Source organism: Platalea leucorodia (assembly GCF_965183815.1).
Source record: "Platalea leucorodia genome assembly, chromosome: Z".
NCBI classification, from domain to species: domain Eukaryota; kingdom Metazoa; phylum Chordata; class Aves; order Pelecaniformes; family Threskiornithidae; genus Platalea; species Platalea leucorodia.
In genome coordinates, this window is record NC_138858.1 from 49,689,746 (window position 1) to 49,761,834 (window position 72,089).

Here is a 72,089-nt window from a genome sequence, read left to right on the forward strand (position 1 = left end):
ATCATTTACATAAACATGATATTTCCTGGAACTTATTACCATACGCAAATGTCCGATCCGCATGCGCAGTCGTCTCCCGTGGTGGTCTTCAGGTGGTCTTTGGGGGTCTTCAGATGAAGGCTCGTAGTCTTCTTCACTGTGTTTGCTGACTGACCTTTGCTTCTGCACAAACTCAGTCCTAGGATCACATAAACAGTGTCCTTCAAGGCTGTCGTCATTCTGTTGTGACTTCCTATCTTCCATGCATTTGTTCTCCCAAGGCCCAGTTGTCTGAGATGGGATTATCCCGGCGCCCCCTTATCTTACAACCATTCTAACTACGCCGCAATCACAAAGGCCTTTCTTTTGTTTAGTTAAGTGACTAAGATATTTAAAATGTCCTCCTTGCCCCTAGGCTTTAATTCTTTCAGGAGGCATTTTGATGCAGTGGCTTCGTCTATCTTGGCTTTGACCCCTTCATATTTTTTCTATAAAATCTCACTCCATTTTGGGAGGAGTCCAGGTTGGTGGGTATGTGGGAGGTGTGTTTAAGGCTTACCTGGAAGCGTCAAAGGATGGCTCCTTGGGGGTTTGGTTCTTCATTGGAGTTGAACAGGAGATAGACAAAGAGCTGCTCAGAGCAGTTCTGCTCCTCTGATGCACTTGGTGCCTGGGGAATTTTGAGTCAAATAGATAAATGTGCCTAGCTTTGGGGAACAGTAGAGGCTAGGTTTTCAGGATCAAAATTTCAGCCCTCGGGACATATATTCCTCCCCGTCTGCATTAGGGTAACAACATGGGAAAAGCAAACGCCCTGCAGCTGGTTTTACATGCAGATCTGATTCCTTTCATGATGTCAGGGCCACCAATAGGATGAAAGAGGTCCGTGGTTGTACAGAGCTAGCTCAGATCTAGAAGCAGTGTGGCTATGTTCACACAGTCCTCTCTGCAGAGCCTGTTGACTTGGGCACCGAGTCTCCTAAGCACAGCTTCTTTGCATCTGGACCTGTGCTGGCAAGCTTGCACAGCTACGCATGCACAGCCTGTGTTTATCAGCGTGGTAATGGAGGAGATCTCTGCACCACTTTCATTGTGCAGAGCAGGCACAGTCAAAGACTTGTGTCAGATTTAGTTATTGGCTTGAATTTCCAAAGGTATTTAGGTGCCTCACGACCACTGAAAACAACATGTTCAATTATGTATGTATTACTCTAATAAGTCCTAGTTTTGCTGTACAGTCACTGAGACAAAAAGCCTGCAGAAGGCATAGCTGACCAGGAAATTAGTGCATGCAGTAATTCTAGGAAAACTGTAGTATTTGTCAGAAAAGCAAACGAAACAGAATGAATGAAACAAACTAAAGGACCAGTCCCATCTTTCTTGAACTGCCTTCAAAAATTCTTCATGAGTGCTGAGGTAGCTACTCCTGGGTGAGAGCGCTACCATCTTGTATCCCCCAAAGGCCCAGAAATAGGAAAATTTGTCTTATAAGAAATAACAGATTTTTCTCCCTGGACCATTTACTAGTACAGAATACGTACATTAGAGGAAAATAGTATCAGAATATAAAGACAACATATTGCCATTAATTCTTATTAAAAAGTATGGTCACACTCCCTTTCAGTGCACTTGACCAAATGGCAAATGAGATAGCTTGCTACTGTAAAATACATGACAGATTACTCATTGCAAGGAGTTTGTGGTGTACGTTTACAAATAATTGATTTATTAGGTCAATTTCACGAGAAGCAAATTTTTGATGAAGTATCTATTCTCTATTCTACTGACGATATTAAGGTCAAGGGAAAGAACGTACCATACCCTTTCTTTGAACAATACATCACAATTTAAAGCTAAATACGTTTCTGTGGAACTTACTAGGAAAGTAGGTGCAAGAGTCTGCAGAATACAAATGAAATTTCAATAATGACAAAACTCCCCTCTTAACATTCCTGTTGGGAGAGTACACGGGAAATAACTTGTTCTTCTGAAATGGGCCTTCAACTTTCAGGCCACAGATGTCATAAGCATGCTGTGTCACCCCATACATAATAGCATCTTACAACGGCATCATGCCCTGTAGCGTGAAGGACACTGCTCTTTCCCCTCCGATGGAAGCATCCAGCCAGAAGTTTTAGGTTATGATCAACAAATAATTGATTCAGACATTTTCACAGGAAAAACTGCTGCTTTAAACAGATTCAAGAACGCAAAATGAGGGACTGGCCTTGGCAAGCTGCTTGAACAAAGAAAGATGGTTTTCATTCCTCTGCAACGTTTTGTTATTTATTTATTCTGCCTTTGCTACTATTTCACCTCTTTCCGCACAGATACTGTAAATGTAAATTGGCTATTTGCCATTGGAAATCTGTGAAAATGTTGTTTATGGTTCCAGAATTTTTCTTCTATTTTCTTCATTTTTGTACATAATTTTCTGAGTTCCTTTTTGTTCTTTGAACATATATGGATACATTTTGTGTGCATGAAAAGAACCATTGTTTAGGTTAAAAAGGAAAGGTGCCGATCCGTAACATTTGTCCATAATTTTCTAGCAGTGCTCCTCAGTCTTGCACAGCTGTACATCTAAGAGACAAAGACTGTGGTGACTTGATGGGCGAATCTTGAAGACCTTACCCTTCAGGAGAAACTTGCTGAGGCAGAAATGCAGTAATATTCTGTTAGTAGCCTAAATCCCTGCCATCGATCTAAGGCTGGACCCAGCACTGGCACGCAGAGTGGTGCTGCCCACTGAACTGTCTTGCCAGGCTCTTGTCCCCTCAGTGCCAGCCCAGCACAGTGAATGGTAAGACCATAGCTGATTTAGGTTATATGCGGCAGAAAACAAAGCACTGAAAATAAATGCCCACTGGCCTCATGCAATGAAATACTCCGGTTCTGCACGCAGGGCATATTCAGCACGCTCAGAGGGTCTCTTTAGCCATCTTTCCGTGCTGGTCTGCGTAGGCTGAAAGGCTGCTCCAGCTGGTCGCTGTAGCGTGTGTGTGTGCTGGGCAGGGTGGGGGGTCCCCCACTGTTTCCTCTCACCCCGCCTTGGAGGAAGATCCCTTTCCCTGCTCTTCACTGTCTCCTCTGCGCATTCTCTCTGCTTCGCTCAGGCTACTGGTAAAAATGTTTGCAAGTGTTTTCTTTAACTCCGCTTTCTTTCTATTCTTCCTCAACCTCTGCTGGTCTGAGCTCTGGAGGGCAATGTTTAGCCCAAGTAAATCTAGACTTCCCCACTGCATTTTGAGACACAGAAGAAATTGTGTGGACACTGGTGTCAGTCATTAGACAAGCTGGGACTGCTCTATTGCTCCACGCATGATGGTATGCACGTGTGGAGAAACAGGACAGCTTCCTCTGCTTCCTTGTGGTTTCCACCATCACTTTTACTCCAAAGAGACATGGATTCACCGGAAATCAGCAAAGCTGCTTCCTGAGGCCTTGAATTTGTAGCTGACATCCATGACAGAAAAAGGATTAAGTGCCTTCAGAAGGAGTGACTCACTGGCAATGTTTAAGGACTTTGTGTTTAGCATCTCGTATCACCCTCCCGAGTCATTCATGTGGCAGTGGCCTACAGCAGCTGAACAGGAGCTTCTGCAGAGGGAAGGGCACGTGTCTCAGAGGTGGTCGGAGCAGGGATGACACAGACCAAACCAGCATTTTTGGGGGCCTGAAGGGAGGAGCTAGGGCTGGGGTGGAGACAGATGGGACTGAAGAAGGGGGCAGCTCATAAAAGAGCACAGAGAGAAGCCCCTTCCCAGTCCCTTCACATCCCACTGATCTTTTCCAGTTCCTTACTCTATTTGAAACTCCTCACTTCTCAAAGCCCCCAAACCTGCACTGACTACTAGGTCCCCATCTTCAGTCCTTAAAGCATTACTGACTCCTTCCACCCACTGGTCTCCAAAACCCCTTGAAACATATTTCCTCCCTTCCAGAACCAGCAGCTCTGCTACTCCAATGAAAACAGATTTTGCCACCGTAAAGAAAATCTACTTTGCCCTCAGCCTTCAGGTAGAAAATTTGATATTGCCTACCCTACTGGGAGGTTTGGGCAGTTCTTGGTGGAGGTTTCTAGCATGCATGCTAGCAATCTCATTCTGTACTCACAGTCCCTGGAACATTTTTGTGCTTCCAGTTTTGTGATCCAGACATGCAACATAGTTAGGGTCCCACAGTAGTTTTCGGTCCTCCACCAGCTTGTTTTACTCATGTCCCTGACACTAAACCAATGATTATACCGTCTCAGTAGATGCAGGATCAGTCCTGGTAATTCTCACCTTAAATACAACAAACTAGACACCCTTATTCCTTTGTTCTGAAATTTTGATGCTGCTTCACTGTCTTCTGCTTGATGCTGATACAATGGTATTTTTGTCATACTACTGTCAGAGCTGAGACACGGGAGTTAAGCCATGCCACAGCTGAATGAAGTTTAATTAAACTTGGAATAAGTAACACTGAAAGATAAAATTCTTTCATGTTTCAGTTGTAGTGAGAAGGCCTTTTATGCCAACCAACACCCGATCTCAAACTTCAAAGGAATATTTGGAACAATTCCTGCACCCTAAGAATGGAGAACACACTCAGCTGTCTTTTATTCCCATGTTTCTTCCCTCTCCCACCACCAATGCTTGTCATTCAACTTGAATGCATTTTGGTTTTGAATTTGATCCTAGCCCCGATTGTAAAAGCAAGTCTTCTGCTAGGCAAATTATTTAATTGATCATATTACTTTCAGTCAATATAGGACAACTATTACTTTCCTCATATTCACTTAGTGTCTTTAATAACACATTAGTAGCATGACAATGATATTAATTACCAATCTGCTATCTAAATTTTATGATTCAAAGGCAAGTGCCATGGACATCAGGGTTGAAATGAAGCAGCTACTTTTTCACCCACTGGTTTTTACATTATTGAAAGGACTGGTGTCAGGGTTTGTTTTGAAAAGCAAAGTGAGAGGCTAGATAGGAAAAGCTTGCTCATCTCTATCCCTTTGCCTCCCTGGTCAGGCTTGAAAAAATATGTGCAGAATTGTATACGTTTAATAACTCCCTCTGCAGGGACTGCTCATGGGCTCAATGGTATGGCTTTATCAAATGGGATTTACAGATCTGATTCCTTACAGATTCAGGATCCCCATCACGTTTGCAGTAGATGAATTTGTAGCAGATCTTCCTCCAAGAGCATGGAGAACAGTGGGGTTTGAGAAAGGAATCAGAGGGCGAAATTAAGGAGATTGTTGTCTCATGCTAATGACTCAAGATACTTCCTATTCACGTGGCTGGAAAGACAGCATTTCCCGGGCTAAATGACTTTTAAACAGGAAGATACTCCAAATTATCATCTACTTATTTCTAGCCTTGCCTGCTGTGGAATGTGATGAGGATAAGAAATAAAGTTATAGTTTGACTTCGTTAGCCTCCAGTTCAGCTGTGGATTAGTCTTCATGAATATTTTATTGGCTTGTAAATCTGAGTGCTGTGCACTACTCCTTATACTACGTATATAGAGTGTGGTACTGTGCTTCTTAATATCTCCTCACGATCCCAGTACTGATAGATGCTATAAACCACCATTGGGAAGACTTCAGTACAAAGGACATCTCTGTTTCAGACACATTCAGTCTTTAGTCAATAAACTTTCCTGGCTTTAGCTTAAAAAATGTCTCTAGTAGTATAATTTTGGCACCACTGCTTTTAAGAAAAAAAGATCCTTCTGCTTCTTGCATGACACAACTTGTCTCTAGAGAAACATTGCTCCAGAAGGAAAATCATTTTCAACAGATAAGTGCTCCCAAAAGTACTTATTAGCTACCAACTCAGATAAACCTACATGTAAAGGACACAGAATCCCACTTCCCACCCTGCCCCTCTTGTTTGTTTATGGGTTCCCAGGCATATTAATTATACTTCATTTGGCTTTGCCCCAGAGACTCCTGAACAACAGGGGCAGAGGCTGCTCAGTTCAATCACTGCGGCTTATATTTTGTTCCCCTGAGAGCATCTATAATTATTGTGATGCTTATTCTCAAGCAAACATGTCAACTTCTCCATCTCACAGTCATTTATGAGTGGCACAGCCTCATATGTACCACTGATGGAGATACTGTTTGTTGGCTTTATGTACATAAACTCTCGTAGTTGTGAGAAGTTAGATGTAGATGTGGGACTTGAGTGATTAAATATAAGGAGACACTGGTAAGGTGGTGAGCTGCTAAATGTGACCTAGTTTAGCTTCTTTTATCTGTTTTCAAAGCCGAATCCCTGTGGAGTGGTTTTTGTGAATGCTGTAGTGACGGGAGCTGGAGAAATTGCTGAGGGTTGCCTGAGAAGAGCAGTTTGGAATGATTTTTGAGATTTTTACGTTAGCTTTTGTTCTAGTTTTCAATAAAACAGTTCAGACACATGCTTTTTTTTTTCCTGTTTCCCCATGGAAATTACATCCTGGAGTCGGAAGAGCATTTCATTGATCATCAATATTGATATGAGCTTGCAAAACCTTTGTGTTAACAAAATGGCCTGTCTTCAAGGAAAATATGTTTGAATAAAATACATACGAATAACCGAGAAATGGAGAAAAAAGGGAAAAAGTAGGTTTTCCAAGGAGATTTTAGGAAGCCAGTTTAGAGAAATCTGTCAAATTCTCTAACATGGATGACTTTTAAGAGCTCTGAGAAAGCTTCTGTTTAGTACTGCTTTCTGTAAAGCGCTTACCAATTCAGCAGCTATTTTTTAGGCCAAGGGTTCAAAAACTCTCCCTAAAATTATATCCTACGTATTGTTGTGTGGCAGATGCCTAACACGGTTTGTAAATGGTACCTGTATGCACAATGCTGACAGGAATACCTACCTTTGTGTGATGTGTGCCTGGAAAGCCAAATGTTCTAATATTCCTATGTTCGTATTTACAAATGTGGTGGGCTTTTTAACTCTTGAGGAAAATTTGAAAATTTGCCCTTAAGGACTTGTCATACTATATTCCAAAACAGATCTGAAAATTGAACTGGAAAAAGCCTTAGCCCAGCTCTTCAGCAAAAGCTACGAGGACTGTCTTGTATGAATGGCCCAAGACTTGATGGCCTTGTGAGGCTAAGAGGGCAAATCCAAAAATATAGGCAGCATCATCCTCTACAGGTGGGTAGAGGTAAGGTAGAAGGGAAGGCAGCTTGGAGAAATAATGTTGCTAATCAGTGCTTCTCAAACCTTTTTGAAAATACATTTTGGTTTATGTGGTCAAATCTGAGCTGGCTATGGCTCAGTTTCTTCATGGCAAGAGGACTGGGTATAATTACTGACTGGAAGTATAAATGCTTACCTTTCAGCCCTGCCAGCACGCAAAGGCTGTTAGCAATTCCCTGCCTCTTGTAAACACTTACAGCCCATAATTATACCCATTTCTCACCCTTCTACCTTTGAGGGATGAACTTGCTGCCAGCACCTGATTCTTGCATTGCTTTTGCAACCTGAGCTTTTTGTGACAGCCTGGAGTGTGTGAGCTGTAAAAAACACACTATGGAGATAGGATTAGTGTGGGATGCCACCTTTTGGGGCTATAACATGAGTTAATTTGTCCTGTGTTAGCCAGCTGACAGCTCCACTGGCTCAGTGACATCCCAGGGATGAAGGACATGCCACATGGCTCTCCTTCCAAAAAATGTCCAACATTTTGGCTGTGTCCTGATTGTGAATTTTCAGAATCCCGTCCTCGTGTTTTGGACAATGTTAAATATGTGGCAAAGGAGCAGGTAACTTGTTTTCCCAGTTTTTTTTTCTCTCTTGAGTGCAGGGGTGCTTACAGAGCATGGCCTCTTGGAGAAAGAAGCAGGTCTGGTAAAATGGCTTTCCTGGTAACATAAAAGCAGTACAGCAAGAGTGAGCCACACAGTGGTGAAGAGCGTAGGCGTGCAGAGCTTCCTGTAATCACTGTCCCCTGTCCTCCTGAGACCCTGTCCCAAGCCCTGCTGCTGAGGCACCCTCCTGCCTTGCTCCATGACCAGCAGGCACGACCACCTTTCCCTCTGATGGAAAACTGCTCTCCTGGCTTCGCTGCCTGGCTTCTCTGCTCCCTGGGAAGAGGAAAGGCTCTGAAGCCTCCCACGCTGTTGCAGAGACATTGTTAATGCTGTTCAGAGAGGCGACATGGGGATGAGGGTGGGAGAGGGCAGAGGCGTTGTGCCATTGAAACCGGGATGGCTGCAATGGGCAAGACATGCACATGCTCTGTGGTGTCATAGACCAGTGGTCAGAAGCTGTTATTCAATGGCATTGCCACTGACACACTACAACTGCCATTGGTTGATGGACTGTACATTTTCTTTTCGATTTCTTAGATATTAATTCCTTGCTATGTGTATTATTTTCTTAGGTTTCTGCTCTGTTCATACAAATGATTCCTCACATATGAATGCCACACAACACAGTAAAGGGTGTGGAGTGGTTATGTGTATCGTGCTCTGATAGCTCAGTAACCCAACACAGTCCATGGGTTGGATCCATCCATCCAGCACCCTCCTGTTCCCCAGTAGAAACAGAATAGCTATGCAGGGTGACTACTGCCCAAACCAGCAAATCCTTCTTCTCATGACCCACGAGGAAATCCTAAAGGGATGCAGTACACAGCTGGTGTGTCTGTGCCACCCTACCATCAAACAGCGCACCAGCACTGCTTCTGTCGAAAACCATCTCTGTGAACACTTTAGACAGAAGAACGATGTTTGCCACTATGTAAATAGGGAGAGAGAAAACCTCTGGATCAGATAGTGCCCAGCCCTGTTGGAGCTGCTGGATTGTTCCAGAAACCAGTGGGTCTGATGGTTCATAACATAGTCCCCATTTCAAGTGTATTCCCTCTGATGCATTTGCAGAGAATAATGCAGAGAACTCCCTTCAACTTCCATTTCACTAATGTGCAAAGCCAATCTTTTCTAGGGTCAGGTGATAACAGAGACTTCTAATTTCCCTCATTATCCCATTTCGCTCCCTCTGAGCACGAGTGACTCAGATATGCATTGTGGCCCAGATAAGGAATTGTAAACTAGCATGACCTTCCCTATTTCTGGTGGAAATGCTACATTTAGCGCATCCTGGTATCACCTTCAGTTTGTCTGTGACTGTGTTATACCTGTGACTCACAGAAATCCTCTCCTAACTTGGAAGTTATCAAATGTGATGCCCACCTACAAGAAGGGCCAGAAGGAGGATCCAGGGAACTACAGGCCTGTCAGCCTGACCTCGGTGCCAGGAAAGGTCATGGAACAGATCATCTTGAGTGCCATCATGTGGCAGTTACGGGACAACCAGGGGATCAGGCCCAGTCAGCATGGGGCTATGACAGGCAAGGTCCTGCTTGGCTAAGCTGGTCTCCTTTTATGACAAGGTGACCTGCTTAGTGGATGAGGGCAAGGCTGTGGCTGTTGTCTACCTGGACTTCAGTAAAGCCTTTGACACCATTTCCCACAGCATTCTCCTGGAGAAACGGGCTGCTCATGGCTTGGACAGGCATACTCTTCACTGGGTAAAAAACTGGCTGGATGGCCAGGCCCAAAGAGTGGTGGTGAATGGACTTAAATCCAGTTGGCGGCCAGTCACAAGTGGTGTTCCCCAGGGCTCAGTACTGGGGCCAGTTCTGTTTAATACCTTAATCAATGATTTGGATGAAGGGATCGAGTGCACCCTCGGTAAGTTTGCAGACGACACCAAGTTGGGTGGAAGTGTCGATCTGATGGAGGGTAGGAAGGCCCTGCAGAGGGACCTGGACAGGCTGCATAGATGGGCTGAGGCCGGTTGTTTGAGGTCCAAGGCCAAGTGCTGGGTCCTGCCCTTGGGTCACAACAACCCCATGCAACGCTACAGGCTTGGGGAAGAGTGGCTGGAGAGCTGCCCGGTGGAAGAGGACCTGGGGGTGCTGGTCAACAGACAGCTGAATATAAGCCAGCAGTGTGATCAGGTGGCCAAGAAGGCCAATAGCATCCTGGCTTCTATCAAAAACAGCATGGCCAGCAGAACTAGGGAAGTGATCGTCCCCCTGTACTCGGCACTGGTGAGGCTGCACCTCGAATACTGTGTTCAGTTTTGGGCTCCTCACTACATGAAGGACATTGCGGTGCTGGAGTGTGTCCAAAGAAGGGCAATGTAGCTGGTGAAGGGTCTAGAGCACAAATCTTGTGAGGAGTGGCTGAGGGAACTGGGGTTGTTTAGCCTGGAGAAAAGGAGGCTGAGGAGAGACCTTATCACTCTTTACAACTACCTGAAAGAAGGTTGTAGAAAGGTGGGTGTTTGTCTCTTCTCTCTAGTATCAAGCAATAGGATGAGACGAAATGGCCTCAAGTTGCAGCAGGGGAGGTTTAGACTGGGTATTAGGAAAAATTTCTTCATTGAAAGGGTAGTCAGGCACTGGACCAGGCTGCCCAGGGAAGTGGTTGAGTCTCCATCTCTGGAGATATTTAAAAGATGTGTAGATGTGGTGCTTAGGGACATGGTTTAGTGGTGGACTTGGCAGTGCTAGGTTAATGGTTGGACTCGATGATCTTAAGGGTCTTTTCTAAACTAAATGATTCTGTGATTCCCATGGGCTAAGATGTACCCACGTTCTTCTCTTTCTGAATCACTTCAAACAAAAGGTGTTTACCTTGCAGCAGAATGGTGTCATCAATCCCCTGTGCATGACTTCCCATTTTCCGCCATTCAATTTCATCCCGCTTTTATAATTTTTGCTTCTCAGAGTTCTTTCTGTATGACATTCCAGTTGTCACCTGCCTTAGCAATGCCTTCCAGCTCTGTCATCATCACAGCATACCTCGTTGCATCAATTTATGTTGTCATCAGGTTTCCTCCACACAGTCCTAATTTTTGTAAATGATCATTATTGAAAGTTTCAAACAAGAGTGATGCCAAGATCCTTAAGGAATTTCAGCATTGTCATTCTGCTTCAAATCTTCCCCATTGCCACGTCTTCTAAAAGGAGCTGCTTTTGCAACTTTATAGTAACTTGTTAATTTTCATCATCTCCAGCTTCAATGCTTTCTTGCATAGCTCTATCCTGAGTGCTGCTGGTGTCTAGAATAGATTTCGCAACATATTTTTTGATTAGAAAATCCAATCAATTATCAAAATACCTGTCAGATCTGTCATAATTTGTCATTGGTAAACATTTATCACTTGTACAAAGCTGTTCTGTAGAGGAATGGTACCTTACCTGGGAGATCTGGCTAAGTCACATCAAAAGTGCAAATAAACATGACTTTTCTTCTGCTTCTTCCATACTGCTGTATTACAGGCACACACAATATGACTTGGCAGAAATAAAACGTGGATCTAGAAAATCCTCTCAGAACAGAATAAAGGGGTTTTCATTAACACAGCAGAAAATTTCCATGAATATTTGATCACATAAAAACAGACTTGGTTTGGCTGTGTTTGCCTTCCTTTTCTGTAATACCATTGCAAATATTCTAACAAACAAGCTTGCTGGCAGCAGTGCTAAGGGGAAGAATGCTTCTAAACAGATTTGATAATACTCACATGTAACACATTTTGGATGTGTAAACATGTATTCTTGCCATGAGTCTGAATCCAGTCTTATTTTAGCAACGTGCCTGTGTGCAACATCTGAAATTGTCTCTTTGGAGTTGTGCTCACTGGGATATGAAAACAATATCATAGCTTTTGTCCACTGAAGATTACAACTTTTCTTATTAAGTATATAGATTATGCAACAGGGAAGCCACTGTGTATGTAGCAAGTACTGCTTGCCAAGAATTATTTATGTAGAGTCAGGGCTCTGCTTCAGGAGAGTTCTGGAAAAAGAATTAATATAAAAAAACCAGAAACTGGGTAACTACAGCCTTGGGGAAAAAATATGCTAATTATAATAAATTATTCTGTCCACTGTAATTCTAAGTTAGGATTGATATGTTCAGTAGAGGAAAATTGTCTTCGGAAGAGAGTTCAGAATCTATCTATTTCTGCACAAGCCAACATTCTTTCTCTCTTTGTGACAAAATATTAGTCCAGAATACGCAAAGGAAATAAGTCCTTTGTTTCAATTTGTGTTGCTTGGTTTCTCAGAAGATATCTCTGATAAAGTCCTTCATGGGCATACCACAGCATAGTCGGCAACTATCAACTCTGCTATCAGAATGTTTTTGGTACAAGTACTGATATTCTCCAGAAGTATTTTTTAGCAGCTTGAACTACGGAGCCCACAGCATATCATCAGAAATGAAGTGTTTTGGGCTAGCAGTCAGAATAGAAATGTTGGAATGCTGTTTTGTGTAAATGAAACATGGTTCATCTTTTCTGTGGGTGCCAGTTCCATTTCTTCAGATTAAGAAGAAACCTAGTATAGATACTTACACAGATTTTATTAAGACAACTGCATCAGTTCTATGCTTACGTTTAAACTACAGTGACTGTTTCCTGGTGTATCAAATTACTGATAACTACATTTATACTAGTAGATTCTGCAAGCTGTTTGCTAAAAAGGAAAACAAAAATGCCTCTTCAAAAGATCTGAAATAGCTCAGTAAGTTTTTGCTAAATAAAAACAGATACAGGACTTGCAATTATTCTGTCATCGTTTTGAAGATTTTTGTCCCCGCTTGGTGGGGCATGTAAAGGGCTGGGGGGAGGGAACATGTCTCCATAAAGAAGAATTAGGCTGGATTCCCTCTTCTGATGGTTTGCTGTTTTGCGTCTTCAGATGAATGGATTGATATTTTTGTCAGTGTTAGTGTAACCTGGTTCAGCAATAAAGCACAATATACCTTTATGCCAGCTTTTCACTCTCTTATACGGTAAATGAATGCCTGAGACGTAGTCTAAGCCCAATGTTGGCCACCATTTGAATTCTAGTCAGTATTCCAGTGACAGAGTCACGGAGAGATGCCCAGCGCACACCCACATGCTCTTGCTCACGTGCTGGGAAGTATTTCTGCATCCGTTTCTGGGTGGTTTCTTGCCTTCCACATCCTGATGCCCCACTGGAAGACGCAGGAGTCTGCGCTGGCTGGAGGGGCACTCTACCCCTCTGCACAGGGAACAGAATGGGGCAGTTTTGTGGTCACAGCGCGCACACCCGAGTGCGTGCTGGTAACTCTGTGTTACTGTGAAGTGTACACAACCACAGAAACGCAGAGGTTACAAGCAGATAAACTCTTTAAGGTTAAATGGTGGTATGTTTTAGCAATACTTCAAAAAGCAGAAAGTAGTTATAAAATTAAGGTAACAGAAAACCAGAGAAACTGAAAGCAAGTGTGTACCATCCTAACTCCACTTTGGAAATGCTGTCATCGCACATTGCTTAACAAAATATTCACTTAAACTTGTGCTTCCAGTATTTCTCCACAATCTCAGATGACTGGAGGAAGTACGTGTCATCTTGTTGTTGTTTTGTTCCAAAGCGCGTCACACACATGGTGTTCCGCACGCTTCCAACTTTGCCATGGGGCTGCTAGGTGTGTTAGGGCACCCAGGGTCCCTGGAGCAGCCGCAGCACCAGGATCCCCATGAACAGCACGGGCACCTCTGAAGCGTGGGAATCCCTTCCCCAGCTTCCAATGCCTCCAGCTCCAATGCCGGGAAATGTGTCCTGGCAATTTTTTCAATATTGAAACATTCCCTTTGTGAGGCCTCTTTTGGGGATGGGTTTGTTTAAAGCTAACCTGTGCTCACCATCAAATCTATCTCCCTGATGCCTCAGGGACTAAATTCTGTCTTCATGCCAGTTTGCTTTCTGCAGTGCCTTTCTTTGGTGGCAGAGGCTCTCCCTGCTCCCCAGGGCACCAAGGCTTGCTGTGCTTGGCAGAGGCAGGTCTTCCACACCTCTGCTGCGCCCCGCTGACAATTTTCTCTCCCCCCTCCCGGTTCTCTGGGTGCCGCTCTCCCCGCCGTCGGCCGGCTTGCTTTTGCAGTTCAGCTACTTGGGGATTTCCCTCCAGGGCTGCTTTCTCCTCCTGGCTGCCAGCCAGCTCTTCTCCTGACTCAGCCTCGTGATGCTGCATTTCTTTCTGAACTTCTCGAGGAAAACCAACCGGCCTGCGCCGGCCGTCGCCCCGCGCAGCTTCCTCTTGTCGCCCTCGCAGCCCCGCTCCTCCCTCCTGCCCTCCTCGCCTCCCCGAACCCCATCCCGAATTCGCCGAAGGCCGGTGGCGGGGGGCCGCCTGCCCCCGGCCCGGGACGCGCCCTTCGGAGAAGCCAGGCCGCCTCTGCGTAGAAAGCCCGGCCCCCGCCGCCGCCTCCCGCCTCCCGCCCCGCGGGCTCTCCTTCCAGGAAAGCCAGCCCGGGAAGCCCCGCGGCGCTCCCGGGGCAGGAGCCTTCCCGCCACCCGCCCGCCGCCGCCGCGCTGCCCCGGGCCGCCCCCGCCGCCGCCCCTCGCCCCAGCGCCGCGGGGAGCCGGCGGCTGCCCCGGCCGGCGGGGTGCGGGCCGGGGGGCATCCCGCGGCCCGGGGCGCTTCTGGGGGAGGGGGAGGGCAGTCCCGCCGGGGAGGCGCCTCTCTCGCCCGCCCCCAGAGAGGGAGGCCCTTACATCGCCAGGGTGTTGGAGCGCCTTCGAGCTCGGGTATTTAGTTTTCATTCTTCGCTTGAACTCAGTTTGGAAACGTTTTCTGTTATCGCAGGGTGATTATCTTAACAATTTTGGTTACAATGTTCCGTTCTGCTCCATTTTTCCTGCCCTTGAATGACAGTCCTAAGCAAAATGGACTTCCTGTGTGCTGCTATTAGTGACTGCACGTTCTTTCCTATTATTTACACCACTTTTTTACACCGCTGCAACACCCTTCATTTTGATGAGTTGTTGCTGTTTTAAACCAATTTAAGATAAAGTAGGCTGCTTTTTCTTCCCCCACCAAATCTCCAGATAATTACCGGTACCAGTACAATATCCCCTTGTACTGATGTAACTTATTGGTATAATAATTGATTTTAAAAAACATTTTAAATGACAGCATAGGTCTGTTCATCCAGATGGCCTGCAAAGATAAATTACTGTGTTCTTGCACATCTATTAAAAATGTACTGTTCAGTCAAACTAAAGGCAGTTGGGAATAAGCCGTGTATTAAATCTAGGCTCTTTTTATTACCCTGATACCCAGTCTGCCTCAGCCATCCACCTCCCGCTTTCCTGAGACCACAGTTTTCCCTGGGAGCTGACAATGATGGCACATCAGACCGCTCCTGAAACTTGGCGCTATTTAAGGAACTGGTTGTTCCATAACAACATAACGCCATAGATGTATATGAATTATCAAAGCTAATTTCCTGGGTTTGTATTTTCTGTCCCCATCCTTTGTTTCTTGTGTCTTGTTGTGCATACCTGGCTTACAGACTTTGCAGGGAAGAAGTATGTCATTGTAATTATAGGTAATGAATATTACACGTGTTCGCCACTTCTCTAATTTGTGTCAAGATTCAAGTATTCTTCATCTGTATATTTTAGGTTTATATGCACATTTCAGGAGGATAGTTTCTTAAGGTGGTTTATAATTTATTCACTAGATTTATTTTTAGTTCGTTGTACTGAAGTGATTTAGGGTTTGCCCTTGAAAGCATATCTTGCCAATGCTAGCTGCATTACATAGACTCATTCCATGCAGAGATGAACTGAGCTGGTAGTGTCCATATGATAATCATGTGCTGCTACATAGAGTTAAATAGTGCCTCAGTCAGTATCTAAAGAAACATTAATTCAAGCATTGGAATTGAAAGCCAGTTGGCATAGCAAACTTGACCCAGGGTTGTACCAGGTTAGGTAACGTTTGTCCTACACAACAAAGCAAAATAATACACATCCTGGAACATGCTTGCACAAAACAATATAGAAGAGAGAGAAGCACGTCAGCCGAGCCTGGAGTTGTTCTGCATGCATGTGAACATGTAGCCTTGGTGCAAACTTCACTGCAAAGAACTCAGCTCACAGTTCTTTTTTCCCAGTGACAGTCAGAGGCCACCATAGCAAAAAAGACATCTGTATCATGCCCAGTCAAATAAATGTCTTTTAAAAATCTTAGCTCCTACCAGCTCCAGCATATGAGGGAGGGAGAAGTCTTCCTTGGTTTGTGCACTTCACAATGCATAGCATTTGAAATAATTCAGTAAAAAAGAGAGAAATAAAGAATATGCTGTTTTAAAAAGAACTTGAGGAGATAGCTATACTGTTGGGTAAACATACAGAAATTTAAGGAAATGGATTTTTAATTTCCTGAATGCATCAAATACCACTGACTTCAGCTAACAGCTACATTAAAAGCCAATTTCATACACTAAGCAAGGCAGCTGTATAAATTTAAGGGTTATATATTCAGTTTAGAACAAATAATGCCTTTACTCATTTTTCAGACTAATTTGTGCACAGGGATAGGAGTTTCTCTATTCCTCTGTTCTCTATTTGCTGCCTGTATATATGGGACAATTGCATGTAGAAGGCATGCTCATACATAATTTGTAGAGAGGACCAAAACAACCACATACAACATTTTAGTCCCTGTCATGTGTTTTATAGATATTTTATTTCCAAATGCAATAATTCAGGTTTTGTCTACACTGATCATTCTCCTGTATACTTTGTACTTAGTAGCTTTTATAATTTATCATCCTGTAAGGCCCTAGTGGTTTTTATTCATTTGAATAGATACAGATCTCTTTAAAATAGACTATTCTGTTGAAGGAGACTAAAGAAAAGCAACAAATGATCCCCTTTTATGTAATAATAAGTGAAAACTCTGGAAGCTACCATTTTTGCTGAATATTCTTGGTTGCAATGGAAAGGTCAGAGCACTGACTGTGTCATAGCGGAGACTGGCTGAAAGCAGCAAGGTTGCTGGATGCACGAGAGTGAGGGGTAGAAACCAGACAGATGGCAAAAGCAGCAGCTGATGGTGAGTGTGAGCAGAGAGATGTGCCAGCTCCTGTTGTCTTTGAGCTGCTCAGGTGGAAATAGCTAGCTATTTGTTTCTACACTCAGGTGGAAATAGCTAGCTATTTGTTTCTACACTCTAAATTCTTAAAGGATGACACTGAATCATTACATGGTTTGTGTATGCTCTTTTCTGTGGCAAATCACTGCCACCTGATTGGTCACTCAGGCCAACATATACGCAGTGAAATTCAGAATAAGTGATGGTTCAAATAACTCTTTATACCATTTGAAGATCTTCTGCACATGTAATAGATAGATACATATAAAAAGTCCCTGAGTGCTGAAGCCAGGGTTCTGCAGAATGACAGCCTTCTCTTCTGGCTTTTGTTTGAGATAATGAGTGCCATTACAATCCAGTATTCATCTGCATAGGAGGCTGTCCACGCTCCTTTCATGAAACTTTGTTGCCCGTGGCTTTGACAAGCCTTGGACTGAAATTTTAGGGTCTGCACAATTCCTGATTGAAAGGAGTGACTTTTCCAAAGCAGATGCATTGCTGAGTTTGGCTTCCTTTTAGGATAATTTCCAACTGAAAATGTTATTGCTGTTCCCAAGAATAAGATGTGGGAGGTATATTTTTTCCATAGAAATTAGAATCAAAATCTTACCAGTGTAGACAAGACCATGCTTTGGAGGAGAGATTTGTTATGTGAAAGCAAGGTCCCCTTAGTGTCAGGGATGCATCTCATGAGGTCTTCTCTAATTTTTTCACAAGCTTAGCCACATGCTGAAGATTAGTTTGGCTGATGAATTTTTGAAAGAATTGCACTGGCCAGGCTCTGTCCTGAAGCTTCAAGGTGTGATTCTTTATTATGGGTGGAAGGCATGGCCGGAGCAGGGAGCGCTTGTCTCTGCATGCTCTAAATGCTCCCTCTGCTGGTGCTGCCTTTGAAGAAGAGGAGGAAATTTCCTGATGGGGTAGGTGGGGTCTGAGTCCTGAGAAAGGAGGAAGGCAGGAGACAACAGAAGTGGGAGTGGCTTGTGGAATAGGTTGCTCATAACAGAAGGGAAGCAGGAGTCAGTGGAGGATGAGCTGAGGTTTGGCATGTAGCTACACAACAGCAGGTGCACACTCCCCATCTGCGGCCTGAAACTCAAGAGATGAGTCTTGATAAGACAGCCAGAAAATTTCCCATTAATCATATTTTGCCTGAGGATCCGGTTTTGGACAGCGATGTATCGGAAGATTATCAATTTTCACTGGAAAATTCTTGATGTTATTAAAAACAACCATCTGAAAAATGAAAGGTTATTCCAGCGAAGTCTGGAGAAGTTCAGTTAGGAAACGTCATACAGTGATAGACTTTGTAACTGTGTAACCTCTGTAATGCAGCTTTTTGAAATGTAAAACATACTTAAACAGCCTCAAAAACACTTTCAGAGACCGCTATGTAGGGTTCATCACTTGAATGTTTGAAGGTAAGGAAATATCAGTGTATTGGGTATTCTTACCTAACTTTATTTTAACCTTTTGGGGTTTTTTTCTCTGTTAATTTCCCTGGGGAAAAAAGAAGAATTTGCTTAAGTGATTGACTGTGTCATACCTCAAATGCGCAGGGCCTTGAATGTGCGTGTGCACCTAATCTTAACAATAACATTTCATAACTCTGGGGTACTCTACATTTTACTGAACGTCACACAAAACCACTGTTTCCTAAGATGTTTTAAGAGAATATGTTTTTTCCCTTTTTCTCTTCAACAGTAAACCCTGCAGCTGCACATGAAAGGCTGGGCCCCAAGGCTGAGCTGCAGCTGGGGCTTCCAACTGGTCCAGCTTTCCCTATTGCTGCCCCAATGTCTTGGTGCTCTGGCACCCTGCCAATGGTGTCTGAGAGTGGTGGTGTTCTTACCATATCCCAGCAACTTCATATGGACGTTGCTGTCAGCCCAGGTGATGGTCAAAATTTTCTGCAGGCTTTTGAGAAGGAGAATGACTGTTTCCTAAGACTCCTGTTGCAGTGGGATTGCTTAGGAAAAAAGAAAAGTCATCAATGTACATGGATGGGTGTCTGAAATGGGGCTGTATTTCCTCTGGATCCTCCACAGGTGATGAGAACACCCATGGATCCTCTGTACCAACATCTGGCAGGCTCCACATGCACTGCTGCTCCCACCTGAATATGTATGTTTGGGAGAACAGGAGGGTGTGAGCAATTAGGTGAGTCGAATGTGCAAGTCCTGAACCCCTGGCTACACTCAGCGAGCACGTCAAGTTAAAAGCAGATAGGAGAGTGTTTGAAAATAAGCAGGACATGAGCCAGCAATCAATAACTGCCTGAAACATAAACCAACAATTAGCTCAGTCAGAATCAAGGTTCTTGGCTAATCCAATATATGTAACTGGCCTGGAAATGCGTAAAAGGCTGCTGTAAAAAACAAGGGAACAGTCTGTCTTCCCTGTCCAGGACAGTGCAGCGCTGGAATGACTCGCTTGGGGAGACTGTGGTGTCTTCATCACTGGAGGTTTTACAGAACAAGTTGGACAAACAGCAGTGAGGAATAGTCTACATATATTTGGGACAGCCTTGGGACAGAGGGAGGGGAAGAATAGCAGCATGACCTCATGAGCACATTTCCACCACTATTTTTCTCTGATATTGTGATATTATCACTGTGCTCCTATTCTTATTTGTCCTTCTCTTGCTACACTCTCAGATGTGCCTTGCCTTTGTGCAAGGTCAGCACAGCAGGGATGTCTATGCTGAGTGGGACCTTTGCACTTTGCTGCAATAATGGGAGTAAAATTTGGACAGGTGCCTTCTGAAGACCAAAACTCTCTTGAAATGTCAGCAAGGTGTTTTAAAACCTTAACGATTCTATGATTCTATGAAATCACTTCTGGAGTATACTGCATGTATTGCATGACTTGTTCCTAGGTAGAGTAATTCTGCCTCAAGTCAGCCTGCAGGGAAAGCTTGAAGGGCACAGTCATTCTCAGTTTGTCCTAGTCTTGTCCTCTGGATCTGGTTGTTTGCAGGAAAGCAAATGCAGGTCCTGTGCCATCAACACAGTATAGAGATGTATGTGCATATGCATTTGAAGTTTCTATCCAGTGTGCAGTGAAATGCCAGAGATCATATAGCAGCTGCCATGCCTACATGACACAGAGGTAAGATACCCTTTTCCTCTTGCACACAGACCCTTCATTTCCGATTTGCGATATGTTGTCAGCAGTATAGGACACACTGCAGTGTTATACCTATCACAAGCTACAGAATGGGTCCACAAAGTTCTTCAGGTTCACTGAGCAACTCCGTTTATGGGAATCAGTGAGACTATACAAATGCTTAGAGTTAGGCATATGCCTGCTTTGCTGGAGGTAGGCGTAGGTAAAAATCATTTCCCAATATTTTCAAATTGACAACAACCTGCATAAGCATCAGTTTACTTAATAAAAATTAAGTGTAGAGCAAAGCAGCTTTGGTAGCACATACCACAGTGGTACTTATGTTGCAATTCTGCTATTGCAACAGGTGTCCTAGTTTGTTAAGACCAAGGGATCGATAACCAAATTTACAGAAAAGCCAGCTGCTTAGTGGTTAGGGGTTGTTTTAATGTGTCAAGTACTACTGCCTTGGCCAAAACTGATCCTCTGAAACAGTATCTTCCAAAGCATACCAATAACAGCCTTCTTTTTTTGCAGTCTCAGAATAAAAGATAAAATAAATCTGCAAAGAGTATTCTGATACATTGATGTCACTTAAACATCTCTTGCTCCCAAAGAATAGTAAGCCACTAAGCCCTATAGAATTAAATATTTTTCTATTAGCTCTTCCCGTGCAAGTTATTCAGTCACCACATGCATGAAAAATCAGCAATTGTCCAGGATGTTCTCTATTCCATTTTTAACTCCCCTATAATTTAAAACACATGACATATACAACACATGTACAACTTCTTTGAAAGTGGTTGTGGGCCTTGCTGAGAATAGGTTGGTATTGCAATTTGTACCATAGTGCCAGTCCAAAGCCCAGAATAGATTAATTAAAATGGGTTCAAAGTTCTTCAGGCATACTTAAGGAATTGTTGGGACTGTGTTTATGTAAGTATGTGCAGATGTATTTGTGCCTATTTTTAAAGAAAAGCATGCTGTGGATTACCTATATTTTGACAATTTAAAATGAATGAATATTTTTGTGACATTATATGGCAACAGTAAGATGAACACTTGGTAAGAGTTATCCAGGAATTGCATTTAGAAAAGAAATAGGATGCATTACACATCAGTGAAAAATTCCTTGACATTTGGGTGAATAAAACTGTAGCTGTGTTTGATTGCATAGGTAGTCCATTCCCAATGCTTGTCTCAAAGAGGACTTGCACCCTGCTGCCACGTAGCTCCACCAGGGAGGCAGAGAGGCAGCAAACTCCATTCCTTGCTGCCCTTATCCTCCTGAATAGGCTGAGCTCACCAGCCTTGGCCCTGCTTGGCTGCCTGGTGCTCCCACAGAGCCCCGGCAGCCTTTCCGGGGCACTACGCTGCAGCATGTGAACACCACCATGTGCCCAAGGGCTACCAAAGAAGGAAAGACTTCCCCTTTCCTGGGCTGTCCTCACCCCTTATGGTGACTGCTCGACTATCAGAGTCAAGGGCAGCGCCCATTAACAGCAATGGGAAGACTTACTTTGACTTTGGTGCTGGGGTTGATCTAGGAAACAGCTTGAGTTGAATGAAATGCAAAAGTGAGGAAAGGGTGGAATTGGTGAAAAATGAATTAATTTTAAAATTTCCTCCAATAAAAGCTAATAAATGGCCTTAAAATCCCCTCAAGCCTAGCAATTGTCAGTTTTGGACTTTAATGTAGGGCACAGTTGCGCTGCTACTTGGGTTAGCAGTGTAAAGAGATAACTAAGGTGTGACCCATGCCTACTACGGTAGAGTTCAGATTCTGAAAAGTTTATATTTTTGCCTGACAAATTCCTCCACAGGTATTTAAAGACTCTTTTTCTGAGTATTAAGAACAAAGCTGTAGCTGTGTTTTAAGAAAAAACTCATAGAAAAGGAAAATTCTGTCTGAAATACCTTCTCTTTGATTCCCTCATGACGTTCAGTTACATAATACTATTGGATTGCAGTTACATAGGGTTGTCTCAGAAGTAAAATAATGAAACACCTTTACTTGCTCCAGTCTCCATGACATTTTGCACCCAATAGCACAGTCACCATCTTGACGTGCCATTGAATTCAATGAGTATGTGGTCAGGAATCTTTTTTTTTTTTTAAATTACCAAAAGAAGAATAAACCTGTCTCATTTGAAAAGCAGATTTTTTTTCCATAGCTAATGTGCTACAGACATTTCTATATGATTTATTCTTTTCACCTACAGGGAAGACAAACTACCTGCAGTTTGGCCGCATTTCCCTATATGTTAGATTATGAGAGATGTTTTTACAGGAACTATTTAGAGATTGAATACCAATTCTATAATAGAAAATTGTGTTGATGTTTAAATTTCCAGCACGAGGCTCAGCTGTATGTGCAAACTGGAGCCTTCTAAACACATTTGCATTCTTGACAGTCAGTTTCTAAGTTCAGGGTTATTCTCTTCCATTCCAGTGTCTGATGTCAAACATATGAACTAAACCCAGGTACGCTGCCCTGAACTCTTTTCCCTTTTGTCAAATGAGTGTGATATTGCCGGAAGCTGTAATGGAAGAAAAAGCACCCTAAACTTGGGAGACACCAAGGCAAAGCAAAGAAGAACAAAACTGACTGCTAGAGGAGACTTTGGGCAGTTTAAGTGGTCTATGGAGGTCATTCAGCACCAGACACTCTCCACCTCCTCCAAACATACAACAAAAAGAAAAAATGGTGCTCTCCTACTTAATGGTTCCTACTTTAACTATTCCCCCCTTGGAGCCTCTTCCAGATCCCAGGACAGTGCAGCTTTACACCTCCTGCTCAGAGCAGCTGTGGTTGCGAACAGCATTGCATGGGCGCTCCATGCTGGAGCCACCTGAGGAGCCGCAACATCATGTAATTCATTCTTCTCCTCCCTACAACTCACGACCAACCTTTTATTTTTTTCAATATTCAGGTGTTGTCTGTCTCCTTTTAATACAGGTGCAAGACTAGTTTAATATTCTTCAGCCAGGACGAAGAACATCAAGTCCTTCACAGCAACTGGTTCAGCTGTAAACAGGTTCCAGAATATCTTTTCCCTGGCTATCCTGCTTCAGCAGGCAAGACTGCTCCTGTTCCTGCTGCTGAACACTGGGTCTGTGATGACGATGGCCTCCTCACAGGCAGCATTCTCTCCTTGCTTCCCACTCACCCAGCTGAGGGGCTGAGCAATAATTGGCCCGATAGGCCTTTTCTCTTCTCTGTGCGCTACGTTTCCTAGGGCCTCTTTAAAACTTTCTGCTGTTGTTTTTTGCCCACTGAATATATTCCTCTGATGTCATTTTGGAGTGCTAAGTGGAGAAGACTCCTTACTTAGCCTACATGAGATGGAAGTCATGACCAGCCATGGCAGATGTCATGCAACACTAAATAGAGTGGGATTTTTCCCTTCCCTCTGGTGACTGGAAGGTGAAATGACTGAAATGCGGCAAAGAGCTGAGAGCCATCTTCACAGGGTGGCAGGCCCAAGAGGCGTGATCTGGCAGGGGGACCAGTCCTAGTAGAGACATGATGACCTGAATTCCTGATGGAGACTCCTGCACAATGGCATCCTCTTTCTTGGGAATACAGTGTGGCAAAACTAACCTTGCTCAAAGATAAGTGCTCGGCTCTAAGTCAAAAGACAAACTGAAGCTGAGGGCTAGGAAAAAGCATGTGAGATGACTCATTGTGAGAGGGTGTACCCTTTATCTAGATGACTCGGTCCTTGAAGTGCTGGAAGACCTAGGATTAGATTCATCCAGATGTCTGTGGAGCAGCAGTCATGACAGTGATGATAGGCTGATGACATCCACCAGTTCGGAAGTGCAGCTCCTGCAGAGGTGCCCAGCTGACACGTGTCACTCGTGCTCTGCTATGTCAGAGCTGGTGTGCCTTTTCCTCCTGCTCTCATGCTGGCTCCCCTTTAAAATTATCCTTGCTCCTCCGTACACTTCTTCTGGTATAAAATGACTTATGTTCTTGTCCCCTGTTTTAGAGAAGGCAAGCCTAAGCAGCGGAGAGCAGCAGGCTTAGCTAACTGCCTGTGAAAAGTTGTAATGCATGCCAGGGCTGTGGACAACATTTCTGGACATCTCTATGAACTTTATGCATTCATTTATGGATTTTATGACTGGCTGTTTGTCAGGAATGGTGAGGCTGTGTGCTTAGAAACACCAGTCCCCTGTAAGGCAATGTAGCGCCTCATCTTGTGTTTTTGCCGGTGACAATGCCAGCTCTAACCAGGGCTCGCAGGCATCAGCAGTCCTGGCAGATGAGGGACATCCGCAGTGCAGAAATGCTTATCCTGGGCTACAGCTGTGTCATCATGAAGCTGGAATGTACAGTATACGCTTTCCACGAGCATAGCTCTGAGCAGATTTGTGTATAACATCAACGGCACCTGCCCCTCTATGGAGCGGTTCAGCTGTTGTGATAGCTGATAAGCTAAATTTAAGGTTTGCACATGCTTGATTCTATTTAACACTTTCCAAGGGGAGTTTATATGGGGAAAAAAACCCCAGCTTTGGGATCTGCAGATATGCAGAGTTTTGAAATATATTTTCCTCCTTTAGGTTTATACTTAGCTGGATCTGAAGTCACACTGTTTCTTTTAAAGTAAAAATCCTGGTGTGTTATATATGGTTCCCTTTATTACAATATATAATGCAACAGAAAATAAAGCTGCAAGTTTTACATGCTACTATTAGTAGTATTCCCCTTAGAATTTCTTGCCTTCTTCTCAGATACATTGCCATAATTACATTTTTCAAGACATCCAAAATTGCAAGGTAACAGGTTTTATCTTGTTGAAAGTTAAGAAATCCAATACAGCAGTTTTCACTAGATTTAATTCCTTCATTATTTCCTAAGAGTATAAAAAATGCTATGACCACATCTTTGGAAAGATATTCAAAGCATCATAAGCTTATGCTAAATGTGGTTTGTTAATCATTCAGGGAATTGAGATACTGCATATAAGAAACATGCTTTTATCTTGAATCTGTGCCAAAAAGCCTTCTTTAAATTCTTTTCCTGCTCTGGCAAAGCATAGCGAATCATCCCACCACAGACATTTCAGGGGCATTTGAGTACTGGCAGCAAAAACAGAGGACTTGAAGAAACCTTAAAGGCACAGTACCAATATTATTTTATAAATTACAATCTCCTTAGTCAAATATATGACTATGTGTGATACTACTGCTTGTCAGTAAGGTATACCTGGGCATTAGTAATGCAATGAAGTCATCTTTCATACTAAAATTAAACTTAAAGTCATGTTGCCACAGTTTTATGCATCCCTCTGTATAGTATTATCGGAAGTGAGATTCCCCTCCATGTGCCTCAGAGTGAGTTCATTCAGGTCAGCTGATATATTCCAGGAGTCTTTTTATGCCGAGATAAACTTTAAATTATCACCTATCTTTAAGTCTCATGAGACGTAACTGAAACTGCCCAATTTGACAGATCAAGCAAGAAAAACTCTCAGTGACTCATAAATTGAATTGTCAGGGAAGGAGCACTTATTTCCAAAAACTAAAAGAGGGAAGGATACAGCGAGGGAGACATATCTGTCCAATGTTTTATGAAAACAAATGTTTGCAACCAGCTAAACCCTGCCCTGGGGTTATAGTAAACAAGCAATGATAAGGATGGTGCCATGCTGACTAGCTAGTGTATCGGAGCAGGTTTTGTATATCAACAGCCTGGCAGTGTCAAAGCCAAGTTAGAGTAGCAGGAATTTAGCACTTCACAAACTCGTGACCCCAAAAAAGGCCATGGTGTGTGTCAGGAGTGTGTTACAATGGATTCTGAGCATGAAGGGGGAGGTGGCATCCTCCCGTGTGCAGTGGGACCATTCTCTGCTTGGTGTGAGAGATACTGTTTGTGCTGTGATAATATTTCACTGCTTCATAGGCCTTTTCTTTTTTTGAGCTGAGTAACCAGATGTCTTCCCTTTCACCTAGTTTAGAGGGACTTAAGATAAGCTTTTATTTCAGTGCTTAGAAAATCTCATGTACATGTTTATCTGATACAGACAACCACCTTTTGTTTGCTGTGAGTAAAGATCTGCATTGTTTTCTGGCTTGTACAAATGGATTGCCCTCCCAGCATAATTGCTTAGCACTCCATAGCAATTTACTCCTTAACACAAGTTATACAATAAGTCATAGTAATATTCCCATTAATGCACAGGGGAGTTCCTGTTGAACATGGCATGAGTGCAGCTGTTAGCTACATTCATTAATATAGCTGTGGCTCTGCACATTACACTCTGGATTTCTGAAAGTGAGGCTTTGGTAGGACATTTTAAGTTACCTGCTCTGATGTTTAGTTTCTTTGAATTACTTAGATACATTACTATTGCACTTGAGAGAGAGTTTACGTACGTTTGACGACTAGTGGGTAATTGACAATGATCTATAGTGTATCAGGGCCCAGCGTGAGGTTCCCAAAGGACTGTTTTCAGTCATGTATTACTAATACTTTTGTAGCCATCATAGGGAAATGATTTAAGACAGGCAAGTGTGAATGGCAGAAGAGCCATGTGCCAGCTACTATCAGTTATGCTAAACCCAAACTCTTCTTATTCCTAGTAAACCTTTTCATTTTCCAAAGTTTCATTTGCAGTCACAAGTTTCATGCATTTGATTTTATTAATATTACAGAGGATCTAAAAATAGGTTAAATAATTTTACTAATGCTAATGTTGATGGTTAAATAAGATACTGACAAGTTTCTCGGTTTAGTCCTTTTCATGCATTTTGCTGTTTGAGATGATATGAAAGTATTGTGTTTGTCTTCAACAGTTAAAGACAATGGTCATTGAAGATGTTAGCTATCAACTAGAATTCAACAGTTGGTGCCAGATAAATACTGATAGCAAAGTTTTCCTTTCTATTGCCTTTTTTGCTCCCTTCCTCTCCTGGAGCATGATGTTCCCACTTAACACTCTCATTTTTCTCTTTCATAGTCTTCAGAATTGTACTGCATGTACCAAACATTACAGATATGGAAAACCAAAGCATTAATCAGTCACATTAATCCATGCAATTTCATGCATCTGTTATATGAGAAGGTAAACAGGTCCCAGGACACAACTGAGAACTTTTCCACAAGAGCTGTGCTGAAAAAGCAAAGCAAGAAAAACATGGCTTAGCATTAAACAGCTATGCCTCTAAACTGTTGACTGCAGCACAACCTCTTGCTTGGTTCTGCTGTGTGTCTGGGCCAGCAAGTGAGGGAACACACTTAGTACTCTTCCCGTGAAAGAGGATCTCAGTTCCTGGTAAGGGAGGAGGCACAATGCTCTGCCTTGAGTCTTCTGTGGCGTTTCTGAAAAGTGCCCACAAGCACAGGCTGTTCCCTCAGGGCAGAGACTACTGCCCCGAGCAGGGCTCCCCTCTGCAGCCTGCAAAAAGACCAGACAGCCAGAGAATGAACTTTATTCTACCTTAAAGCTAAGCATCCAGGAGACAAGGACAGAGAAGAACAGGGCTAAAATAACCAATGTCTAAAAAAGCCCACTGCAAATTTACTACTGAGAAAATGTCAGGATTCAAGATTTCCTGGAGTCTTCATCCAAGCACAGCTCTGGTTCAGTAGAAACAGCAGTCTGAACTGTGCAGCTTGATTACTGTATTGCTATGGTGCATGGCATTATACTGTAGAAGAAATATAGTAATAGAATGGAGGAAGGAAGAAGAAGATGGAAAAAACAGGCAAATACACTGTACAGCCCCTAGGAGACTTAAGTCAAGGACTCTCACTGGAGTCAATGTAAATCTCTCCTGGTCTAGCAAGTAGGTAAATGGCAGAGAGCAATGAAGTAAAAAGGAATTTCCTCCAGTGAAATTTCACCAAATAAAATCAGTCCCGCATTTTTCCTTTTTATCTATAAAAGGCAAATTTTCATGTTGTCCTGGCAGGTTTTGAATTCCTAATGAATTTTTGCTTAATGCTGCTGGGATTGGAATTCTTTTGCCCCAAAATATGGAGAGTGTGGGACGCTGGTGTTTGGTCAGGGCAACATTAACTCAGTCTTGTCAAAAACATGTTTATTGAATTTCCACTTTATTGCTTCACTTGGGATGTGGAGCTTGACTGACCAAACTCTTCACCTCATGTGACCTAGATAGGATGTGGATAGTCCTTGTATTGTCACCCTTTTAGAGAAATAATTTTTTGTAAAAGCAGTCCAAAGACCATATTTACCTCCTGTAACTGTTCTGAGTATTTTGCTGTTCCCTGTGAATAAAAGTTAATGATGTTATTTATCCTTATAACATCTCTGAGGTGAGTCAATTCATATGGATGAGGTCTTTCTTTTGTTAGCAAAGTAAATTTGGCTTAAAATAGGAACACAGAACTATTACCATGAAAAAAAACCAAAAGAGCTTCATATAAAATTCAGTTCTAAAAAAGGTTTTCTAACCAAGGGAAGACTATGCTAGCAGCTGTGTAATTGCAAAAGTAAACTTGGACTGTTAGCTAGAGAGTTATGATCTGCACAGAACTGCTGGTAAGTGCAGAAGTACTTGGGCAATCATAACCAAAATGGAGTTTTCGGGGAGAGAAAATAATTGCTAAGTGAAAGGAAGGATCAAGTGGGGTTGCAGATATCTGTGTTGGCTCTGCTACTGTTAAGAGTTTCACATATGATTTTAATGATGGAATGGGGCATTCATCTAGTAGGTTTTCTGGGATTGTAATTTGAGAGGTCCTGACAAGCATATTCTCTTAATTTTTTATGCTGACTTTCAAGAAATATATAGACTAATACAGGAATCTAACAGAGAGAAACATGAATCATCTAAAAAATATGAAAACCAGAAAATTAATGACACGTTTGGATTAGTATAGTCTGAGAGGAGGCTGATATTAAACTTCAAATGCACAAGGGATATTTAGGCTAGAAGAAAAAACTTCTAAGTGGAAGGTTAGAACATGAAGGATGTGAAACCTGTATTATTGTAGGCCTTTAAAAAACACGTTAAACACCAGTCAGGAATAAAATTAGTATAGCTGGTGCTGCTGTAAGCAGAAGACTTCTGATGCTCCCTTTTTAATGATTTTTTGAAAACAAAGTTGTTTTTTTTTTTTTAATGTTTTAATGAAGAGTGACCTTAGGGAAGGAAACTTTTATTTTTTGTATATTGTAGAAATATTTGTATTTTCATTTGCAATAACTGGGACTTGACTCCAGACAAATTCATAGATTTGTAAATAGTATGACTAATTGGTGAAGGACTTGTACAAAACCATGACCTCCATTGCAGTCAGTGGTCTGTCCTGTAGCATCAAGGCCGAAAAGCTGATGCAGTCCCATCTCATGGAATGGTATTATGGCTGCCACTTTAATTCTTATGGCCCCTTCTGAAAACTGCAGTTAAGCCATAGGACCTAACTAGGCATGAATCCTACTGGGCCGACAGCCATGCCTTGCGTGTTTGTGTAAGACAAAGGATGCAGGCAGGATGCCACAGCCAGCTAGAAGAGATTAGAGAGCACATGAGGTCCTGTGTGTATCAGTTCTTCCAGGACCACATATACTCTGCATGTACATGAATAAAACTGCCCTTAGCTGTTTTATGTTTAGTTTTCGAAGTGTGTGCTTTGGGGGTGAAGATGGAACAGGAATTATTAGAAAGCACTGCTTCCATTGTCCTTTTCACAAAATATACTATAAGATTCAGGCAAAACTGGACAGCAACTTTCTTTATACTTCTCACTTTTTCTTCTCTCAGTCCTTGTTGTAACATCCAGGGCTTAAGGGGTTGGAAAGTGATGGAACGGCAAGATGTCAACACTCAGTCAAAATCGAAGAGCAGAGAACTTACTGCATTCATTTGACCACACGGTTCAGATGGTAGGCTCTGAGCAAATGTTGACCTTGCTGGAGTAATTTGCAAATCTCTCCTTAATGAGGCCAAGAATTTATTCTTCTTAAGTGCAACTACTTAAATATTTTATAAAGGAGATTCAGCTGAGGACACAAACTCTATGTCACCTTGCAGCAACTGAGTTGCTACTTCTTACCGCATATGTTATAAATGCAAATATTTTTAAATAAAGAGAAGCTGTATTACTGTCAAAGGTGATAGCACCAAAAACAGGCATGGTCCCTGGCTGAAATAAACTGTTCTGAATCTATTGATATTCAAAGGATCAGCATGATTCTACTCTGTGTGGCTGAAAATGCTTATCACTACTGTGTGGGTGCAAAAGGAATTGCTCGTGTCAAAATTTCAGCTTAAGTGGTCTTAACTGATTCATAAGGCTCCCTTCAGAAGGCAACAGTAACTGTAACTGATGACTCTCTCTTACTTTCTGTATGTAAGTATCTATATATGTCTATAAAAATCTATAGATGCATCAGCCTGTGCGCAGTACCCATCAGCAGCATGACTGCTGCCAGCTGCAGAGTTCTGAAGTCTCTGCCTACACATCGCTTCATGGAAATCATGTTAGAATGATGTTCTAAAAATCACCTTATTCTGATTTAAAAGTTACTATGAGCTGTGAGAGAAATAATATGGCTAAGAAAAAAAAATTCTACTGTTATTCACCATCTTTATAATGTGTTTAATTTACACTCTCAAAATGAGCAGCAATGTATTACTCTACAGAAATATGCTATATATTAACAAGCCTCTTAATTTTTAGAGCCATCTGCATTTCAATTAAGAACTCATGAAAGATCACATTAAAGCCCTTTGTTGTCCGTGATGGCCAACATATTTTGACCTGATTCACTTTCTATCTTTTAAGAAGATTATTCTATAGTCACAAGTAAAACAAACCTACAATTTTTTTAAGTGCAAGACAACTTTCAGTTTTAATATCTGTCAGTGGCTGACAGAGCAGAGCACTATATTTGATTTAAAGTGCTTAAAACTCTAAATAAACATGGGAAAAAAGGTACTACATAAATAATGACAAATTATTTCTACTGAGTATTAAACAATGTGTTAAAATAGAACATTTTCAAATGTTCAAATAACATTTGGAATGCAATATTTGAATAACACAAGCAGTTGAAAAGTGTAAAGAGAACATGATGCTAACTTTACCTTTTCTCCTGTGCCTATTTTTCACAGAGGCTGCAGTGCACGGAAACCACACGTGTAGCATTTGCACAGAGGATGGCACTGACTGCTCCATGACCCATGCAGAAGAGAAGCGTTGTCTGGGTGGCACTATCTACACTTGGCCCAGGATACTCACCCAAGGGATAAATGAAGCGTCCTCGAGGCAGACGAAAGAAGTGCCCAGCTGGCTTTCAGGCCTGAGCAGATATGGTGCAGTGCTGTCAAGCGCCCTCACAAAGCAGTGCCCCTCTTTTTCCTCCCAAATCTCTGCCATCCTTTATCCTGTCCCAGATGTCCTTTCACAGCTGCCCAGTCCCACCTGATTCACGTTTGCAATACTCTCAATTAAAAAATTAGTAATTAAAATGAAGCCCCCTTTGCCCATATTACTCCCAGCCTTTACACTGCTCCATCTGCCCATTCCCAGTCCCCTTCTTGTTTTTAAAAGACTCATTAGCATGTGATCTTGTTTCTGCCAGGATTCCCCAGTGCCATCTGCTCCCTTCCTAGATGATCAGTCCTACCCAGATCGCTGTTTACCATGCTCAAAAATCTGACACATTTTCTAAACATTCGTTTTGCAGGATGCTTCTTTGATTCTCTACCCAAGTCAACTCCTATCAGCCTTCTCCCACCTTGTCAAGGCCATAGAAATAACACTGGCCCTTAGATGGTCTTATGTATTCCCAGATCTGTGGGGCCTTTGTGGCAACAGCATATTGGTGTCCCTCAGGCTATATATACAACCACATGCTGTGCTATCATATGTTTAAGGTATTTAGCTTCTCTTGCGATGGCCAAAGAGTGAAGTAACACCTTCCCACACTCAACATCCTCTTTGTGTCTGTCTTAATTCTTCCAACATGAAAATACTAAGTTCATGTTATATTGCATGGAAGAGTTTTCAAAACAAACCTTTTTCTTACATTTTCCCTATTGGTCCTCCTAGTTATTTTCATGCACATTATGTTTGTAAAAAGGAGCAGTAAGCAGTGTAATGCTGAAAAATTAATTTGGGAACATAGCAGTAGTGTTTCTCCTCTGTTTATCAGAGAAAATAATATGTTGTAGGGAGAACTGTCCCAGCCTCTTTCCTGACATTTGAGCCAGGAACCCAGGTTGGTGACCTGCAATGCTCCTGCTGCTCTTCACTACAGGCCCATTGCCTCAAGTGAGATGAGACCTGCTGTAATTTTCCATGCCCACCTGTCTTTTGAGGAATGATCTGGGTCCTCTCTTCAGTAACTTAGACTTCACAAAATGCCTGGACATAACATTGAGATCCAGGAGATTCATGCCCCAACATCTTCACAGAACAGCAGTGGCTGAGTGTCCTCCCATGGAGCTCACCATGGGCTCTCTGCTCCATACGGGGCTACACTAACTCTGCTTTAGATAGCAATTGGATCAGAGCAGGAACATTGTAAACCTCTTTCTCTAGGTTTGTACAGCCATACACTTTACACAGGGCACTGGCTTTCAGTACTGAGCATCAGAATTTGCCCTTTTTAAGATTCAACTCTACAATACTGGAAGAAGGTTTTGCTCCAAAGCATGTAAAATGGGCTACTGAATTTGAGACTAATGAGTACAAACATCTATAAAGACTTAAAAAAAAAAAACTTGACCAACTAAGGTTTGCTTGCATTTTTGTATGAATCATTGCTGGTTGTGAAATCTGTCACTGCAAATGTGGCAGGTCTTTAAACTTGAAAATATGTTCATTCTCCTCGGTGGAGGTTACCCTTCACAGGACCTGAGAGTGAGGTGGGGAGAGCTTGTTCCCTGTGATTTGTACAGGTTCAAACCATCAGTGTGTAAATATTTTCAGGAATGATGTCAACTCAAAAAGCAGATTTTTTACTTGATATTTGAGCGTCTTCAATACAACAGTGTTTTGACAATATACATAAAGTTGCTGATGCTATCTGCAAAGTCCAGTTATTGTGTTTGTGTCACAGTTGCAACTGCCTTTAGCATTAATGACAGCTAGCACCTGAACTCAATTAATGTTGTCCCCTCCCCTTCCCCAGCTGGACTTAATATGTATATTTTTTTCTTAGAAGTACTTTTGAAGCCTCCCTCATACCAGTATGATTTCCTTGCTGTCCTTCTCCTCCAATTTCAGTGAAACTGATGTAAAAAGAAAAAAAGTTAAAGATGAAAACGTCTATTATGCTTTCACAGGAAGAATTTACAGCCATACTCTCCCATACAAATCAAAACCTCTCACTTTTTTCTCTAGTAATTTATTGTTCATTATAGAAGAAATAGTAAGACTGTGGATTCATACAACATTTTTGTGAACGTCACTATTTGACAAACAGGATCTTGGAAAATACAAACCGTGTACATCACATAGAATAGTTCATACATCAGATATACCCAAGTCCATATGCTACCTTCTTTACCCCAGCTGTGTACATCTGAAGCTTATCTGTGAAGCCAGAAAAGACAGGAAAATGGATTAAGCCTCAGAAAATCACTTATCATGAAACCAATGCTTCCAAGTAGGAATATATTGTCTTTCAAAAACATCCAAAGGACTATCTGAAGTGCTTTATTTTGGAATTAGCTTACCATACTAGGCTTTCCAGAGTCAGTTGGAAGACATCTAGTATGATGTTTTATCTCACTGATGACTCTGCCTGAGGTCCCAGGCGAATCAATGAGGAGATCAGGTAATGCTGAGTTTCCAGTGGGATTTTTCTAACATGCAAACTATACTGCACAGATTTTGTACCTGAGAGAAGCCCTCAGATCTGAAAGAGCCTGGAATTCACCATTAAAGGAGCCAAGCTGTTTGTAAACCATAGCTGCTGATGGAGTTGTAACCTACTTTTCCACTTATTCCCACCTTTAAAATCACTTTTGCAAAAGTTTACAAAACACTGCAAGGCTGACGACTGCTTGTGCTGGGACAGGCTCTCTGGGAACTCACTTTGTCAGAATTTCACTGTTCTTCAGCCAACGGTGAGCCTCGCTTCCTTGCTGCCCTTGCAAAACCTAGGCAGTAAACTCTTTGTGTAGTGGCCCTGCCTGCTGAGAGGCTAGCATACTATTCCTTGTTCCTGTCTCTGAATGCTCTTGTGCTTCAAATAAACTTTAGGGGATAACCTCACTTTAGGCAAGGTATGCCTTCTTTTCCAAACAGAGCTTCCCACCTACTTCTCTAACAGAGAGGGAGAAAGTCAACATTTCTGCTTTACTGAGAATGCTACTTGAATCGCTTATATAGCAAACAGATGTATATATTACCATCTTTATAATTAAGCAAGAATTAGTGTAACATCAGGAAGTGCCTAAACTTGCCCTAATTGCTCAGAAACCTTAATGAATTTCTACCATTAAAAAAAAAAAAACCAAAAACAAACCCAAAACTTACAGTGTTATGCATTGGTTTGGACAGCAGATTTTCAACATAAGTCAGACTGCAATTTCAGTATTACAAAAATAAAAATCAGGTACAAAAGAACCCATCTTCATTGCATAGCTTCTCCAACGTACTTTGAACACATACATTCCATAGATAATGAGATTATAGGCACAATTATAGGCATATATTACAAAAATTATGTGATTCCAGTTTTTAAACTGAATATAAACTTAAAGGAGTGATTTCTGCACATAAGCAAGATTTTGGTACTAAGGGAAAACACTGAGGTAAAAATGTGAGTCTAAGTGACCACATAAGCATGTCTGGATATTGATATGTGAACTTCACTCAGCAACTAACTTTGGTTCACTGAGCTGTTTTTTTCTCACCTTGCATTTAATACTGATCATTAATAACATGCACATACTATGTAGCTTTCAGTACTGTAACTTTGTCTGCCTCAAAGATTCAGTAATAAGTGATAGACTTCTACAGTTCTTTTTTAGATCTTTTAAGTGTTTGCTCCAGAATTGACTTTTCTGGTTTGGGTTAGTACCTTCTTCTGGTACTCTACCTCCACAATATACATTTGGATTATGAATGTGATGCAATGCCATCCAATGAGCAGCTTGCTGTAACCATCTCTTATCCTCGATCATTATTCCCAGTCACAGCATGTTTCACATCTGCAAAAGGTCACTGTGCTGTATCTTCTCCTCAGTTGAACTTTAATTGGTAGCACAGCTGCAAAAATGGAAAGTTCAGGTAGGAAGCCCTGCAGTATATCCCCAAATCAATGGTCAATGCTTCCTGTTCATCCGCACTAAGCTGTGCTATGCTGCTGGCATGCACTTTTCTGCAGTATAATTGGATTTATTAGCCTGTTACGATGAATAGCTTTGGATTTTAATTGTGAATTTACGCCTCTAGACCAACTAGGCGTTACCATCACCATCATCATCATTAATATTTTTAGTCTATATGAGTTGAGGCAAGTGCCCTTGTTTTAGACTTGGCCACAGTAGCCAGTGTCAGCTGGGTCACATTTATTCATGAATGCTGCTACTATGATTTCTGGCTTGTTCTGGAAACTACAAGTTGGAGCTTGCATCCTAGCGCATCACTTTGAAACTGTTACTGCCTGGAACTGTTACAGGACTAAAGGAAGGGGTAAGCTAGGGTAAAAGCAATTCATTAAAAAGTGATGTAGGAATTGCTTGTATATGAAGCAATTTCTAACAAGTGTTACCTGAGCTGCTAGACCTGACTACTTCATTTTTAGGTTAAATACCAGCATGATTGTTAAAAATTAAAAATTAAGAGTCTCTTCCCTCCTATGACAGACTAAAATATTTTTATTATTATTTTGCAGAGATTAATAGGTAATGATGCTACATAAAAGGATCTTTTGAAGAAACATGAAGCTATACAACGTAACAGCATGATTAATTACAAACCCTTCCTCTCATAATGCTGGGCCTGTGTAATCTATGCTAAACACAAATGATCACTGCAAAGTAGTTTCCTCAGAGTGAAAAGAAGAGGAAGTGATGGAAGTAGTTAAAAAAGGAGTGAATTCATTTCAAAAAAGACAGTGAACTGACATTCAGAGGATATGAAATACAATGAAAGAGAGGTAGTAATTGCATAAAATCCTCATGTGCTTGCCAGCTCTGCACTATGGTGACTAACTGTACCACGATTTACTGTGCAGCCTTGAACATGAAGGATAAATTGAATTCATCACCTTCCCGGTGCTGTCATAATCATTCTTTGGTGTTTCAAAGCAAGGGAGGAAAGTGATTCATCAGAAAGCTGCTCAGTATGCTGTGGGAGTGCGTAAACACCTCCCTTGACCACAGAGGCAGTATTATCAAAATATCTAAAAACATCAATAATACAGATGTACTCAATAAAGAAAAAACACATTTGGGGAATGATTAGACTGACATACTTAGTTGATGCTCAAAGAGCAAACATCCAATACTTAAGTGCAATGGGGCACAGTGTGTGTTAGTAGCATATTTTGTGGTAAACCCTTCTGAATGTTTTTTAAGAGACTTTATGTTGAATGGTAGACTTTGATTTCTTTTCAGAAAAAAAAAAAAAAAAAATTACTCTTCCAACAAAGTTTAAGTGGGCATACCTTCAAGGTATTTTTTTAATTCCATATTCATCTGAATATACATTGAATGTACCTGAAAATCCCTGGACTGAACATAGTGGAGACTGAAGTCTTTCTGTTTCTGTTCTGATTTTTTTTTTTTTTTTTTGCCAAAGCTGGATTCCCAAACCTGCATTTGGGTTGCTGATAAGAGTTAGCTCACAGTTACACGTTATGTATTTGAATGTAGCAGTTCCTACTCATCTGAATTTGTGTTGATCTTGGTGAACAACGGCAGGTGAGCTAGAGCTGTTATTGTATGGGTGTTGTTTTCTAGGAAAGCAGCGGACATTGATAATGCTGAGGACAAGCCTCCTCTGGAGTAACTACCTACTCTGCTGCCTGCCCATCCTCATTTGTGGGAAGCTAATTTATAGGCTTGTACTCTGGTAGATTTAAAAATGTTTGTTCAGAGAAAGATTGTTATTATCCTATACAAATATTAAAATGGATATGAGCATATAGAATAAATATTCCCTTTTCTTAGCCTGAAGGTATGACTGGAAAAAAATGCAGCCCTTGTGCTTGGGGTATGCAGAATCAGTGCAAAGGTAACTGAGGTAAGACCAACTCCAAAGAGGCAGGAGGAGCATGGTTGAAGCCTACATATGGTTTCATGCTCAGTTTATCTTCCTGACGAAGGATTATATTGTATTCTTTCAAAGCCACACCATTCTGTAGTACCTGGGGCTATGCCTGTGTAAGGCCCATGTTCCAATGCACTTTTATGTGCATTAGTGGCAAACTAATCTTGTGCAGAAACTCAGTCGTTTCTGGGAGAGTTGGTATGAATGCACATTATTAAAATTCAGTACTTCAGCTGTTTTCACACTGTGTGGGATGAACAGAGGAGAATACATAGTACAAATTAAAATGGTAAGAGCTTAGCCATTCTTATCCACAACCAAAACCTAAGGATAATGACCTGAATGGAGGAGAGGTCTGAATATGTGTGCATGGTACTGTTTGCTTATACCGGAAGAAAAGAATCAGTATTAATGCAGCTGTATTATATGAATCTCACTGAGACACTGCCTATGGATGATGCTTAATATCATGTTTGTTTTTTTTTTTTCAAATTGTTCAAATGCACGTGATATTTACCTACCCTGCTTTCCAAACAACAGGCTGTCACTAATTTAGTGTATGAAGCCTTTCCTAAGTGAAGTGATATAAGTATACTAGACTGTGAATTTTTTTAGCAACTCTCTTCTGACACCACTCACAGATAGTATTAAGTCACTGTAAATATGCATTTCTGTGAAGTAGTTCTTTCCACTTTGAAAATTTCAGGCATGGAAGTTACTGTATATATGCAACTGGGAAACAGTGCAGAGCAACCTACTAGTTTACTGCAAACTCACTCCCCTATCTCACTGCTTCTCTGTGCAGACTCTGAGCAATAGGATACAGGCAATCAATACAACGAAGTATCTGTGGCTTAATGACTCACTGTTTATTGCCACGATCATGCACACACCAGCTGTGAATCAAAACATTTTCACCTTGATTTCAAAGAGGGAGATTGAAGCAATTAGATTGTAAGCAACCTGCTCAATTATTAAATCATTGGCTAAACTACATCTGGTTGTACACCCACAACCTAGCATACACACTCCTAATTTATTACTTAGGAAAACTTACTCCTGAGTGCCTCCTTGACAGGCTACATCTATACCAGAAATTTTTTAGTTCTTGTTCTCCAGACCACTGCAGGACAGTCAGATTTTGGTCATTCTTACTATTATGAGTAAGACCAAACAGCACAGGGGTGAACATCCAGAGACCTGCCTACACAACACTTTCCATTGCTCCAACAAGTGGTGATGTTGCAACAATGTTGGGTATGGATATGATGTTAGCAGGGGCAGTAAAAGCTCAAGTAAGAATCAAGAATTTAGTGAAATCAGAAATTTAGTTGAACTAGAGTGAGTCTAGCCTTAAATAGTCATTCAAAGAAGACGAAGTGCCTCGAGCGTTACCCCAGCGCTCCACAAACCTGGCCACAAGCACAATCTTTGCACTCAGAGAGAAAATGGCTGGTTGGGGAAAGTGAAGTCCTGGTTTCTGCAAAGGCTTGACAACAGTCAGGTCAAAACCCACTGATTTTCAAAAAAAACACATGGTGTTCTCAGGACACATGGTGCCAAAATACAGTATTTTACACATATTTAGGCTTTTCAACCTCAGTCAAGCACTAGTTAAAAGCAAACAACATTAAAATTTCAGGGCATTGTCTTTCCCAGGCTGACCAGAGGTAAAACATTAACACCAGTTTGGTCAGCTGGCCATCTCAGAGAGTCACTTAAGATGAAAAAGAAATAGCAAAACCAAACAACAGTTATCAGCTTCTTGTTTTGCCTTATCTGTGGCTGGAAGTGAAAGGAGCATTGAGATGAAAGGATATTTATTTAATTATTTATTTAAAAGCAGAAGGACTTTGTCACCAGATGCTCTGTACTGCCCCTGTGTTGACCTTTGTCTTCCCTGGCTTGGAATTGCTTATCCTCATATGGAGGAAAGTCAATTTTCCTATTTTCCTGTTTCAATATATAATCTGTATGTATCTTTTCCACAGAGACACAGGAGTCAGAAGTATTAAGAAACCATTCAAACACGAAAATTTGCTTAGAAAAGCATAGTATTTGCAGAATCATAAAGTACTCAGGTTCACATGCATTAAATAAGAAGTTCCGTTTCTTATTAATTTGACCAATTTGAACCTGACAGCAACTCTTTGACTGTTGTGGTGAGGTATTGCTCTTTTCCAGAGCGCAGCAGTCATTACCTAATCATGTGTGGAATCGTGGCTGCATCCGCCTTCCCATGCCAACTGTAAAGCCTGTCATTAGAAGCAGCAGCATGTAGCTGGGGTTTCCACTAGACCCATATAAAGGGGCAAAAAGCAGCAAGCTCCTGGGAAAAACAGAAAATTTGGCAGGCTTGCCTGAGATAATTGTTGTTTTCATGGTTTTTCTGGTCTAGCTTGAAGCAGGAAGAAACAGAAACACCACAAAAAAAAGTGCATAGCTGCTCTATTTCTGACCTAGTTTCATAATCTCAGTTTGGATAGGTTTCAAAGAAACACTGTATCACAACAGCACCTCAGACACATTTAAGGCTCACCCAGCAGACCAATTCCTGTGTAATTCAGACTAGCTGCTGAAAGGCCAGCTCTGGAGCGATTTTGGAGCTCTCTGTTCCCAATGAAAACATCATTCAGGAACATTGTGTAGAGCTAAAGTTTGTGTTTACCTGAAAAAGAACCCTGAATACCGTAGCATCCTTTCTATTTGCATTCCACATAAATATTAGTTAGGATTTCTGTATGAATATCTTCAAAGCACTTTTTAAGCATTAGCTGATTTTCTCTTTTAACACATATCGTTAAAAAAATTCTGGCACGTTATCCAGCCTGCCTGTTACCTGCAAGAATTAGGTTGTACATCGACAGGCTGGAAAAAAAAAAAAAAAAAAAAAAAAAGGATTTACCTTTCTAAAAGAGTGCACTTTTGTCATGCACAGGGAACCCATGTGTGATATGCCCGTGAGAAATCTTCAGCAAAAATAGGTCTCTACAGTGGTGCTGTTGACTTACAAAATAAGGCTGCAGTCCAGCAAGCAGTGGGACTGATGTCTGTACTGCACAAGATAGAGCTCCTTGTTTGCACAATATTATGGTTGTGCTTGTCTGTTTGCAGAATCAAGGCCCAAAAACAATTGCTAAAGAATGAGATTTTTAGCATGAATGGGAAATCAGTAGCTCTTAAAACAGGTTTGAAATAAAAGCCTCATGATCTCACTTCATTTTCCTGGCTTGACATTTATTAAAGCATAATAAATATTTACAGGGATAAGGGAAAGGGTGAGCACTTTGACTTTCCCACTTAGACTTTTATGACAAATATTTAATTGGATGAAAATTCTGCCTCATTCACAATATTAAAAATAACTCAACAAATTCAGAGTTGTCTTTCTTTTTAGAAATTAGGACAAGTAGCCAAGTCCCATAACCACTATGAAGGGCAAGTATATTGTTCTTAAAAAATCCCTAAGACTTTTTAAAAAACCCTAAGTTCTTAAAAACTGCCTTCTGCTTGTGCTGGGAAGTGACATTGCCCACACCTGTTGGGCAGAGCAAAGGTGTCACTGCAGCAGGGTCAGACCCATGTGTGGTAACTGGAGACCACGCTAGCCAGCTGTGAAGGGCAATGGGGTGCTGATACCCAGATCCAGCATCAGAGCTGTCCATTACTTTGGGCAGATTTCTCAATAGTCACAGGGTCAGGGGCTCTAGCAGCGATACCCTTGCTCAATGTCCGAGTTCAGGCATTCAAGGAACGTGTTACTTGGGTTTGGCACCTTGTAACAGTGGCAGGTGCCTTGGGAAGCAGCCTTGCCGAAGGATAGCTCCCCGCCTCTTCCTTCTCACATTGGGGATGCTAACGCTTGCTAACAGTTCACATGGTCTTAACTAGCAAAGTTGTTTGGTTAGTGGCTGAGGTGTGTTTGTAGGTATTCCCCGTGACGTTGCCTTCACGGTTGTCACCTAACAGTAGATGGTTTTGTTCTAACTGTATGGGAACTGGGTATCTGATATTTTAAGCCAGCATGTGCTGTGCTTGCTGCCTCCTTCAGAGAGCTAAAGCAGTGCTCTTAACTTTCCTGCCAATGAAGGCATGCAGCTTGTGAAATTATCTTCGCTAGCCATAAAACGTCATTGCTCCCTCTTGCAAATGAACAAAAAACCACAAAATACTTCTTGAAAATAAACAGCAGGGAACAAAAAGCCATTTGGTATCAAACCATGGCAAGAACCGCTGGTCAGACATTCCTCTCCATGAGTTCACAATGTGGGGCTGGAGCTGTAGAGCTCGAATGGTAGAAATATTAAACTGCCAGCTCAATCTGTACTTGGCGATGGAGCAGAATAGCCAGTTGATGGCAAGGAAGGGTTGCAGTCTTTCCCCTAGCTTTGAAGAAAGACCACAGGGTACATGCCTTGAGTAAAGGCTTTTCCAAATTAGCAGAATTTGGCCTTCTATGAGAAATCAGTGGGATATGCTGTGTGATGCTGCTGACTGAATCTTTCTAGGAAAGTTAAAAGAAAGGAGCTCACAGGAAAAGAGCTACAGGTAAAAGAGAGAGACTTTCCTTCTAATGTCAACCATGTGGTTTTCCTGTGGAGTGCTGTGCAGAATTTCCACTTTTAGGATAATGGTTGTGAAAACATGGCTCCTTTATAGTCTGGTTTTTCAGTTTTGGCTGAGAACTCCTCAGCTGTGATTAAGCTTTACACTTTGGAAGTGCATTTTTTAACTTTCTGTTCAGTAAATTGCAGCTTGCTGATTTTCACGTTTGCTTTTGAGCTCTCTTTTAGATTGTTGAAGTCCTGATGGCAGTGATGCCTTTAGGTCTTGTCCATATACATTGCTACGCACTATGGCTTTCCCCATACTCTGCTTCACGTGGACACATGCTCGTATCTCCTGTGACTGTGGCCTCATAGTCTTTCTTGCATCAGTCATGAAACTCTTGTACTGAATTTATACTGGAAAAAGCCTGTCTCCTGACCGCATGCACAAGTTTTAACGTGCTGGCACTCTGCATCAAGAAGCCCACATTGTGTTACAGTGTTATAGCTGGAAAATAATGATATATCCCATATACTCAACCTTTGAATGCTATATTTGTGAGGGATTTGGAGATGTAAGATTACATCTTCTAAATCAGTCTGTGCTACCTGATTGATCTTCAAACGTGTGGGAAAAGTTAGCTTAATAAAGAACCCGCCAAGTACGGACTTTTTTTTTGTTTACTTATGTTGAGTTCCCTGTCCTATACAGCAGGGGAAATAGGACCTGACTTATAAATCCATTTCCTATTCCCAAAAGCTTTCTTGAATCCTCTGAAGTTGTTAGCTCTAAGCAAGACTTCTTGGAAAGTTTCATCCTACTCAGATCTTTTGAAAATTATGTTTGCTGGTTTAAACACTTTCCAAATGCCTATATAGAGTTCGACAGTCTCTTAATGTGAGCTGTGCTCAAAAATGTCTATTGTGCCATTTGAAAAATCGTAACTAGTTCTAAAAACAGTCTCAATTTTAAAAAAGGTGTTTTGGCAACTTGATAACTAGTAATTCATGTGACTCAGAAGAAGTAGAGAGTAAAAGAGAGAAAACCAATGGATAGCTCATATATCTTCAGCTACACACTTACAAAATGAAGGGCCTGGAACTGATAATAATGATATAGCCATTTGCCATAGGTAGTGTGAGCATTTTTGTGGCCTTTCGCTTGCTTTTTTTTTACATTACCAACTATTTGACTCAATTGCTCAGAAATGTGGTTCCAAGTGAGTTTTGAACTCTTCTAATGAGTCTGTGAGGCTCCCAGTACCCTAATGAAGTAGAATAATTTCATTGTACTTCTAGAGATACAGGTGAAAACTAGAGGTTCTTACCACATCACCGTACTGTGCTCTTCTTGCCACCCCCTGGCCTCCCAGTCTGTCCAGTTTTAAAACCATGTTTTCCTTCTTTGCATATACACTGTAGTTAAGGCTATTTAAATAGAGCCAGTGCTATCTAGTGGAATTACCTTTCTCTCTGAGTCTTGATGTAACATGGTGCGTATTGGAAAGGGGAAAATATTAGGGAGCAGATCACGTTTTTTTGTGGGGTTGGACTCAGCCCTTTATAACAGTTCAGCTTTCAGGCTTTAACAGCCGTGAAACAAAGCAGCTTTCCTGAAAGAGGGTGGGTAGGTCTGTGGCCTGCTTCCATGTAAGTGGACCTGCATAGAGAGGTAGCAGCTTTCTTTGAAAGAATCACAGACTGGCGATGGCTTCTCTCCTGCTCTCTTTGAATCCTTATACAACTCTGATGAGTTGTAGGACATTGTCTAAAGTGTGCAATAATTTCAGCAGCACTAGTTACAGCTGGGTTTTGGTTTTGTTTTGGTTTTTTGTTTGTTTTTTTTTTTTTCAAAATATCTCTGTCCTCAACAAGCTGAGTTCTTCTGAAAGCGCTGAACTGTGTTCTTGATGCATGGAGGAGTACAGATCTGTTCAGGCAAGCAGCAGCCTTTCTGTTTCATTTAATACAGGCCTGATGTTTTGGTCATAATTGAACCACTAACTAAAATCAATGATAGCCTCCTGCCTTCTCATCTGTTTGTTTGCTCCAAGTGGGAAGCAGATTCTGACCTGAAAATACTCTTTTTTGTGTTTCAGTTTGACAGTGCTCTTTCAGCTAGGTACTGATGAGTCATGATGACTTACACTAGGCCGCTGTAAGTGCTTTCATACTCTCATTTCTCCTCCTTAACTCCCCTCTGCTTAAAATCCTCAGCAAATGTCATTAATGCAGTATTCTGCCTCCTTCTTAGCTCATTAGGTAGCACTGATCCTCTGGGAAGAGGGAAGGCTGTAACAGCTGACTAATTAGCCTGAAAGTGCATGGAAAGGATAGCTGGGAACACCCAGATTGCTCACAAAATTACAGGTTGCAGATCACCGGGTGGAAAAGGAAGAAGACAATATGAACAAGCCCGGGGTGAAGCCAGCAGCATCACTTTGCTGTTCTCCCCCACAGTCCCTTAGTCATGTTCTGGGGCAGTGGTGTGACAAAGATATCCCTCCTTCAACTCCTCTTCTTGTCCTCCCTTGGGAAAAAATTAACCACACTGTGCTCTTACCAACTTCAGCTGAATGCCTGAGCATCCCTACCTTTTTAATCAGTGGAAAAGAGCAAAGATATTGTGAGAAGCGATAGATCTGGTCTGAACATATCTACTGCAATCTGTGGAGAAAGCAGAAAAACGAGGAGAAGAGTCTTCAGTTTTGCTCAAAATGATATTTATGTTGTAAGTCTTTATGGAGCTGTAGCAAGTTGGTAGTAGCACTGAGCAATTGGGAGACTTTTCTGTGAGAAAAATACAGCTGAAGCCCTGCCTGAATGGTTAGGTTACAGACTGGGGACGTGGGAAGTGGGTGCTCTGCCTATTTTCAGAGGTAAAACTGCTGAGCACCAAACTCTCATAGATTTGAGGCCAGTACTTTGTACGTAATCACTCTTTCTCCCTGATAAAAATCACAACGTGATTTGTTACATGTATTTTCACAAGGCGGGGTGGGGGCAACAAATGTTTGTGAATTTTTGCTACGAGACATTTTGGCTGGCTTAATTGTGGGAAGCTTCTGTGCACCATTTCTGCTATGTTTAGGCAACACATTGGCTGCTTGTATATGTATATTTGTGTGTGACTGCAATATATTTGTGTATCGACAATGCTTGAGGGTTTCAGCAGTATATCCTGCTGTTTATTTTGGCCTCCACGGAGATGGCATGATAAAGTTGTGTTTTGGTATATATGCATTTGTTCAGTTCAGCTCAAAGCTGAAGGTAGATTGGAAGCACAGATTACTATACTGCTGACGTCATGTGCACACCATGACTTCAGGCTCCTAGAATGATCAGGTTTCTTTCCAAAGAGGTGTAGGTTTCCTGGGGAGAACTGACATTTTGACTATACTTGGGGGAGGGGGGGAGCGGGGAATGAGGGAATGAGCAACCTTTAGGATACAGTGGGACTGTTAAAAAGACATAAATGCCTTGAGTCCCATTTTGCTTGCATTCTGGTGCTGGGAAATCATTTGTTTGTACTCTCAAGGCCTGCCTACAAGTGCAAGATATTCTTAGAAGTGCTGAATTTCCCCTGTGTCACCAGGCAGCAGGGTATTTTGGGGTTTTAGAGTTTTAGAATCAATACAAAATATCAGTAAAAGTACACATTCAACAGGTTTCAGTAGTTCCTTCACTTAAAATACAAGAAGTCATTGCTTTCCACCCAGCCCATCTCCCCAGTGCTTTCTGAAATAATCCACTTCTCTGTTTTTAGTATTTAGAGTCCATTGGTGAACCTTTTTACCCAACCCAAAAATACGTAGAGCCCACTCATAGGAACAGAGTGGCAAGCAGTCCTTCTCCCTACGTTTGTAACCTTGGCAGTACAGGGAAAGTTCTTGTTTTACCTCCTACTTTCATTATCTTCGAACAATTTTAGTGTGGTAGCTTCTTTCTTTCTTTCTTCCTTTCTTTACTTCTTTCTTTCTTTCTTGAGTTCTTGAATTCTTCTGAACTCCTTCACACAACTCAACCTGATGTTTTGCATGATGAACAGTTCAGTATTTTATTATATTGTTAAAATTTCACTGGTTCAACACAGCATTTTTTTCTGTTTTGACTAACGTATGCAATTTCTGATTATGCATTGTCAATTTATTATACTGACTTCGGATTGTTCAACTTTAGTAGAAAAAAGCTTTATTCACTGCTTCCAATAGGAAGAGAAACAGGTGAAACTAGTGTAAAAATGATCTTGCAGGTGGAAAATAGAGCAATTATCCTAACTCCTGTTAACTTTATGTGGAAGTAGAATAACCCTCATAACCCTGATGCTATGAAGTAACTGTGCCGAGTATTTTAGCCCAGGAGGAGAAGTTCACAGGGACTGGAATTTTCTGAAAATTCAGAGAATGCTCTTGAATTTGCATTAGACACAAAAACGGAGGTAGTGGGCCAGCCCAAAGGTCAAGTTAGACAAGCACTAGTCTCTGAGAGCTGTGAAAGGTGCTTGTGTGTGCGTGTGTGTGTGTGTGCATGTAAAATTGTGCTGGCTTCATTGCAGCATGAAGTTTCCTCTTTGCTTTTGAGCGTTTTCACTTCCTTTTGTGAAACACCTGGCCACCATTATTTATTTTCAGATTTCATAGAGTAAGCAAGGGGAAAAGTGCTGTTATTGAAGTGATGATCTGTGGACGCAGGATTTCTTGTGGCACTTCCCTTGTTCCCAGGACCCTGGAAGGAGAAGGAGAGGGTGCTATTTGGAGACAGTGCTGGTGACTGAAGGAGGTGCTCAGACACCCTTTCTTATGCATGCTAGTACTAAAGAAACACAGTGATTAAAAAATGTTAGTTTCTTGTTTTTCTCAGTGTATATTTATTGAGCAGTGGAGCAGTGTCTCTTCTGTTCCCTAAACAAATGATGGAATGTATTTTGCAAAGGTCAGGAAAATAAAGATTGTAATTTATATGTACTTTGAGTTTAAACAGGATCTCTTCCCCCTTTTTGAGTGTTTATACACAAAACCTCTTGCTAATATAACTAATTGAAAAAATAATCTTTTATAATTTTTCTCCCTGCTTTTTAGAAAGGCAGTCAGTCTCACAAAATCAATTAACTCCTTAGAAATGTTGCTCTGTAGTGCCACCTGCTTTCTTCATCACTCTAACTAAACATAGATATAGATTTTCACTACATATATGTTGATATATACAAATATTTTTTATTATTAGATAAAAATCTTAGCATGAAACATCTCAATTAATGTAAACACACTGAGCCTATCTGTGCATTCCCAGCCATGCGCTGTGTTCTTAACATCTGCTAGGCTCTATTTAAGTTATTATTGTCCATATGGTATGACCATGAAAGAATGACAGATCAGTGATGTAACTGCTTGCAATAGCTGCTGATGCTTGCAAACTGTTCACTCAATGAAAGCAAGAGATAAGTGATTATTCAGAATCATGTTACCGAGAACAAATCTCCTCACTGAGCACTAGGTTAATTAATTTTCTAGTGTATTAATTACGTAGCTTTGCCTGTGGTGCTCTGCTGCAACTCAGTGCCAGCTGTCTCACAGAAGTTGTAGGTAAGAAGAACTTAGCAGGGGAAGAAGCTAATTCTAAAAAAGTATAAAAATCTGCTTTTTGACATGGGGAGATGCTGCAGTTACAAACCTCTGATGCCAAACTGTTGAATAAAGCTGTGCTAGGACTGCAGCTCTTGAGTACATGAGAGTAGAGGAGATGTTATATTAATTTCTAATGTCCTGGGACCTGTACAAGTCATGTCAGTATAGACACCATCTTTCCTTTTAGCTCTTGGTCTTGAAAGTATTTACAGAATTTACTTGGATAATAACTTACTATTCAAATAAAGTATTTTCCTTTAAGCGTATTCCTTTCTAAGTTCAGTGATGTGTCTTCCTCTCTTTTGTAATTATTAGATCTGGTCAGGAATTTTTTGAAGCAAAATTCGTGAAACTCAACATCAGTCTGTCAAAACCCTTTCTTTATTTTGGGAAAGGGTTATGACAGTTTTAACAGAACAAATCTCTCAAGTGGCATGAGAAATTTCTGGTCAAAATCAAAGAGAATGAGAGATCTCCTTTACCTTGGCACTGTCAGACTGCTAGAAAAAATGTATTTGCCCAGGGCCTGTGGTTTCAGCTAGGCAGCGTAGCCATCTGCACAAAGGTCTTCTCTGTACCTGTTCCTACCCGTGAGAGGATTGGATATTTTGAGCTTGGTTACTTTTGCTTTCCAGAAGGTTTGGACTTCATCCAAATGAAGAATAGCAACATTAGCGGGGGAAAAAAAAAAAAAAAAAAAAACACAAACAAAAACCCGAACCCTTCAGATTTTTCAAAATAGATAAACAACTTAAATTCCACTTCTACCTGGAAATGCAGAAGTAGGAAAAGTATGTGGATTACCTCCTTGAAAACATTTCTCAACTATATGCCTTTGATATGACCTCAGTTCATCTCTTTTCCAGCTAAATCATCCTGAGCATCTCAGTCTTTTTTTGTACCTTTGAAACTTTTGCTCTTGTTACACTTCTAATGGACTGAACAAAACTTTAGTTCAGGGGAAATTTTGATGCACTGATTAAATATAATGAAACTATAATCCACTTTCTCTTTTGTTTTGTTTCTTTTTTTTCTTTTTAACCATCTTTTTAACAATCTCTCTATTGCACTGTCCACAGAAAGGGAAGATTTTTTTTTTCCTGAATCATTACAAATAGCTTAGGACTCAGTAATCTGAGCAAAGCATTTCCTCCAATGTACATTAATTCACATTCATCAGTGTTAAATATCATCTGCTGTCGTGTTGTCTGTATATCTAACTTTGATGCAACCTTCTGAAGTTCTGGCCAACTTTCTGTAATTCTGTTTAAACAAAATAACTTCTATATTGGTAAACTCTGACACTTCCCACTCCTTTTTCTATCTATTGATGGATCCCACCAATATGAAAAGCTTCTCAGCACTAACCTGTTGCAGTTTTACCACCCTGACTGTAGTGTATGTGTTCCTCTCATTGCTTTTTCTAAGGGGTATTCTAAAAATGAGCTTTTGGACAATCAGCTATCCTAAGCTGGATAACTGCTTATCAATATATTGACAAAAAATCACTTTGATCAGAGTCATACTGGTAGATTAAACTATGGGTGTTCATGCTGCTTTCATCACTTCTGAAGAGTATTTTGAAGTCCTTCCCTAAGGCCATTTACAAACCCATCTCAAGGAGCAGAGGTTGCCCACCAGGAAGTCTCTGTGTGTGCAGTCCTACCCACAGCCTCGGTGCCAGGCTAGAATGAAGGATCCAGCTGCACTCATGCATGGTGAAGGCCAGGGCTCTTGGGTGTCCCATGGGTGCAAGGAGACCCCCGAGCCTTGGGGACAGGGCTCAGCTTGGAGCTGCAGAGAGGGGCCTGCCAGTTGGTGGGAAAGGGAAAGGTGCCCTAGAAGGATGGTAGGCTCCCAGGTTGACCTCTGCCTGCCCTCCATGTCACTGTGCCCCAGAAGCCCCCATCGCTCCTGCCGCAGGGTTTGGCTTTCTGGAAGCCCGGAGGGGCTGCAGGTGCAGCAGGAGGACACTGGAAAGGTTTTGGCGAGCCAGGCAATCTGATGCAGCAGCATCTGATTGTGTTGGTCATACCAAGAGACAGCTTACAGTGGGTTTTCAGCATCCTCCGTGTCATCCTATTTTGTGTCCTTATTCTCCTGCAAAAATGCCTCCATGTGCTTGCTGGGAGGAGAGTAACCAAACAGCACGCAGCTCAGGCTGACACGGAACATGCAGCTGCAAGGAATGAGGCGGCTGGCTGAAGATGGGGCACCCAGGCTGCCAAAATCAGCTTTGGCCTGTGCCACCTTGTCTAGCAGTGGCAGCACCACCTTTCTTCTCTCCACCGGCAGCAGTCGCTGTCCCCAGCTCCAGCATCTTTGCCTTCCAGGGACCTTCGCCTGGCTGTCACAGCATCATGATGCTCTTGCCTTGGGCAAAGTGTTCTTTCTCAGATACTCTCCACGGCTGTCGGCCTGGCAACTTAGCCGCACCCATCAGAGGAGCTGTGAAAAGTAATCATAAAAGTTAACTTAGGTGTATTGAAGATGAGAAGTATAAATTTCAAACCAGCCTCCAGATTTACATGCAGCAGCATGTCTGGTAATGTGTCACTATGGAGCATTTACAAAGGGAAGGGGAAAAAAAAGGCCTAAATCTACATCCCGGAACTCACCGGAATATACTGGTTTGTTCTTCTGGCAACAGCAGAACAGGATGTGCAGGAAGTTGGGACAGAGTAATTCAAAAGGATCAGAGCATACAAGATATCACGTTGAAAAGATTTAACAGATTTACAAATCCAAAGCCCAGAGCAGTTCCACTTCTGGTGCTAAGAGGCTAGCTTTCCATTACAACAAAACAAATTGATCTGACCTACATGTAACAGTTAATTTAAATATAAAATATGGGGTCTTTGAAAAATTGCTTGTTTTTCCTCTCTCATAGTTCAAACCAACTGGAAATAACAGGTTCATTTATTGCATGTTTCTATCTCTTGTTAGGGATTGCTTCATGTTAAATATTTTATTAACCAGCAGAGCTAGCAAAATGCCTGCAGACAATTAGATAACAGATCTGTCTAATAGCATTAATAGTTCATTGTCTTTGTTCTTCCAAATGCTTTTTATAAATTGAAACAACCAATCCCCCAAACTTAAACTGAGGTATTATGTTTTGGGTAACAGGAAACAGAGATGAACATTCCCAAATTAGTTTATTTTTGTGTTGTTTTCGTTTTTCACAAACTCAAGGAGTTGTATTTTTGCAAGACCATGACATGCCCTACTTGAACATGTTTCGTCTTGAATCAGATATGCAAACATGCATGGAAAGCTTGTGTTTCAGCCAGCAATCACTTGCACAGTGGCCTATGGTAATTTTGCAAGTACTTAGCAATGACCTTAATTATTCCAATATTCTGGTTATTGTTTGGGACAGTAGCCAGTAAACAGTGCAAAGTGCTGAACAAAGGAGAACGGTTTTATTGCTTTTGAGGAGCCTGAATTAAAGGCTAATAGACACAGAAAGTTGAGGAATGCCTTCAAAAGCAAAACAATTTGCAGGAAACTGAACAAAGTCCTGTTCTTCCAAGGCCTGTTACAATCTGTGTAGTTACTCCTGCTGGTTGCTGGCTTGCAGAGCTGATCAGAAACAGTACTTCCATCCCACAGGAATGTTAGCTATTTCAATCCCTGTTGTTTTGTCAAAAAAAGTTGAAAACAGTAGGTTTTTTTTGGTTTTTTTTTTTTCCAAAATTTGAAGTTCTCCATCTTTTTTTGATATCTCAAAAGGACTATTGCTACCTGGTGGTTGTCTTCTTTTCCCAATTTTGGATGATGCCTCATAATGAATTTCTAATCACAGGAATCTTCAAGCCACGCTAAATATGAATAAAAGAGATTGCGACACAGCTAGCAATGAAGATGCTAATTGTGGGCCAGCTGATCATAGTTCAGGAGGCCAAAGCAGTGCCTGAGGCTGAAGAGCTAAGAGCTTGGTTTGGGTTAAGAAAATGGAGTGGAGCTGTGAATGTCTCATACAAGCCAAGGAGAAGTGGTAAGGAACTGCCTGGCATGAAGGAAGGAGTGAAGAAGAGGGCAGTGAGCATCTAGAGTAAGCTAGAAGTGGTGTTTGGCTACTCCAGATAAGTACTTCCACGCTTCATCTCAGACATTTAAAATTCCAAAATGCAGTTGGCTTTTTAAGTGACAAATGTCACAGCCCTTGATGTAAGAAAGTAGTTTTACCTGCAGAACAAAGGACAAGGTGAAAATATACCTCCATCTCTTCTCCCCAAAACGTGGCTGTTTTCTTAAAAGGGCCCCAGAAAGCGCAGACAACTGAGAGCTGTCAGTCACCACCTCCTGCAGAGCAGTTTCAGCAAGAACTATCATCAACAGAGTTAGTTTTGCTCTGCATTTCTCCATCCACCTGCCTGCGAGCTCATCCTTTACAAGAGAGTCTTATAGATTTGGTATTTAAAGTGAAAAAAAGGAAAACCTGCATTTCATGAGGGATTTCAAGTGAGAATCCCTATGTCTGCATTGCCAGCCCTGAATTCCTGCGTGCAATGTGCAGAGCGTGGAGTAACACGTGTTAAGTGATAGTAAGCCTCAGAGCAGACTACAGCTAGCACTCAGGGGAGATTTAATTTATTGTTCAGTGGAATGAATGCTATTGTGCAGCGACAGCTGGTGCACTGAATGACACGCAGTGACTGCTTGACTGACTCACAACAATAATACCCAGAGAGGTTTGCACATCAGGCTGTCTCGGGGGAATGCAGAGGGGAGGCATCTGAGGAAAGCAGGCTCCACTGTCTTTGCTAGCTCAGGCCTGGTTCATGAACTACTTTCTTCTGATGGTGAAGCACCAGGTACATTTTGAAAACGTGAAATGTGCATGTGCTAGAGTGGAGCAGACATTCACTCCAGCTTCAATTCTGTTTTCTTCCAGTCGATGTTTCTCGCTCTCCTCTCATTGCTCAAACTACAGAACCAGTGAATAGGAACAGGCAAAATTACTGTGTACTTCAGGCTGATGGTCAGCCTGTTTATGCTTGAAATTTCTTTCCACACAGATATTTTTGCTACCTAAGTGCTGGTATCTGGAATATTTGTGTATCATTTTATGTTGCAGAGGCTGTATTGTTCTCTGCACAAATTGTAAAAGGCTTAATCCTGGATATATGTTTTCCTGATACATAACTATTTTGTATACCAGTGTAATGGCAAGACAAACCTGACATCTGCATAGATTCAGCTAAGTTTATTTCTAAATAGTGATAGCTAAGTCAGTGCAAAACCATGAGTCTGGGCTGCAAGTTGCATTGCTTTTCTTTTGTGTGGATGTGGATAGAGTACATGCAGTATGTTTCAAAGCAAAGAAGATCCCCATGTCCCCATTTTGCATAAACAGGCTTTACTTCTGTGCAGGTAAGCAGGTATATGTCTGTTTTGGAAGTGATGCAGAGGACTGAGGTAATGAACCTAATTATATTTTTCAGAAATGGCCAAACAACTTAAAAGCATGTGTGACAGCAAGGTAGGGGTGGGTCTGTAAAGACCTGGAGTCAGGACCTACAAGCTGCACCTGAGTGACTGGCAACACCATTTCTACCTTTCTGCTGTACTAATCCATGGGGCAAAAGCAGTTTGCGTGTTCTGTTCTGCGATGAAGCAACATTCCACCCCTGATTCATGGCTCCTATAAAAAGATAAAAGCTGGGGCTGTTGCGCAGCAGCCAGTACAGGTGGATCTTGCAATCAGATTGACGCCAGTAGAAGGCACATGTGTGTGGTTGCAGCCTTGTACTACAGTCCTCCCTCTCTCCTGTCTGTTGAAGGGTTGTGCCTTTTTGCCTCCTGTAAGCTGTATTTAATGAATAAAACTTGTAGAATGGTCTGGAAAGGGCAGCAGCCAGTGAGTTGAACAGTGAACATTTGCAAGCTTCATTTTGATCACCATCAAGTAACTGCTGGGAACTGTATAGGGGCAGCAAGGCAATCCACAGCACCTAAACCAAGTGGATCACATATTTGTGGAAGTATTTGCTTACGAATAACATTAGGCACTTTTGAGGAGTTCATGTGAACACCAACCATCTTAGATGCCTTTGGGGGCTGCAAGAGGATTACCTCACTGTGTGCTCTGGTTTAACACTTAGGAAAGTTTGATATTTCAAACAATCAGCAGCGTTTCCATTGTTCAGTGTCAGAAGGATACTATTTTGTTTTCAGCTGGTGGAAGAGCTTGATTCCTAACAGGAGTGGCACTTTGCTGCATGCATATGCCCAGAAAAGTTGTTGCATTCTTTTAAGTAGCCAAGGAAACCATCCTCAAAATGAACAGGAATAATTCAGGACCTCTCCCCCTTGTCTGCCAGCTGCACTTTGCTTGCCTAAAGAAAATTCTTCCCTATTCCCTCCTTTTTGGACTTTCATCTTACCAAACACACAGGCATTGAATATGCCTTAGTTACAAGACCTAGCAGAATTGACTGAATTTGCAGAAATTTGGTTCATTATGGAATCAACGGTGCTAGAGTCAGTAAACAAGAGCCATCATAGGAGCTTCACCATGACAAATGCGGCATAACTTCTAAAAAGGCAGTGATTTTACTTTCATTCACACTAGTATAATTGGCAGAAAAAGTTTGCCTAATATGAAAACAAAGTTAATCTTTTGACTTCTGCATAGATTTTTCATTCTGCAAACAAGTGATGTCAGTTCTTTTGCCAGTTCCTTTTATAATAATTTTTTACTGATTGCTGCCTTAAAATGTGTGGATATATATAATCTGTCAAGCTGTCAATAGCCTGCAATACAAATCATAGCATAAACCATTGCACGCTGTCCGAATTTCAGTTTCAGGAATTTAAATAAGATGTCACTGTAAATGAATACTCTTCACTCACCCGTCTGAACTGAGAGCAAACATTACGGGAGAAATCAGCATCCATTGAGCATGCACACAGGGAAAAATGCATTTAAAAAACATATTTCATTTTATTAGCAGTATTTTCTGCGGGTTTTACAGGCAAGCACAAAATGTAGGTTAACATTTGAGCTTTTCTGCCATCTAGTGGCAGAAAGTTAGTTATGGGAGCCATAGCTACGGTTTTATTGCTAGGCTTTGGTTTCGAGATTAAGGTAAATTTCTTCTGTGGAGACGTTTGTGGTTAAGGAGTACTCCAGCACTTATTTTCTTTGAATATTTGGTCTAAAGAGAACAAGAAAATAAACCTTACATTTCTTCACCAAATTTTCCCAGCCTGTATGCAATTCTGGTTTTTTTCTGTAGAACTGAAGAGTACGCAAGGAGGGCTCACCACTCTGATGAAGAGAAGGGAGGTGAGGAAAGAGGGGTTGCAAGTCTCTGAGATACCAAGCATCTGTAGGTAATTCTGGGTTAATAGTCCTTAGCACTTCTCAGATTGTGTCCCATGGGTTTATTTAGGCTTTCCAGGTGCCTCACTTGATATCTGGGATGTTACCTTTCAAGAACTCTCAAAACTGGAAACTCAAAGGGCTATACATACAAGTGCGTCGTAAAACCCAAACCCAATCTATCTCAACAAATGAGACAACCAAATGAGGAGGAAGCCCTGAACATGGGGTTCCGTTAGTTCTTTAAATACCGTTACACTGTGATCCTAGACTGTTTTCTTTAGTGTTAAAGATTTGGGAATGTGGTGAGAGAAAGAAGGAAAAACTGGCCTGTTCCACTTTAGCCTTGTATCCTGCTCCTGGTACAGTCTTCATCAGTTAGGCCATGATATGCCTCATGTCCTCAGATTAAAAGGGACATACCCATCGCCTCCTAATAGTCTTATTACACAGAAGTATAAAAATATCTGCAAGAAACTAGAAGGTTAAATTTACTCACAGTCTTGACTAACAGAGGTAAAGAAAGATAGCACTTCAGGGAGATGTGTAATTCGGCAGTATTCATTAAAGCAGGACCTTATATAGCACAAGAAGTGTCACTGAACTTTTGTTTCTTTACCGTATTTACTGAACAGTTACTGTTTTCCTGTGAGAGCATTACAGACAGGAACAATCAGGGCCTGGATATAGCTTTTCATGTCAGATGGTGTGTTGTTCTTCATAAAAAAGGAATTTCTTCTGTTATAGGTCTCTAAAGGATGAAATGATGCTAATTTATTTGCTGACTCCTAATAGAAGTACTTGGATGACATATTTCAAGCTGACCGTTTACCATGGCATGACAAGCTGTCTGTTATTCTTACCCTCATCATGTCTTAAGAAATTCAGGCCTCTGACAAGCAATCTCACTCTCCATGATGGCTGTGTCAGCATCTTTAAGGGTTGAAACCCATTACTGCTGTTTGTTTTTGGTTACTTGTTGCAGTTGGAGGCAAATGCTTTCCAAAGTCAGAAACCAAGCTACTTAGCTTGAGGAATGACAAATGATGAGGAAAAGTGGGTAGCCAGAAGGAAAACAAGTATTTTGGCATGAAACTGATACTAATATAGGATCTTGGTGCGTCTTGTGCGTGCTCTTTCTCTTCCCATTGCTCTGAGGTATAAGTCCCCTGGAAAAAAGCTGATGTTAAGTATTCACAAAAGATGAGACCACTACCAAGACGTTTCTGTACCTGAAAAATATGTGTAGGAAAAGACGCTCATCAACAAAAAGCAAGGTGTCATTTGTTACAGTGCATCTTATGCTACAGTTGCCTGGTATTTAGGGTATATGAGCTGCAATAAAGTCATTCATGTCACGTAGACATTTTAGGAGCCCACAGCAAACGTATTTCTACAGGTTGGATAAAAATGAGGCAGTAGGGAGGGAGGGTCTCATCACCAATGACAAATTCCTGAGAATATTTGGTCCCTTCTACCAAACCAAAAACATAAATGGTATATCATTAGTCATTTTGTTGATTAGAACTTTCTTAATAATCTAAATGCATTGTTGTTTACAGAAAATCTTTCCTAGTAATAATGTTAGCAGCAGAGCTTGAGTCTGTCTCAGATGACTTCCAGAAAACATCCATTCTCTTTCCGTGTTTCCAGAAGCTGTAAAAACTGTATCAGTGCTCTAGGAAGATCACTTCCTCAGCTGATAATATTTTTTTCTCAGACTACTCTCTGAAATGTTGCTGACTGAACAGTGTGTGATTCAGGTTCCCAGAAAAAAAATGTGTCTTCCCAGCAGTAATTACATTTCTAGGTACTGCCAGGCACTACAGAACTGTTGTGAGAACATGAAGTCAGGAAACACAATGTCTGCTCAGCACAGTATTTTCCAGCTCCCTTGCTTTCAGATCTCTCTATTCTCAGTCTCCACTGTAGATAAGCTATTTGACATCTCTATCCATACTTCCAGGCATGCCTTTTTAAAGCCTACAAAATGTCCTTGTTTTGATTGACTGAAAATATCTATATTGCGTTGATGTTTTGATGCTGAACACCCAACTGAATGTTTTAAAAAATCTTGTCCATCCCCCTTTTATAGTAGATGTTAATTCCTTTTGCAGCCTTTATAAAAACAAAGAGTACTTAAAAATTATCCTTATTCTAGTCAGATCTTCATTTTGGGTTGGAAAGTTGGCATGAATTCTGTTTTATTCTTTGTGTTATGGAAGTGAGTTTTTCCTAGCTGAAAAGTGTTTTAAATATTTTTCACTCCTAAGTCGCAGAAACTCCACTGCAAAAGTGTTTGTCATAGAACCGGTGGTTAACTTTGTACATTCCTTTGTTGTTGATGTGGACCCAACAGTAAAATAATACTTGACAAATCACTTGATGCCCTACTGCCACAGTAAGGCTCTTTGGCAGGTAACTGATCAAGAAGTCAAAGGCCCTCTTTGGCTAACTACCCTATACTTTTTAATGGAAGTTCATGAGAGTTAGATGAAAAAAGGGTTGATCTCCACTATGCCAGATACTCTGGCTGTGTGGGAGGAATCCAGAATATGGAGCATCTGTGTAGAAATGTCTGGAAGGGAAAACACTGATTGCCATCAAGACTGGAGAGGCACAAAGAGGACTCTAAGTGAAATCAGGAAAGGAGAGCTTGACAGCCATGTGCAAGTTTCAGCTTTTGTAGGAAACAGCTTGAAGTCCTAAGCAATTAATTATAACTTGTTTAAAAAGCTTTCTTCTCACTTTTTTTCTGACAAAAACCTAGGGAATTAGCTGAAATGGATATTTCTGCAGAAGATACCAATGGGAAGGTCTATGTAGGGAAAAACAATTGAAATGAGCAATTCGATATTTTGATGTTCACCAGCACTTTCATGTTTTATCATAAACTGAAACACTTAAAAAAAAAACCTGATAACAAACATTTCTGCTGTGGACAAAAGAGAGAAATTGACTAGCAGTACTGTGCATCACTCTTCCAGCCACAGCTACAGCTGACGACTAGAGAGGCTGAGACATGGCAGCTTGGATCTGCTTCCTAGATCTTGGGTAGCTTCAACAAGCTATGAGTGTCCCCATGGAAGGGGATTCACAAAGTCTGAAAATAGATTTATAATTTGATTAAATATCAGAACCTAATTTAGAAGTCACCCCTCTGGATGGGCTCTTTATCACTACAGATATAAAACATTTCCCCCCTCCTGTTGCTTCAGTGGATCAAGGAGCTCTTTTGTCATCTTATGTATTCTAAACCTGTTCAGTTGTTTCTTTTCCATCCACTTGGAGCTTTGCTCAGAACTATGAATATGAGCTTACATTTCCTGCGGAAATACAGAGCAGGTGATAGGTTTGGTATAGTCTCTCCTTTCAGTCGTATTAATATTACTTTGGATGAATTGCTCTAACCTATGGCTACAACTTTGGCAATAGTGGGGATTTTGTTCTTTGCCTCTGTTCTTACTGCTGTTAGGTCATGTCAATGTATCAATGATCTTGTTCTGTTAACCGTTTCATTTATCAAAGGAAAGAAGTTGTGGGGAGCTGTACCTTTCCATGGGTCAAGCAAGGTTGTTGGCAGAGCTGATATTACAGGTAACATGCTGCTCAGTCACTAAGTGGTTCCTGCCAGACTCTGAGGTTCCAGATGACTTCTGAGCTCATCCTCTTCCTGGTGCTGCTGTGAAGCCTTCCACGATGCTTGTATCCTTTTGTCAGTAGTTCTCCCTTTTGTCACATGCCTTTTCCTGTTCTGTATGTTATTCAAGTATCTCTGTGAGATAGTAAGACTGTGTTACTGTTGATCGGCCCGCGTGTCATACAGTGACATAGAGAAGGCGAAGAGCATAAAGCAGAAGTCTTAGTCTAGTCTAAGTTTTCTACCTGTGGTGTGAGGGTTCAGCTGCAGCCCTGATTGTACACTCTGCCACTACTCACTTCTGAGCATGCTTTTGCATGGCAGACAAGCTGAGAAGAGTTAGTACCTACCAGGTCTGCCCTGGTTGTCAAACTCTTCTGAGTTCCCAAGACTTCTGATTTTCTGTAGAGATCAAGTTCTTCCACAATCATTCAGATCAGAAATTTTGTCTTTCGTCTCTTTATGCCTTTGCACTCAAGTTCATTTTCAGCTGTGGATGAAAGGACAAATGAGAAGAAGGTCAGACTCACAAGAGTGTACAGGCACTGAACTAGCATTGATTTCAGTAGTGTGTAGGTACCTAAGCACCCCTTTTCCTCTAGTTTTAAATGACAGGTGGGTGTTTTCTTCTGGTGGGGTAACAATGGTTGGATGTAACATTTTTAAACAAGAAAGGCTAAATATATCATATGGAAAAGAATGGAAATAGATGAAAAGAGTATGTTGGTATGCTGGGCTGTAAGAACAAGGTTCTTGCTAAAAAGTGATTGTACTCATTCTGCTTACAAAAGGCTGCTCTAGACTCCAGAGGTTCTGGTATTTCATCAGTGGGTAAAATTGTGGTTTTATGCTTGCATTTTTTGGGTGCTGGCATGAGAGGATTGGTAGAGATTTGAGAACAGAAAGTCATGTTTGTATCATTGGAAGTGCTTTCTCTAAGAAAGGTGTTTGACCATCAGACTTCGAATTTCCTTAATCTCTTCGGAAAGATTGTTCCACAGCTGGGAAATATAGACACAATTTTTACCCTTATTTTGATGCCTTCAAAATTGCTGCAGTTGACAAAGTTGCTACATGATTACCAATGAGATTGCAAATGAGACACCTGTGCTGTTACAAAAGGATGGGAAAAGACCTAGGAACATATTTCCTGTGGCATGTGTTATAGCAAGGGTTTCCTCAGACCTGTATGATGTTTGTTGCCTTTGCTTCTTACAAAAGCAGTACTAAATTGTGCTTATCAGAGCATCCAGACTCAGTGTTGTCCAAGACAAACCCTCACATTGCTAGTTTGTGGGTGTGGATTTAGCAAAAGTGCTCCCTAAGCCCAGAAGGACAAGTCACTGAGAGGTCACTATACATAATGGTTGAATCTGCTACCTCTACAGAGATGCAAAGAGAAAGACAGCATTTTCAGCTTTGCTTGGTTCACCTCATCTCCCAGCTCCTGGTAGGTTTGAACATAGCTGAAGGAAAAACTTCATGTTACCATTCTGAAGACATTTGATGTCAAGATTTTACTTAAAGCATTAGAAAAAAAACAGAACAAGCATAAAGTTCTACAAGCATTGCCCTAGGTTCTGAACAGTCACCACTTACTTACCTCCTCATCCTGTTTTGGTGTTTGGATATAGGTGCAGATGATTTACTGGTTCTACTGTAAGTGAAATATTTTGAGAGCTAGTTGCGTCTCCCCCTTCACTTCAAAATTAGCCAGTCAGCAGATGTGAGCTATACAAATGTCGTTAATAACTCCCTTTCACATAGGTCCCTGGGTTTTTAACGTATTTTCTTTTATCAGATTATGCTTTTTCTCAGTCTAGCCTTCTCCATTGATACAAAACTACTAATATATTTACGTTTACCTCTGCACATGACACCATATACATAGGTTCTGTTAAGACACTATATATAGGTTCTATATAGACACTATATATAGGTTCTGTTAAGTCCATGATCTCTGTGTTGCCAGCTTTCTACAGAGATCACACGTAACACATTAGTGGAGATGATGGACTTGGTAGCAAATATCTTAGTGGGATATGTCTGTGAGAACAAGCCTCCTCATTCTCTAACTTGATATGGGGTTTTCGTGTCATATTATGTCACTCATTCTTTGGATACAGCTAGAGGCACTTCTAAAAATATTTATGTGTAAAATGAGAATAAATATTACTTTCCCACTTATTGTGGATAAATACATCAGTGTCAAATAATTGCCTGAAAATTTAAGTTCTAGTTGTAGGATTTTCTGTTGTCTTCACAAACATTTTGTGGTTTCACAGCCTATCCACAGATTCAGCAGCATATATAAATGACAGTTCTGCTTATCTCAGTATGTGCCAAACCACAGGGAATTCTACTTAATTAAAAGGAATTCAAAGAGCCAAGCAATTTATTTGCTGAGAGAGTTCAGACACAGTGGATGCAACAGCTCACAAAGAAAAGACTTTAATCAACCTTGGTTTTCAGCATTTGTTATTCCCGTGCAAATGAAGACTATATCTTTTCGAATATGGATAGAATTCTGCAGGCATAGGACATTCTCCTCTGGACAATAAATGCTCTACACTATTAAAAAAGCACATCCTTCTAAAGGCGGATCTTTAAGGTAGCTGTGATCTCGTTCGAAGAACATCTACACTTCCTGACAAAATTTGGCTATTACTGCATGTGCTGCAAAGATACTACAGAAGCTATGGGTGTTGGGTACACATCTTTCAGTTAGGTATTTCAGTGTATTATTACTGTCACTGTCAGGATCTAGGTGCCCTATGCATGTCCCTGAACTTAGTCTTTCTGGATTTTTTTAACATCTATTCTAATTTTAGAGATATCTCATTGAAATGCAAGTGTGGTATATAAGATCTTTAAAAACATCTCAATTGTTTATTGGTTAATGCTGACATATTTGTATAGCTGGGTATTTATTAAACTAACAAATTACAAAGGGAAATTGGAAAAGTATCAAATTAATGCTGAACATAAGATTTTTATATTCAGGCAGCATTAATAGTTCTAGGTTAACTGTTATAATGTTTTCAGTGACCTTTTTGATGTAGGTTTTTTTTCTTCTCATTAACTAATTTCTAGAGTCCTGTTGATTTGTCTCTTTCCAGTGAATCATTTCTTATTCTTTTGCACTGAAACTTCAGATCAGATAAGGCTTTACTGGTCTCTATTCTGTATTCAAAAGAGATACTGAACTAGAATTGCATCTAATTGAATTTATCAATTTTCAGGAAAAGTACAACACAAACTTTCTTTCACTTTTGGGTTAGTGAAGCTTCAGTAATATGTCAAATAGACAAATTTTAAAACTTAGTGCTTTCAGTGTGGGATTCATTGCTAACCCAGGACATTATGTAGCTTATTAGCTGTTGCTGTTCATTCTGCTCAGTATTGTGCTGAGAATGGTGAACTCGCTTCATCAAGGGTATGAAAAAGTGTATTGGGCTTTCTATGAACCAAATATCTACCTAAAAGGCTTTATCATGTTCTACAAAATCCTGAATAAGCACCTATTTTCAACTTATTGTTATTTGCTTGTTCAAAATTTCATATTACAGAATAAGCTGACAGTTACCTCAACTTTGTATGTCCATACTTGTGCCTGCAGCAGGTCTTTTTTTCCCCTGTGTGGACCCAGAGTGGGCAAGGACAGCTAACTGCAAACGCAGAAACTGCCTTCTGTGTGTGAATATGGTACACATGTGGTGTGTTCCAGGTGGTGGTGTGGAAGTGAACAAGTATGATGTTATGTGTTGAGTCAAGACCTCCTTGACATCTAGTCTGTGTCAGGACCCTGGGGGAAGTAATCAGCCCTAACGGCTCTGCCCCTTGCTCAGACCCATGGGCAAGGGCCCAGCTGCATGGGGTGGCCCTGGTGGGACATCCCGTCTCCAGGCTCCTGGGAGACCTCTCCATCTGAGGCCACACAGGGATTTTTCTGCCTGAGCCTGGAGGTGTGTGTGGGACAGTGGTTTTGCTGCAGTTGGGTTATGCTAGCTTTGGGGCTGGCCCTGGGCAGAGAGGCAGTGTGTGGTGCCGATGGAGCAGGTGGGCACCTCATGCTGCTATGAGGACCCCAAGGAGGGGTTTCTTGAGCTGCTGGTCCAGTGAAGTGTCCACCACTGCATGTTTTGAGCCTGATGTTATTTTGCCTAGAGCCACCGGGTGTCAGCATAGGACCCAGCCATATGGAGGCATATACTTCTGCCTGGGATGGAGACAACTACAGGAAGTGTTTCACAGTGAATTTTGCATAGTTTCATGGTTAAATGCTCCTGAGACTGCCTGACTTCAAGGCCATGGTCCGCTAAAGTGACAGCCTCAGGCAGGCTCCTCTTTCTGCTCTTGGCAAGTCTCAAACTCAGCATCAGTTGCTGGGTTTTTTTGTTTGTTTGTTCGTTGTGTTGGTTTTGTTTTTTTTTTTTTTTTTTGTTTTGTTTTTTTTTTTTTTTTTTTTTTTTGTTTTGTTTTGTTTTCCCTAGAACTTCAGTTCTCCAGAGATCTTGGCAGGGTCCTCCTGGCAGGGATGCTTTTCTTCCCCTTGGTTACCCCTTTGCTCAAGGAAATGAGATGTTTCTCTCACTTCAGCCAACTGACAGCATAAATATGTGTTTGTGTGTTCGTGCATTTCCTCTTCTATTAGATTACCAGCCTGCTCACAGCGTACATACCTATTACATGCTGCCACACTGGAGAACAGTCTGCTCCTTTCCCCTCTCACATTATGGCTGGAAGTGAAGCCTCTTATTAAATGAAAGTCGTAGGTGAGGGTTTATCTTGCCCTTGGGAGCTGCTGGGTTTTTTTATCTTCTGCTCTGTAAAAAAAATTAACATGGTTCTTAATGTACTTAAGTGTAGAAGGTGTCAGTATATTGCCATTGGTATGAGAAACTCACAGGTGAATTGAACCAACATTATAACCCGAACTGCCAACTCAACATGTCTGATTTAGGGATGTATAAAAGTGGTGATCAGGCCACAAAGGCTTTGAAAATGCGGATAGCATGCAATATTGTGTTGCCTGAGTGGGAGCCAAAAGCTACACGTTTTGTCAAACTGGTAGAGACCTTGGGTTTTGGTTCTCTATTTAGATATATAGGCTTATTAGGCTAGGCTTCATATGACCTTCAGGACTTTTGTTTTCTTTACTTCTTTTCTTTTCTTTTTTTTTTTTAATATGGCCACTACTTCACTTTTTTCTGTACTCTGATCTCAGAAAATTTAAATACATGTTTTTTTACCACTCAGTGCCCTAGGGGCTTTGCAATAAAAGTGGTTGTTAAAGGAATATTAACTCAGTTTAAGAGACAGAAGACAAAAGCTCTTGAGGATTTTGTTGTGGCTAGTGTCACAGCAAGCATGACGAGGAACTGCGCTGTTTATTGCATCTGTGTCAAACAGTATTTTTCATTTTAACCATATCTCAGTGTAGGTGTCTGCGATAATCATAGCTGTTGTATATTATAACCATAACATCTACTGTATCATTTACCTTGCAGTAAACATGAGTGCAGCTTTCAGCAATACATGGGACAGAGAGGTAGGCAGGGAAAGCACTCTGCTATTGTAGCTTCCCTGACAATTTCTCAGTCTGCATAGGAAACCTGAAAATGTGGCAGTCTATGTGAGACAGACTGCGTAATGTACTTTGCGGAAATATTATTGCAATTAACTAGAATTATTACGTGAAGGTTCTTATACTCTGAGGCTGCCACTTTTATCATGTTTTTAGCCCTTTTTAATTTAAAAAAGCAGAATAGGACAGCAGGTGTCACTAGAGTAGTAGCAAATGCAAGAAGAGTAAAATCTATTTCTTACCACATTTTTTTTACTCTGTACAGATTTCATCAGAGAAAAGGATCAAGGGCAGAATGATGCTTGTCCTGGTCTCCTGACTGCCAGTTTATCAGGAACCAGCTCAGCTTGTGTCAGAATTTAGAAGAATGAAGATGATTTGGGAAACTTTAACATGGAGAGATAAAAGATACAATTATTTTCTGTGGAGACTAGCAAAGAGACAGGAAGAGATACTACTTTTTGGAAATACCCTTTTGTACTATCTGATTTTTATTCAAACCTGGGAATTTTCAGTTAAATTAAAGTGAAAACACTGAAAACCAATCCTGTATTTTAGCTTCTGTATGTTGAGCTGAGTGCCTAAGGCTACTAGCCCCTACCTTTGTAATAAGGCACATAAACTAATGTGATATTCAAATTTGCTGAGCTCCCTGGAGCTGCTCTGTTATTAACACCTGATCAGCGAGCCTCACTTTTAGACTCAGTCATTCAGCTTTTAGTATCCATTAAATGAAAAATCTCTGTCTGGTAAATGACTGCTGCAGGGTACTGAATTCCACAGACTGCTGCTGAAGAAAGCATCTTCCTAAAATGGGAATTTTGAAGTGGAATAGAATATTTATTGAAATAGAGAGTATCCAGTAAACCCAGAAAGTGACCAGACGAAACTTTAGTTTTTAAATATCTGTAGCTCAAGGAGAAATGAAATATACCTACATCTACTGTAAAGTCTTGAGTGTGCACAAAGGGGTAGAAATGGAAAATAGTGAATATTCCTCTATTCATTATTTGAGGTGACAGAAGAGGTCTGTCCATTCTTGAGCTTCAAAACACGCTCACTAATGGTGAGCTGAGGAAAACCTGCAGGAGGATACCCCTTTTTCTGAAGTCCAGACAGTGGGATAATATATGTCAGTCAGGTATGCTTCTTGTTGTTTTATAAAAGTACTGCTCTGTCCTGACTACTCCAGAATGGGTGGCAGTCTGTTCCAGCATGGTATTTCTTGTGGTCCTAGGAGGTACACTTCTCTGTGTGACTTGTTTTTGTCGGTACTATCGACATTTCCAGTGGGTTTTGTTTACTCCAGCCATCCTGGAGAGACAGATGAAATATTTTCCAGAATTTTGTTATTACAAAAAGGGCACAGAAAAAACTGGCAATCAAACTAAAGCCCCATAAACCAGTGTCCTGATTTGTCATTTCAGATGGCACTTAAATATGGGCTTACATTTTAATACTGCACTAGGAAATAGAACACCTCCAAGTGCAAAGTGAAGGCTATAAATGATTGTAGCAATGAAACTAATCAATTGAAATAACAACCAGCCTTTCCTAAAATCCCCAAACTTTTCTTTACTAGCATATTTTCTCTTTACAAGTGTGCTGCTCAGAATTATAGGGAAAAAAAAATTTATAACCAGAGCTGCATGAAACAGAGAACAGTGAAGCTAATTTAAGAGAAATAGATAAACCTGAAAAGAAGAATTCAGGTGAGATCTGAACCAACTTGGATCATACCCTCAAGTTCAGAAGAAGTTCAGTTATGCCTTCTTAATGCTGTGTCTTCATGCTGCTGTCCAAGACACAGGCTGAATCCGTGTAGGAGAGAGTGTTTTCACATGACTTTGGGCATCTCCGAGAGCATTTGGTACCTGTTGCATTAAAAGGGATTGGCTTTACAATTTATCTGGCTAAGACAGATACAGGTTAATGACAGGTACCAGTTTTAAAAGTGGTCTGAACAGATGCAGTTAATGTGGCTTTAAGTGTGGATTTCAAGGCACAATTTTAGTTGATTCTCATGCTGCAAAGAGTCTCTGCAGCAAAGGAACAGACCTGGCTGCTTCTCAGTGTCCGCATCATTTGTCTGTAGTATTGCTGATCACAGGGGCAGAACGGGATGGAAAAGATTACACTGCTGAAAATGTTTTAGACCTATATGTTTTAGAACTAGCAATTAGATTAGACACTGTTGATGACAAACACTGAGCAAAATTTGTGGGTGCTATAGTTCCATTTATCTATAGGATCAAGGACTTCAACAGAAAATAACACAGTGCCATGTTTCTCTCAAATTTTAACTTTCTGTGTACTACTTTTCTTTTTAACATTTGATGTTTTGACGTTTATGTTTTTTGGGGTTGTTCAGCCTGGAGAAGAGAAGGCTTGTAGCACCCTTCCAGTACCTGAAGCTTTGAGCAACCTGGTCTAATGGAAGGTGTCCCTGCCCATGGCGGGGGGTTTGGAACTAGATGATCTTTAAGGTCGCTTGCAATCCAAACCATTCTATGATTCTATGATTCTATATGTCCTTAAAGACTAACCTTCCTTTCAATGGAGCTATCAACCTGGGATTTAGCTATAATTTGTCAAGTGTTTAAGACAAACTTGATTTTAATCCAGGCACACCATGTGCTTTCATAGTCAAGCAAGTTATTATAAGCTATTGCCTTCATTTTCTTGCTGAGGAGGTACTGTGTGGGCAGTATCTGTTGTGTGCTTCAACAGACAGCCTAACACTGCCTGGAATAAAACTTGTCAGAAAAAAAAAATCTGTTTTTCTAACAGCAAAAGCAATAAAATACAGGTTAAAATCAAGAACTTCAACATTCTGTTCTAAATAAAGTGAATGTTTTGCTGAAAATGCATACATTGAGGGGGGAAAAGTTGAGACATCATCTCATTTCCACATTTTTAAAATCAACCTTTAAAATCATAGAAAAGACTTCATGGTTTTTTATTTTTGTTGTCTGAAATGGTGCAGGAAGTACACCAGATACAACCTATTAAACACAATTAATGAGTTAATGAGCTCTGAGGCTAAATCATTAGGATGATAGCTTGTGAAGGTGAAAGCCTTTCACGACCTAGGGAAAGAGGAAAGTGAGTGGCCTGGCTTAGGCTGAGTTTCGTGTCAGTGGGTAGAATTAGAAGCACAGAAGCAGCTTATTTGTGAGCTGGACTAGTTCAGGATGGCCCCGAGATGGAAGAGTTTTATACTAAAGGAGCATATCTGGATCTTATTTCTCTAAAAATGAGGGAACAGCCAAGGAACTTTGATGGGGCAGCATTGCATGAGACTGGAAACTTCTGGTCAGCTGAAACCCTGCAAGTAGTGACCTGAGTCATAGCAGACACTCACCTGCGGTGTGGGAGCACTGGTGGGATGTTAAGAGGAGCACAGGTATGCATGTACTTCCACCATCCCTTATCTTTAAAAAGAACTATTTTGTTCTTTCCTGTTTGCTTTGTATGCTGTAAGTCATGCAATGCTAACAGGTGAAGCTTCTGCAAATAAATTTATTGTCATCTGAGTTAACATCCTCTGAACTGAAGACCACCTTGCAGAAGCTGTGGTTTCAGACAACCCTGCAACATGAGGAAAGACTTCAAAATGCATTTTGAGTGTAATGAAAATGAAGGCCTTTCCCTTGTTGTGGGAAGGATTAAACACAAAGAATTGTGTGAGCGTAATGAGAATCAAGGATTTGCCAATAATTGTAAAATGGTGCTTCAGTATCAACAGGTGCGTAGGTGTTACGTATCCTACACCAGCATAACAACAAGCAAAGCTGCTGTGGTACCACCCAGATCTTTATTTCTGGGTGACTGTTTGACAAGGACATCTTCAGGACACAGTCTCAGTCTCAGTCTCTTGCTTGACTTAAAGTCTTGTTATACCCTTGAGGATCTCCAAACAAATCTCATTTGTACTGCGTGTACCACGTTCTCCATGGAGCGTACTGCATTATCTTGGTTTGTTGTGGTTTATCGTTGCTTCCCCACTTTTTCCTACTTTAAATTCTATATAACATCACTGTGCAATCTACTGATTCCTTTAAAGCGGCAGAAACCTCCGAACTTTGATAACTACTTCATTAATATGTGGTAATGTAAAGGAGAATGTAGCCTTGCAGAAGATTACACTACCTTGATCACTCAGGAGACAAATCTGTGATGATAATAGGAGAGAAGTATGTGCACAGCTCCTTGGAAAAAGCAGAAGACAATCACAGCAAATCCTTGAATGGTGATGATTAATTGAAACCCTGTAATGTGAAATGAGACTTCTGAAACTCTGGTTATGCCAATTACCATGTGTAACATGCTTGTTTCTTCTTGGTATACCTGTAAATGTGAAGTCCTTCTTGCTTCAGCAAAAATGTCATTGATTGAAGCTCTGTAAAAATCTGCAAAAATGGAGAAGGAACGTTGGGGACCAAATAGTTCTGAGACTTGTGCAACAGTCTTCACTTTGATCTGCATCAAAGGTGCTTGCTTCAAAATTGTTTCTAAAGGACAGAGAATGAAATTTGAAACAGAAAAGGAAGGGAAAGTAGTAGATGAGCCTAATGTATGAAAGAGTCACTGTTCTTCAGATTGCTTTGTTTCTGTGTTGCAATGAATGCAAGATGAGAAACGGGGAGTAAATGAACTAGAAATAAGTAGGAATGGTAGCAATGCATTTGATCTGGCTGTTTGTGTTGTTAATCTGTTAGACTGTTGGCCACAGAATCTACGCAGAGAAATACTAGGAACATTGTATTTGAAGAGTAGAAAAGGGAGAGAAATGGAGGAGAGAGGAGAATACTCAAGGGGGAAATATTAAGCATAACAGACATCTATAGTAAACATCAAGGTTATAAATGTCTTTGTGACATGACATCTGGGTTTTATTTAATGTATGAACTCCTATAAAGACACAGGTCTTACCTGAAAGATTTTATAATATTAACACAATTTTATTCAGTGCGTTAAATTGTTGTGATTTAACTGTTCTATGTTCAGTTACAGAAAGCTACCAAGTATTTATTTGTATGTAAAAGAGATTCTGCATTAATCAGGGCTGCCCAAATGATTGTCCAGCTTGCTAACTGCATTTGTCAGCGTAAGGCACAGTGTCTACAGTAACTACTTCTTGGGTTTACTAAATAATTCATAGATCTGTTGTCTAAGGAAAGAAGTACAGGGGAAGTGATGTTAAGGCATTTCTCTAACTACGTGACCTACTTCCAAAAACCACCTGACAAGCTTGGGCGATGACTATAGCTGAGATCAAGACAATCTGCATACTGCTTTTGCCTTCTTTTAGTTACACAAAACTTAAAAAAAAAAAAAAAAAAAAAAAAAAGTTCTGCTGAAGTGGTTAGACAGGAAGTAATACTCCCATTTCCTATGCAAATAACTCAGTTATGTGATGAGAAGTTCTGTGCCAAAGTTTGTAATAAAAATAACAAGATATGAACAGAGTATAAACTTGAATAATTTTCTATTAAAAGGAGAAATATGTAGAAATTGTTTTAAAAGATCAGTAGCATTTTGAAATGATGTTGTCCAAACTCATCATATTTCTAAAATCTCAAGCTTTGACATCTATAAACAAAAATGGAATTGTTGATGTTTTTTTTAAAAACACTGACTACTTCTATGAAGTGTGTTCTATTATTTTTTGAAGTAAATCAGGCAGTTGAATATCCTTCTTGACACTTTGTACATGCAAGAAATTGGTACAAGCTCACTTGTCAAGAAAACCAAAATGACATCCTGTTCACCTGTAGAAGCCAGGACTTAATTTAGGCTGAAAAGTCTGGGGAAAATACATAAAAATGAATTAGTTAAATGAATTAGTAAAAATACAGGAATTACTGTTTTGCCATCTCTTTTACAAACCTAATTCTTCCAGAAAATGAAAGTTTTGAATTTAGGAAATGTGTTTAGCCATTCCCTATCATGAATATTTTCATGGCCGGACTAAGTGGAAGAAGAGAATTATAGACTTCATAGAAACTGTCGTGCTGGATTAACGAGAATACATTTTTGCAGAAGCTAGGATCAAAATTGGAGCCAAATTGTGGTATCCCTCTGAATACATATTTAAATATAGTGGGTAATGAGACAAATGTAAATCTCCAGCTTATTTTAGTAGGTCTTTTTAATGGAGAGCAAGGAGTAGCCTTTGCACCAATGATATCACTGTGGGCTTCTGGGGGTACTGGTTGACATTAAGCTCAATATGAGCCAGCAGTGTGCCCTGGCAGCCAGGAGGGCAAACCACATCCTGGGGTACATCAAACACAGTATAACCAGCTGGTCAAAAGAGGTGATTATGCCACTGTATTTAGTGTTAGTGCAGCCTCACCTTGAGTACTGTGTGCACTTCTGGCCCCACAATTTAAGAATCATTTTAAGGTACTTGAATGTGTCCAGAGGAGGGCAACAAAGCTGGTGTAAGGGCTGGAAGGCATGTCCTATGAGGAGCAGCTGAGGACTCTGGGTTTGTCTAGTTTGGAGAAAAGGAGTCTGAGGGGCCATCTCATTGCTCTCTACAGCTTCCTGAGAAGGGGAAACAGGGAGGTGCTGAGCTCTTCTCCCAGGTATCCAGTGATAGGAGATATGGGAATGGTTCAAAGCTGCATCAGGCGAGGTTCAGACTTGATATTAGGAAACCTTTCTTTACCAAGAGGGTGGTCAGACACTGGAACAGGCTTCCTAGAGAGGTGGTAAATGCCACATGCCTGTCAGTGCCTTAAAAAGAGGCATTTAGACAATGCCCTTCATAACAGGCTTTAACTTTTGTTCAGCCATGGAGTGGTCAGGCAGTTGGACTAGATGATCACTCCAACTGGAACTATTCTGTTCTGTTCTGTTCTGTTCTGTTCTGTTCTATTCTATTCTATTCTATTTCATTGGTGACAATCTATGACTTGTAAAAATTTTTAAAGATTTCTTATGTTTTCCTACTGTTTTTTTTTTTAGGCTTAGTCATGGATGAGGAACCCTAATAAAACTTGGGAGCATGGGAGAAAGGCTCACTCTTGTAGATGTAAATAGATCCTGCACTCTCAAATATTAATGAGTTAATGAGTATTAATGAGTGCCCTAAAGGTCTCTTAAAAAGCTTGAGAATACTCCTGACATCTTGGAATTTGCATGAAAAGCGTAACTATACTTACAGTAAGACAGGCAATATCAGAGAACGGAAAATGCATAAATAGTAATCAATCAGTTTTGCAGTTTTAGCTTTCTGAAACACTGACAGGGCAGCTATAGAAACACTAATAGGAATATTTGAAGATTGGAAAATCTTGATGAAACTGTGATCTTTGGTGGGATACAGCAGAACTCCTGCCTTAACAGATGACCTGAAACCACATAGTCCTCTCTAGCAAAGGCTGCGACATTTTTAGTTACTTACTGCATCCCTTAATACTATACAATGCTGCTCAAGAACCTGAGTTGCCAGAATCAAGGTTCTTCATTATGAACTCAAATATTTCTTACCATGTATAATTAAGTCGTGATTATATCTTCAATCATAAGCTCATTTTCCAGAGGACCTCTGCCTTTATAGAGGAATACCTTCTATCCCCAGCTAGTCAGTATTTGCTTTTGCTTATTGTTTGCTTTGTCAATCTTGCCATGTACCTTGATTGCTTTCCAACCATTTCTGTGAACAGTTTTTCATTTCCTTAGGTGCTTTCTGTGATTCTTGCTGCTAGAAAACCTAAATGCTTTACAAACATGAATAAATTCACTAGTCTGGTTCCTCAAGGTGGGTTCACCTCCCTTCTCCACAGGATGGTTCCTTTCCGTAATTCCTGTAGGGCTCCAGCTCTTCCTCTGTGTGCCACCAATGAGGCAGGAACTGTCCATACCACCCCTAAGCATGGAATTTCCAAACTTTGTGCTTGACTCCAGATCTTTACATAGTTTTGTGTGTGGTAAATACAAACTTCTCTAATCTGATCTTACAGAAAGCAAAGAATGTTAACGTTTTTTATTAATTTGTTTTCCTGTACCCATTTAGGTCAGTCAGCAGTTTGGAGGCATCTATGAAGAAGTTTATATGAAGGGTCTCAAAAGAAATTGTTATGCACAAATCACGTAGTTTGCAATCAGTAGACAGG